The 54,185-nt window shown below is 44.4% G+C and overlaps 1 protein-coding gene and 3 long non-coding RNA genes across 6 annotated transcripts; 2 read left to right on the top strand and 2 right to left on the bottom strand.

The window, feature by feature from the left end:
* Nucleotides 1–846: 846 nt before the first annotated feature.
* LOC121571378 (protein argonaute-3-like) lies at nucleotides 847–30,210 on the bottom strand. Of its 2 annotated transcripts, none has more exons than XM_045221908.1 (19): nucleotides 29,391–30,210; nucleotides 11,840–12,011; nucleotides 11,515–11,635; nucleotides 11,173–11,381; nucleotides 10,695–10,831; nucleotides 8,551–8,685; nucleotides 8,087–8,174; nucleotides 7,642–7,789; nucleotides 7,285–7,404; nucleotides 6,876–7,019; nucleotides 6,153–6,319; nucleotides 5,646–5,830; nucleotides 3,671–3,830; nucleotides 2,752–2,842; nucleotides 2,347–2,541; nucleotides 1,982–2,116; nucleotides 1,782–1,883; nucleotides 1,303–1,502; nucleotides 847–1,077 (listed from the first exon to the last, which is right to left on the bottom strand). In XM_045221908.1, exons 1-19 carry the CDS (start codon nucleotides 29,407–29,409, stop codon nucleotides 969–971), a joined length of 2,637 nt encoding a protein of 878 aa, XP_045077843.1. In that variant the 5' UTR covers nucleotides 29,410–30,210; the 3' UTR covers nucleotides 847–968. The 2 variants fall into 2 exon arrangements, with proteins under 2 accessions (XP_045077843.1, XP_045077844.1); XM_045221909.1 differs by lacking the exon at nucleotides 29,391–30,210 and adding an exon at nucleotides 15,245–15,779.
* On the top strand, nucleotides 23,994–26,408 carry LOC121571379. 2 transcript variants are annotated; one of them, XR_006001710.2, is made up of 3 exons: nucleotides 24,011–24,544; nucleotides 24,624–24,998; nucleotides 26,001–26,408. It is a non-coding gene; the product is annotated as an uncharacterized LOC121571379 (long non-coding RNA). The 2 variants fall into 2 exon arrangements; XR_006001709.1 differs by having other exon boundaries at nucleotides 23,994–24,998.
* LOC121571380 lies at nucleotides 27,534–29,257 on the bottom strand. Its single transcript, XR_006001711.1, has 2 exons — nucleotides 28,630–29,257; nucleotides 27,534–28,126 (listed from the first exon to the last, which is right to left on the bottom strand). It is a non-coding gene; the product is annotated as an uncharacterized LOC121571380 (long non-coding RNA).
* Nucleotides 28,932–37,454, top strand: LOC121571381. The gene is made up of 5 exons (XR_006661304.1): nucleotides 28,932–29,016; nucleotides 36,385–36,859; nucleotides 36,936–36,972; nucleotides 37,092–37,164; nucleotides 37,414–37,454. It is a non-coding gene; the product is annotated as an uncharacterized LOC121571381 (long non-coding RNA).
* The last annotated feature ends 16,731 nt before the right edge of the window (nucleotides 37,455–54,185 follow it).

Below are 54,185 nucleotides of genomic sequence, written 5' to 3'. Positions count from 1 at the left end.
ATTGCATGACATCATCAGTTCCTTAGCTAAAAATTGGAAAAACCTCTACGGTCATTGACAGACAAAGAAACTAACAGTGTTCTATTGCTGAAAATGAATGTTAAATAAGACTAATCTCATAAATCTCATAAATAGCAGGAATAAAACAAAGGAAAAGTGAAATCTGTAGCTACCACAGTGAACTCTGTAAAGGTTCTGAGTAGGTCCATGATGTGGCCAGGGTTGATATTCTAACAGTACTTGACAGGTAATCCCTAAAACAATGACTGTGGCTGTATGTAAAAAAAACAATAACTCTGTTGATATTGATAGAGAATGCAGTGTTAAACTTTGACTGGCACAATGACTGCAAGTAAGTCACCATTGGCTTAAAGAGAGAGTAGAGTAAGTGGGCGAGCAGCTTGCCGTATGAAAAATGGCATAGCTGTGAATCACGAGCATTCTTGACTAACAGGCATCGTCATGGCAATCAGACTTCTACGACAAGCTGACAGAGACATGTAAAGAGGACAACATATGATTGAACCCCATGGATAGACAAGTCATCCTATCATTCATCACTGGGTTGAGGAACAAGACTGATCCTCACTGGACCTGCTATGCCCCCACGCACCCACCCACTGAAACCATCCTTATCAATTCCCCTGTCCTGTCTTCTAGACTCTGGCATTTTGAAAGTAACACAAAGCAAAAGTTGAGCTGCTGTCAAACCTGTAAGGCGAGGACATGACAATATCAGAGACCGTCCATAATGAATTAAAAACACAGCAGAGGAGAACGGGCCGGGAGAGGATTGGCTGGTTTCGTATTGCATAACGTTTCTGTACTCCCCTCTGGCTGTTGTTGTTATCCTTAGCAGCTTGGCATCCCCTTGTCAGGACCAGAGCTGCACCAGCCCAGGGTCCAATGTGAGACCGACAAGGCTGACTCCCACGAGGACACAGAGGCTGATAGGGGTATTCTAGCTCTCAGGCGAAGTACATGGTCCTCAGTGTGTCGTGATGAATCTGGACAGCCTTGGCGAGGGCCGTGGGGTCTCGGCCATTACTCTGCCCTGAGACATGGCTTCCCTCCGCACTGCGTGTGTTCCAAGAGAAGGAAGTGAGGAAACGAGAAAGGGAAAAGGACAGAAAGGGAGGGAGAGAACCTTTATCTTGAATGAACATGAACATTTTACAATCAATACATGACATCGGCCTCCAGTTTCTTTTTACCTGATAAACAGCAAGAGACATTGATTTTAGCCCTACAGAAAAGTATACTGATCACACTAAAATGAATCCCTTCCCCCCCCCCCCTCACCTGTCATGTTCTTTGTCCACCAGGTGGTAGCGGGCACGGAAGGCCACCAGGTGGGCGTAGTAGGCTGGGGCGGGGATGGAGACTGAGCGGGTGCAGCGCACGTAGGTGTGGCACAGCTGGTAGGTGAGCAGCTGGAACTCGTCAGCCGTGAAGCAGTTGTCGTCCCACAGGACGTGGTAGTGGGAAGGTCGGCTCGTACCCTGGAGGGAGAAGGCTAAGTCAGTAATACCACAGGGACAATGCAGGTTCTATGGAGAGAATACCAGCATTGATTCAACACTGACAATTAAAGTTTAGTGGAAAGTAATAGAAGCTGATGAAGCTCAGAAAATATCAATGACGGCAAGAGTCGACATTAGGGAGAAATAAGCAGGAGATACTACCTGAACTTGTCCAATAAGAATGCTGACTTTAGTTTTATAACATTTCCCCATCTTATGCCTATTGAACACAACCCTAGTATGAGTCTTGACACACACCTGTATTCCTGCATGGCTGCAGAGGTAAAAGTCAAACTCATAGGGGTGGGTGATGTCTGTGTCCACAGTGGTGCCTGCAGGAATGTTACCACTCCGTCCAACCTGCCAAATAAACAACACCCCAATTAAAAGCAGTTCAACAACCAAATCTATACCTAGCACAAAGTAAATCATTAATGTACAAGGATAGCACCACTTACCCGCTCGTTGCGGTCGGCACAGAAGAGGCGCGTGTGGTGGCGCTTCTGCACCACGATGTAGGTGATGCCCGGCTGGTACTCCTTCTCCAACATGATACAGGCCTCTCTAATGGCCAGCAGCTCATAGTACAGCACCTGCCACACAGAGAGAAGTCGACACATCAGCAAAGAGTGGCGAGCGGTGAAGAATTTAAGGTTGATGGCTAATAGCTCAAGATGAAGTTTAAGACTCAAGTTTAAGGTTAATAATCTATGAAGAACATTGCTATTTGTAATAAATGTATTTCTCAACATAGGGACATAATTTGACTTGGCTGTAAACTTGAAATGAGAGATTGAAGGGGGACGTAAGTATTTGAACTAACCTGTCTGAACTGTCCCTCTGACACTCCATCCCTGTAAAATATGATTCTGGTGGGTTTGTAGCGGGTGGACTTGTAGAACTGGATGAGGAGCTCCCGCACCATGGAGGCCAGGTCCTGGATCACCTCCTGTCTGGGTCTCTGGACCCTCACTGTGGCACAGTACCTGCTGGGGTGGGCATCCATACTGCCCACCACCTGGACAGGGCCAGAGAGAGGGAAATGGTCAGAAACATCACTTCTGACACCATGTTTCAGAATGCTATTGTAGGGGTCTGGGTAACAAAACAAACTAGTAGATTACCAATGTACTAGATACATCACACCCCATGACAACTAGATAGACAGACAAGGCAGTGTTTGTGAGGAAAGTGGCAATTGAAACTAGAATGACAGGAAGAAACTGACCGCTGCAATGGATGGCTTCTTTCCATCTCCGGCTGGAGGATGAGTGACGTCGGCCCCCAGGAAGATAACAGGCTGCTGGAACACTGAGGGACTGGGTGGCGAGACAGACAAACATAAGGCACATATATCCTACAGTCCAAATAGCTGTTTGCCATACACGACATAGGTGCTTTCCATCATAAAGTATATACACTGAGTGTACAAAACATTAAGGACACCTGCTCTTTCCATGATATAGACTGACCAGTGGCGCAGTGGTCTAAGGCACTGCATCACAGTGCTAGCTGTGCCACTAGAGATCCTGGTTCGAGTCCAGGCTCTGTCGCAGCCGGCCGCGACCGGGAGATCCATGGGCGGCGCACAATTGGTCCAGCGTTGTCCAAGGTAGGGGAGGGTTTGGCCGGCAGGAATGTGGGTTCGTTTCCCACGGGGGGCCAGTATAAAAAATAAAATAAAAATAAAAATGTATGCATTCACTAACTGTAAGTCGCTCTGGATAAGAGCGTCTGCTAAATGACTAAAATGTAAATGTAAAAGATTTAAGTGCCTTTGAACGGGGTATGGCTCAACAGTTTCCCATGTGTATCAAGAATGGTCCACCACCCAAAGGACATCCAGCCAATTTGACACAACTGTGGGAAGCTTTGGAGTCAACATGGGCCAGCATCCCTGTGGAATGCTTTTGACAATACACTTTTACATTTGACCTTGTAGAGTCCATGCCCAACAAATTGAGGCTGTTCTGAGGGCAAAAAGGGAGGGAGGGGGGTGAAACTCAATATTAGGAAGGTGTCCTTAATGTTTTGTACACTCAGAGTATGTGTTTCTGCTAAATAGTACATTAACACAAGTGTTTTCTATTACCCAAATAGGGGTTTTCTGCCTGTGGCCACACACACTCTTTCACTCTGTGCGTTACCGTTGGTGTGGCACCAGGATGTTGTTGATGCCCCCCAGTTTGACGTTGATCTTGAGGCAGAGGTTGGAGAGGGTCTGAGGGGATGTCTTCACCACGTTCTTCACCTGGACACACTGAGTGGCCATGCCGAGGAGGGTGTCTCCAACCCGCTTCACCTCAGCTGTGGGAGAGACAGAGGGCACCATTTTACACCTGCTGCCATATTGTAGGACACACGTAACTATGTACACTGCTCAAAAAAATAAAGGGAACATTAAAATAACACATCCTAGATCTGAATGAATTAAATAATCTTATTAAATACTTTTTTCTTTACATAGTTGAATGTGCTAACAACAAAATCACACAAAAATTATCAATGGAAATCACATTTATTAACCCATGGAGGTCTGGATTTGGAGTCACACTCAAAATTAAAAGTGGAAAACCACACTACAGGCTGATCCAACTTTGATGTAATGTCCTTAAAACAAGTCAAAATGAGGCTCAGTAGTGTGTGTGGCCTCCACGTGCCTGTATGACCTCCCTACAACGCCTGGGCATGCTCCTGATGAGGTGGTGGATGGTCTCCTGAGGGATCTCCTCCCAGACCTGGACTAAAGCATCCGCCAACTCCTGGACAGTCTGTGGTGCAACGTGGCGTTGGTGGATGGAGCGAGACATGATGTCCCAGATGTGCTCAATTGGATTCCGGTCTGGGGAACGGGCGGGCCAGTCCATAGCATCAATGCCTTCCTCTTGCAGGAACTGCTGACACACTCCAGCCACATGAGGTCTAGCATTGTCTTGCATTAGGAGGAACCCAGGGCCAACCGCACCAGCATATGGTCTCACAAGGGGTCTGAGGATCTCATCTCGGCACGTAATGGCAGTCAGGCTACCTCTGGCGAGCACATGGAGGGCTGTGCGGCCCCCAAAGAAATGCCACCCCACACCATGACTGACCCACCGCCATACCGGTCATGCTGGAGGATGTTGCAGGCAGCAGAACGTTCTCCACGGCGTCTCCAGACTCTGTCACGTCTGTCACATGTGCTCAGTGTGAACCTGCTTTCATCTGTGAAGAGCACAGGGCGCCAGTGGCGAATTTGCCAATCTTGGTGTTCTCTGGCAAATGCCAAACGTCCTGCACGGTGTTGGGCTGTAAGCACAACCCCCACCTCTGGACGTCGGGCCCTCATACCACCCTCATGGAGTCTGTTTCTGACCGTTTGAGCAGACACATGCACATTTGTGGCCTGCTGGAGGTCATTTTGCAGGGCTCTGGCAGTGCTCCTCCTGCTCCTCCTTGCACAAAGGTGGAGGTAGCAGTCCTGCTGCTGGGTTGTTTCCCTGCTACGGCCTCCTCCACGTCTCCTGATGTACTGGCCTGTGTCCTGGTAGCGCCTCCATGCTCTGGACACTACGCTGACAGACACAGCAAACCTTGCCAGAGCTCGCATTGATGTGCCATCCTGGATGAGCTGCACTACCTGAGCCACTTGTGTGGGTTGTAGACTCCGTCTCATGATACCACTAGAGTGAAAGCACCGCCAGCATTCAAAAGTGACCAAAACATCAGCCAGGAAGCATAGGAACTGAAGTGGTCTGTGGTCACCATCTGCAGAACCACTCCTTTATTGGGGGTGTCTTGCTAATTGCCTATAATTTCCACCTGTTGTCTATTCCATTTGCACAACAGCATGTGAAATGTATTGTCAATCAGTGTTGCTTCCTAAGTGGACAGTTTGATTTCACAGAAGTGTGATTGACTTGGAGTTACATTGTGTTGTTGTTTTTGAGCAGTGTATTTACACCCATTGCAATATTGTAGGACACAGGTAACCATTTTACACCTGATACTATCTTGTACATGGTATATATACACTCAGGCTATGGAAATAACATACAAATAAATATATAAATAGTATATGAACAGAGTTTTAAAAAATATCAAATGTGAAAGAAAATGAAAGTGTCTAGTCTGTGACCGTACCATAGACTGGGGTCTTCCCAGGCAGGATGACGATGATGAGCTGCAGGCCAGCATAGGTGTTCTTCAGGTGCCTGAACATGGGCTCCACGCTGTCTGATCCCTGAGCGTACTTACAGAAACATGGCTGGCCCTGGATTGGCATCCCAGCATCCTTAGAGATCTTACGCAGCTGGTCAGTAAAACCCCTGTAGAGATGGAGGGAAGGAGAGAGAGAGGATGGGAAGGAGAGAGAGAGGATGGGAAGGAGAGAGAGAGGATGAGAAAGAGAATGAGAAGGGGGGGGGGATGAGGAGACCCAAAGAGATGTTATGGACAGACACAGAGAGACGTAAGTGTTGCAGAAACCAACCAAAAGAAACGAACAAATTTGATATAACATAATAGATATGCTAATAATGCTAATTTTATGTTGATTATAATGTTATTGCATTGGGCTGAGTATTTACCTGTTGAAACAGAGACCTGTGTGTGTGTTTCTGATGTATGTATAAGACAGACAGCACTCACTTGAGGATCTCCTCGCGACACTGCCTCTGCGTGGCGAAGCAGGCGATGGCCCACATCTTGATCTCCACCCCGGTGTGGAACTGTTTGCCCCTCATGTCCCACACACCGTGGCTGGGCGTGGCCACCGTGCGGTTCTGCAACGACACCGCAGGGTTCATCTGCTGGGGCTGCCACCCACACACACACACACACACACACACACACACACACACACACACACACATACATAAATACAGACAGTACGGACATGGACAGAAAGGTGGAAAGACCAATTGGTTCGAAAAGATTGAGGAACTTTTGTTTGTATTTTCTTCGAAATTGTCATTTAATGCATCTAAAAACATTGTCATGCCATTCGTCATAGCCTTCACACAAGCAAAGTAGTAATCATTATTTTCAGAGATAGAAAAATAGAGGTGGGTGAAAGAGAGGTTGACAGGTAGAGGTTGACAGTTGGCGGCAGGTAGCCTAGCGGTTAAGAGCGTTGGACCAGTAACCAAAAAGTTGCTGGTTCGAATCCCCGAGCTGACTAGGTGAAAAATCTGAGCAAGGCACTTAACCTTAATTGCTCCTGTTAGTCGCTCTGGATAAGAGCGTCTGCTAAATTACGTAAATGTCAAGTGACAAAATGAAAGAGCCAGGGGCAAGAAAGAGAGAGAGAGAGAGATGGGGAAGCTAAATCACAGAGACATGCGGATGAAGGATGATTTAAAGGGTATGTACCATGAAGTGTTCCAAGCTTGCCCTGCCACCGTACTGCAGCCCGGGGGCCGGCAGCACACGACCAGTCACCTGAGCCATCTCGTCACGCACGCGGAACTGAAACTCCTGGACGAACGGGTCCGCCTCATAGTTCGCACTCCGCACCTGGACACAGGGAGGGAGTGAATGAGAGAAGAGGAGGATAGAGGTGTAGGACGGAGGGAGGGGTAGTAGCAAAACAGGAAATCATTAGTTTGGAGGAGATAATAACTTAAGCAGGTGGATGAGACAAGTTTCCCCCTTACTACAGTATGTAAGCGCTTTGAGCATCTGGAAAAGTGCTATATCAATTACTATGATTAATTATAAAAAGACACTCAGTAGTCGTAATACCTCCCAGTCATTGGAGGGCGCTATAGACAGTACTCACCAGCCTGCTGATCTCCTCCTGTCTGTCTGGGGCAGAGCGGGCCGTGGCTTTGATCATGGTGGACGTCTGGTTATCAGTGAGTTTTTTTATACAGCGCTGGCCAGCTACTATGTTGCACACCTGCACGGAGACACACATAGGAATATGAGTTAAAAGTAATTTAATACAGTAGAGAGAGCAGTATTGGTACAGTTTTATGCTGAGGGCCCTGAGTTCATCCTGACCACATGAAATACAATAACTCAGGGCTCTACTTATGCTGACTAAGATCACTGCTGCTGAGAGCAAACTCCCATCGCACATAATTAAAGAGAGGTTGAGAATTGGTCAAAAGTACAAAGAGCCAGTGGTACTCACCTCCAGTGGCAGGTAGGTGTGTTTCTGCTCCTGGCCCACCTGTAGGCAGGGGAGGTGGGGGTACTTCAGCTGCAGGCTGTACTTCTCTCTGAAGTACTGGGCCACCGTGCGCTCCACTGTCTGACCATTCTCCAGCTGCAGGGGGAACCTGGGGGTTCGGGGAGGAGAAACATGGAGTTGATATGTTTTTGTGACTTTGTACTCATCTAGTTTTCATGTTTAACTCTTAGGGGCGGTTTCTGGGACACAGATTAAGCCTAGTCCTGGACCAAAAAGCATTTTCAATGGAGATTCTCCATTGAGATTGCTTTTTATTCCAGGACTAGACTTAATCTGTGTCCAGGAAGCTGCCCCTTAGTCCAATATAGAGCCAATTCAAGGCATCGTTCCAGGCTGTTTCAGAGTTCAACTACACATATCCCTGTCTCTCTGAGTAGGTACTCACGTCTGGTGGCTGGCAGGGCGGCGGGTCACGTTACACACTCTGTACTTCCTCCGCATCGTCCCACAGTGGGTCACTTCCACCTTCAGACCTGGACACAGCAAAGGAAGGAGAGGAATATGTCTGAGAAGAACTATCCAACAATTTAATTATATCGTTTTAAGGGGCTTCTAATGCCCAATGCAAACACATTTTCATGTGGTATGTTCAATTGAAAGTCATCATGGATGACAGAAATCATAGAATACAGACAGTCATCTATGTACAATTTGGCAGGTAGCAAAACGATTCAGCAATACAGAAATAGCAGTGAGTCACAATACCAATATCCCTACAACCAAAACAAAGTTAGAATGACAAAAACATTAGCCCTGGAGGTCAACAGTGATGCAAGGAGTCCAGCAGCATGTTCCACTGCAGTGTTAGCATTCCTGTGCCTGGGGTGGTGGTGACGGCACTCTGCATACCTTTGATCTCTTTGGTGAACTTGACCCTGTGGGAGTCAGTGAGGGGCCGGGGCTGCTCGTCTATGTTGTGGATGTCCAGGACCTCACACATGAACTGGATCACCGGCTGGGCCTTGTAGAACGCCGTAGCCGATACTATAGATGAGAAGTGGTCAAATTCAAATAAGTTACTTCAATGCAGAAGGATCCAAGTTATGATAGTCTACAACCAAATTCAAATAGTAAGAGTTAGAATAGGTCAATTCGAAATCAGGGACTTTAATGTAGCTAAGGAACCCAATTCTGATAGCTTACAACCAAATTCTGAGTAAAAATGTTAGGTATAGGCTGAATTCTATACCATTTGGACTAATCAAAGACAGGACTGACTAAACACGATGCAACGCAACATACACTTCCGCGTTGTCTCCATGCTGCTGTGCTGTTTGTTGCTACTTGGCAGGTGCCAAACTTTTAAATCAAACTCTGTATTTAACAAATTTACCAACGTCTTAGTTTTGTCCTCACTCAACTTCTTTCATCCAATTTTTCCACCCCGGACACTTTATCTGCACGACCTCCACCAGCCGAAAAAGCTAAGTAAAATGATGCCTTCTAATTGCAGTCGCTGTAGGCCTACTCATAATATGCAGGAGAACTATCACCTTATGGTGAGGATAGCCGAGTTGCAAGCCCAGCTTCAGACGCAATCGTTAGGCAAGGGCAATTCTGTGCCACCAGTAAGTACAGGTAGTAGTGTTGAATCCCCCCACACAGTTCCCGCAGCCGGACAATTTTCTCACGGCTTCTGGAAAGAAATGCTGTCGGCATGCTTAACCGGTGTCGCTCATTCAGCCGACAGCAACTTTCAACCTGTTTTCCCCACTAAGCAACGAGTCAGAGTCAGAGCCCGAGCATTCTCAGGTCTGTCCTCCACCCGTTACGGGGTCTGAGCCGCCGAAGCCTCCCATCATTAGCTCGGACAAATTTAAAACGCTAGTCATTGGCGACTCCATTACCTGCAATATTAGACTTAAAAAGAATCATCCAGCGATCATACATAGTTTACCAGGGCGCAGGGCTACCGACGTAAAGGCTCATCTGAAGATGGTTCTGGCTGAGGCTAAAATTGGCGAGTGTAGAAGGTATAGGGATATTGTTATCCATGTCGGCACCAACAACGTTAGGATGAAACAGTCAGAGGTCACCTAGTGCAACATAGCTTCAGCGTGTAACTTAGCCCGAAAGATATGTCGGCATCGAGTAATTGTCTCTGGCCCCCTCCCAGTTAGGGGGAGTGATGAGCTCTACAGCAGATTCGCACAACTCAATCGCTGGTTGAAAACTGTTTATTGCCCCTCCCAAAAGATTGAATTTGTAGATAATTGTCCCTCTTTCTGGGACTCACCCACAAACAGGACCAAGGCTGGCCTGCTGAAGAGTGACAGACTCCATCCTAGCTGGAGGGGTGCTCTCATCTTATCTATCAACATAGACAGGGCTCTACCTCCACAATGAGATACGGTGCAGGCAGCAGGCTGTTAGCCAGCCTGCCAACTTAGTGGAGTCTGCCCCTAGCACAGTCAGTGTAGTCAGCTCAGTTTTCCCCATCGTGTCCGTGTCTCTCCCCTCCCAGAGGATCTGAGCCCTAGGACCATGCCTCAGGACTACCTGGCCTGATGACTCCTGGCTGTTCCCGTCTCCAGTCCACCTGGTCGTGCTGTTGATAGTTTATGCTGTTCTGCCTGCGGCTATGGAACCCTGACATGTTGTCCTGCTGTCTCAACCTCTGAATGCTCAGCTATGAAAAGCCAAGAGACATGGCCATGTACTCCTATAATCTCCACCCCTCACAGCCTGCTTCCTCTCTAGGTTTCTTCCTAGGTTCCTGCCTTTCTAGGGAGTTTTTCCTAACCGCGCTTCTACATCTGCATTGCTTGCTCTCTGGGGTTTTAGGCTCGGTTTCTGTATAAGCACTTTGTGACAGCTGCTGATGTAAAAATGGCTTTATAAATACATTTCATTGATTGAGAAATCACAGACTGACTGAGATGCTACATCATCATCCAGACAACATGGAAGGAAACAAGTCCCTGCCACCAGTGAAGAATATATTTTTTAAATCATTATCCATGTTCCTTACAGTCAAGAGAAAAGGCCCTCACCGTCAATGTTGAGCATCATCTTCCACATGGCGGGCCGCACCGACTGGTGGAAGCCGAACCACACCTCCCTGCCCCCGCCCAGGGGGTGGTCGTAACCCTCTGGGGAGGAGAAGAAGGAGCGCCCCACTGGGGTGTACCTGGGGGAGAAGAAAGAGGGTCACCTTTCACAGCCAGAAAATTAATTGAATTACTCTACTCATCATGTTTCATTCAAGACATAGCTTCATTAGGTTATATATCTTCTTCGAAATAATCTATACTATAGGATACTATATACTACTAGTATATTCAGGACTATAAGGGTAGATAAATACATATATACTCTTAAACTGCGCACCGAACAGAATAGCTTGTTCCACATCTAAAAAAATACAGCATAGAGCTTTTGATAGCAGTTCTACAGTACATGGACACTCCTAGGCCCTCAGACCATAGATACATATGCAATACCAGTGCTGTCCACACAGAAGTGACTCACTTCATGGAAGGCAGGTGTCGCAGCACCACGTCCACAGCGTGTACAGGGTTGGTGCTGATGGGCTTGTCCAGCTCCAAGGGCTCAGGCATGGTGCGCCCCATCAGGACCTCGTGCAGCATGTGCCAGCTGACTAGCGACACAAACTTGATAGACACTTTGAAGGGGCGATCCTTACCCCCCTCCCCTGGCAGGGTGACGTCCAGATCCACCTGAGGAGAAAATAGACGGGAGCTCAAGCTATGGCAACTCAATGTATCACCAGCACACCCATCTGACATTCAACATTGTAAATTACACTAGAAATGTTATCATGTGTATCTTGTGTGTGTGCGCACAAGTCACCCCCGCTGTGGCGACTGGTAGGGGGTTGGCTGTGTAGAGGCTCCTCTTCCCATCGTAGACTGGCCTTCGGTCCCCAAAGATGGTCACCTTGAAGTGCTTCACCATGGAGTCCACCACCTCTCTATTAGGGGCACAAGAGAGACAAATATATCAACACTCCAACATTGCTCCATAACCCTGGTCTTTTAAGTGGGTAAAGAGATGCAGAGTACAGTTCGTGTGATCACATGAAAGATCTGCAGCCAGTTTGTGTTGGTTTGAGAATGTTGATGCTGACACATGATAGGTTTGTGGGTTTGATCCAGCACGTCGGGCAGCTGTATACCTATTGACGCGACGCGGGCACTTCTCAGGCTTGATGTCTACTTCATAGAGGTAGACGTCCATCTTGGGGATATCCACCTGGAAGCAGTTGGCCAGTAGCTTGATAGGCTTCCCCATGGTGCCAAAGCCAGGCCGCCGAGGCACTGAGAATAGGGCCTGGGCCCCAACATCTCCTAGAGGGAGAGAGAGAGGGCGCCAGTACTCAATATAAAACACTTCTGAAATAGAGGTTGTGGGGGAGGAGAGGAAAAGAAAGGGATCAAGAGAAAGAGTAAGAGAGAGAGAGAGACAGGGGAGTGAGAGGAAGAGCAACATCAAACTGTAGATAGGAAGTGGTAGATATTGTGGCGAAAGGCAGGGGGCTCAAGGGGGATATAAAAATCCTGTGAGGGTATTGTCCCACATAAGGAGGAGATCAAATAGGAGAGTCATGAGTCGCCTAGTTTTTCTTCCTCCCCAGAGCTATTGACACTAAAGGCTGCAGCGTTTTGTGGTGACATTTACCATGTTAAGGCACTGAATTCTCCTAACTGACAAACACAAGCTTTGGATGACAGTAGAGTAGGGCTGTGCCAGCCACACTATGCCAATACTCTACCAAAGCGCTTTCATGACAGCCTCGTCGGAAACTACTCCGGTAATCATGACGTCACAAAACCACACAAACACTACCCCACTTATGACTCAGATGAGCTGTAAACTACCTACTCTGACACCCACACAAAATACATGACACCCACTCATACAGTGACATGAGTCATCACTCAGAAAACTTCAAATCAAAATCATGTGTAAAGAAGAATATAAGAAAGAGTATTATAGGCATACGAGTTAAATAGGATGTGTTCTTCACATATTGTAGACCTCAAAACATAGAATGACATCTAGAACATTTATTATAGGATCTCTATGACCTCAAATTGAAAAAATATTACTAGGTCTAAAGGGGAAGCTAAAGGTGAGGCTGTCCTGGTTCATAGCACTGTGTCAGGGTCAGGGAATGACCCTGCAGTAAAGTGTTCGGGGATAAAGTTTCCCCTAGGTACAGATCTAGGATCAGCTTTCCTCCCCCCAATCCTAAACTTAACCATTAGGCCTCATGGGGGAAATGACCCGAGATCAGCATTTATGGGCAACTTCACCCTACTCCCAGAAACGTGGTGTAGTAAAGTGAGAGCGTCTGTGATGGCGCGTCCCCCAGTGTCTATCACTCGAACCCATGTGTCGTAGCCATGCCAACATCACCCATGTTGTTGCCACTTCTCCATGGTAACGCAGACCATGCTGACAAGAGGAGGAAAAACAGACACAAACAAGCACTGATCTCATCAAGGGTCCAGCTTAGCTTACCTGTGGAAAGATCAAAGGAAGATGGTCTAATAGTGAGTTGGACAATTAATATTGTCAGCCAGGAACAGAAATAGCCTATATGCTCAAACCTTAACTTATACACTGACTGCACTACTGAACAACTACTGAACCTAAACCTACCAAGAAACAACCAAGTGTGCAAGAGTAGGCAGCAATGGAGGTGTAGATGGCTAACTAACTGCCTCTTCTTCTTTCTCCTCCCCTTCCATGTATAGTTAGGCCACAAGTCTACCCACACAGAGCTCTGGATCCTGGGCTCTCTTGGCTTACACATACAGAACGCACACAATAAATATCATGTGAAAGTTGTAGGCTTTTATCATAGTGACTCTGACAGTTGTGTTCAGCCAGGTACAGGCACTCGGCAGCTTTGCCCAAGATGTTCTCCGAAGGAGCCTACCGTTAATCCTTTAGGTCCAAGGACCTTACAGTGCCTTCAGAAAGTATTCATACCCCTTGGCTTATTCCACATTTGGTGTCACCCATCTACACACAATACCCCATAATGACAAGTGAAAACATGTTTTTAGAAATTTGTTAAAATTTATTGAAAATGAAATACAGAAATCTCTCATTTACATAAGTATTCACACCCCTGAGCCAATACATGTTAGAATCACGATTACAGCTGTGAGTCTTTCTGGGTAAGTCTAAAGAGCTTTGCACACCTGGATTGTACAATATTTGCACATTATTCTTTAAAGATTCTTCAAGCTCTGCCAAGTTGGTTGTTGATCATTGCTAGACAGCCATTTTCAAGTCTTACCATAGATTTTGAAGCCGATTTAAGTCAAAACTAACTAGGCCACTCAGGAACATTTAATGTCGTCTTGGTAAGCAACTCCAGTGTATATTTGGCTTTGTGTTTTAGGTTATTGTCCTGCTGAAAGGTGAATTTGTCTCCCAGTGTCTGTTGGAAAGCAGACAACCAGGTTTTCCTCAAGGATTTTGCCTGTGCTTAGCTCTATTCCGTTTTTCTTTTATCCTAAAAAACTCTAGTCCTTGCCGATGACAAGCATACCCATAACATGATGCAGCCACCACCATGCTTGAAAATATGAACAGTGGTACTCAGTGATGTGTTGGATTTGCAGTTTATTGCATATTTTGGAATTAAATTTTTCTGTACAGGCTTCCTTCTTTTCACTGACATTTAGGTTAGTATTGTGGAATAACTACATTTTAGTCATTTAGCAGACGCTCTTATCCAGAGCGACTTACGGTTAGTGACAATGCTGTTGATTCATCCTCAGTTCTCCTATCACAGCCATTAAACTCGGTAACTGTTTTAAAGTCACCATTTGGCCTCATGTTGAAATCCCTGAGCGGTTTACGTCCTCTCCGGCAACTGTGTTAGGAAGGACACCTGTATCTTTGTAGTGATTGGGTGCATTGATACACCATCCAAAAGTTTAATTAATAACTTTACCATGCTCAAAGGAATAGTCAATGTCTGCAAAAAATTTTACCCATCTACCAAGGTGCCCTTCTTTGCGTGGCATTGGAAAACCTCCCTGGTCTTTGTGTTTGAAATTCACTGCTCGGCTGAGGGACCTTACAGATAATTGTATGTGTGGGGTACGAAAATCATGTTAAACACTATTATTGCACACGGAGTGAGTCCATGCAACTTATTATGTGACTCGTTAAGCAAATGTTTACTCCTAAACTTATTTAGGCTTTCCATAACAAAGGGGTTGAATATTTATTGACTGAAGACATTTTAGCTTTTCATTTTTTATTAAAATGTCTACAAACATAATTCAACTTTGACATTATGGAGTATTGTGTGTAGGCCAGTGACACAAAATCTTAATTTAATCCATTTTAAATTCAGACTGTAACACAACAAAATGTGGGGGGGAAATAAAGGGGTGTGAATACTTTGGTAGACTGGCTCTGGCAGGCAAAACAGCCAAATACTACATCTAAATGTGAATCGATTCTCAATTGCAATATGGTTCTAGAAACATAAAGCCCTTTACTTTCATATCACATCAAAAAAGAATTTCACAAATGCAAAATATTCACTTACTGTACACTGTTTTAACCAGCTTGATCACAGTTGCAGCTGACAGTATTTTTCAGTGACACCATTCTGGCAGCCTTCATCCATTACACACAGGTGTTCGGAGCATGCTAGATAGCTAATTAGCACAGGTGGTCCCTCTGTCTTCCATAAACACACGCTGTAACATGGAGATATGGCCCTGTGGGAACACTAACCCTATAAAAAGGTGTGTATCAAGTTAAGCTTTTTATGTTATTTTATTATTGCTGATATAAAAGATAAAAAAGGTCCTTATGCATCCAAAACCGTACCGCAAACAATGCGTGTTAATGTTTAGACCGAGCGTCGGGGCTCTTAACAAAACTCCCCTGTACAGGAGATGCCTTCGTCCAATGGCTCGTGTGTTAAATAATGGAACTGAGTCATGATCAAGGGCTATCGGCAGCTGTATCCTACCTCTGGCTCCGCCACATTAACACACGGGTCATTCTGTGCATGTAAAATTGATATATACAGTTGAAGTCAGAAGTTTACATACACTTAGGTTGGAGTCATTAAAACTCGTTTTTCAACCACTCCACACATTTCTTGTTAACAAACTAGAGTTTTAGCAAATCGGTTAGGATATCTACTTTGTGCATGACACAAGTAATTTTTTCCAACAATTGTTTACAGACAGATTATTTAACTTATAATTCACTGTATCACAATTCCAGTGGGTCAGAAGTTTACATACACTAAGTTGACTGTGCCTTTAAACAGCTTGGAAAATTCCAGAAAATGTCATGGCTTTAGAAACTTCTGTTAGGCTAATTGACATCATTTAAGTCAATTGGAGGTGTACCCGTGGATGTATTTCAAGGCCTACCTTAAAACTCAGTGCCTCTTTGCTTGACATCATGGGGAAATCAAAAGAAATCAGCCAAGACCTCAGAAAAAAATATTGTAGACCTCCACAAGTCTGGTTCATCCTTGGGAGCAATTTCCAAATGCCTGAAGGTACCACGTTCATCTGTACAAACAATAGTATGCAAGTATAAACACCATGGGACCACGCAGCCGTCATACCACTCAGGAAGGAGACGCGTTCTGTCTCCTAGAGATGAACGTAATTTGGTGCGAAAAGTGCAAATCAATCCCAGAACAACAGCAAAGGACCTTGTGAAGATGCTGGAGGAAACAGGTACAAAAGTATCTATATCCACTGTAAAACGAGTCCTATATCGACATAACCTGAAAGGCCGCTCAGCAAGGAAGAAGCCACTGCTCCAAAACCACCATAAAAATGCCAGACTACAGTTTGCAACTGCACATGGGGACAAAGATCGTACTTTTAGGAGAAATGTCCTCTGGTCTGATGAAACAAAAATAGAACTGTTTGGCCATAACGACCATCGTTATGTTTGGAGGAAAAAGGGTGTTGCTTGCAAGCCGAAGAACACCATCCCAACCGTGAAGCACGGGGTAGCAGCATTATGCTGTGGGGGTGATTTGCTGCTGGAGGGACTGGTGCACTTCACAAAATAGATGGCATCATGAGGAAGGAAAATGATGTGGATATATTGAAGCAACATCTCAAGACATCAGTCAGGAAGTTAAAGCTTGGTCGCAAATTGGTCTTCCAAATGGACAATGACCCCAAGCATACTTCCAAAGTTGTGGCAAAATGGCTTAAGGACAATAAAGTCAAGGTATTGGAGTGGCCATCACAAAGCCCTGACCTCAATCCTATAGAAAATGTGTGGGCAGAACTGAAAAAGCGTGTGCGAGGCCTACAAATCTGACTCAGTTACACCAGCTCTGTCAGAAGGAATGGGCCAAAATTCACCCAACTTATTGTGGGAAGCTTGTGGAAGGCTACCTGAAACGTTTGACCCAAGTTAAACAATTTAAAGGCAATGCTACCAAATACTAATTGAGTGTATGTAAACTTCTGACCCACTTGGAATGTGATTTAAGAAATAAAAGCTGAAATAAATCACTCTGCTATTATTCTGACATTTCACATTCTTAAAATAAAGTGGTGATCCTAACTGACCTAAGACAGGGAATTTTTACTAGGATTAAATGTCAGGAATTGTGAAGTTTCCTGTTTAAATATATTTGGATAAGGTGTATGTAAACTTCTGACTTCAACTGTATATACAGTGGGGAGAACAAGTATTTGATACACTGCCGATTTTGCAGGTTTTCCTACTTACAAAGCATGTAGAGGTCTGTAATTTTTATCATAGGTACACTTCAACTGTGAGAGATGGAATCTAAAACAAAAGTCCAGAAAATCACATTGTATGATTAAGTAATTAATTTGCATTTTATTGCATGACATAAGTATTTGATACATCAGAAAAGCAGAACTTAATATTTGGTACAGAAACCTTTGTTTGCAATTACAGAGATCATATGTTTCCTGTAGGTCTTGACCAGGTTTGCACACACTGCAGCAGGGATTTTGGCCCACTCCTCCATACAGACCTTCTCCAGATCCTTCAGGTTTCGGGGCTGTCAAAGGGCAATACGGACTTTCAGCTCCCTCCAAAGTTTTTCTATTGGGTTCAGGTCTGGAGACTGGCTAGGCCACTCCAGGACCTTGAGATGCTTCTTACGGAGCCACTCCTTAGTTGCCCTGGTTGTGTGTTTCGGGTCGTTGTCATGCTGGAAGACCCAGCCACGACCCATCTTCAATGCTCTTATTGAGGGAAGGAGGTTGTTGGCCAAGATCTCGCGATACATGGCCCCATCCATCCTCCCCTCAATACGGTGCAGTCGTCCTGTCCCCTTTGCAGAAAAGCATCCCCAAAGAATGTTTCCACCTCCACGCTTCACGGTTGGGATGGTGTTCTTGGGGTTGTACTCATCCTTCTTCTTCCTCCAAACACGGCGAGTGGAGTTTAGACCAAAAAGCTCTATTTTTGTCTCATCAGACCACATGACCTTCTCCCATTCCTCCTCTGGATCATCCAGATGGTCATTGGCAAACTTCAGACGGGCCTGGACATGCGCTGGCTTGAGCAGGGGGACCTTGCGTGCGCTGCAGGATTTTAATCCATGACGGCGTAGTGTGTTACTAATGGTTTTCTTTGAGACTGTGGTCCCAGCTCTCTTCAGGTCATTGACCAGGTCCTGCCGTGTAGTTCTGGGCTGATCCCTCACCTTCCTCATGATCATTGATGCCCCACAAGGTGAGATCTTGCATGGAGCCCCCAGACCGAGGGTGATTGACCGTCATCTTGAACTTCTTCCATTTTCTAATAATTGCACCAACAGTTGTTGCCTTCTCACCAAGCTGCTTGCCTATTGTCCTGTAGCCCATCCCAGCCTTGTGCAGGTCTACAATTGTATCCCTGATGTCCTTACACAGCTCTCTGGTCTTGGCCATTGTGGAGAGGTTGGAGTCTGTTTGATTGAGTGTGTGGACAGGTGTCTTTTATACAGGTAATGAGTTCAAACTGGTGCAGTTAATACAGGTAATGAGTGGAGAACAGGAGGGCTTCTTAAAGAAAAACGAACAGGTCTGTGAGAGCCGGAATTCTTACTGGTTGGTAGGTGATCAAATATTTATGTCATGCAGTAAAATGCAAATTAATTACTTAAAAATCATTCAATGTGATTTTCTGGATTTTTGTTTTAGATTCCGTCTCTCACAGTTGAAGTGTACCTATGATAAAAATGACAGACCTCTACATGCTTTGTAAGTAGGAAAACCTGCAAATACTTGTTCTCCCTACTGTATGTATGTATGTATGTATATATATTTCCCTAAAATACAGCACAGAGTGTCCTTTGGAGGAAGTAGGCAACTTTATTTATCTATTCATCATTTATCTACCAGGCCTAATTTAAGACACCACATATAGATTAAAGCTGAACTAAGCAGAAATCGCTCCGCCATTTCCTGGTTGCTAAAATTGTAATAGTTCGCCTAATTTCAGTTTATGTTACAAGACAAGCAATTATAGTGTAGAGAAATACAGTGGGGAAAAAAAGTATTTAGTCAGCCACCAATTGTGCAAGTTCTCCCACTTAAAAAGATGAGAGGCCTGTAATTTTCATCATAGGTACACGTCAACTATGACAGACAAATTGAGATTTTTTTTCTCCAGAAAATCACATTGTAGGAATTTTAATTAATTTATTTGCAAATTATGGTGGAGAATAAGTATTTGGTCAATATCAAAAGTTTCTCAATACTTTGTTATATACCCTTTGTTGGCAATGACACAGGTCAAACGTTTTCTGTAAGTCTTCACAAGGTTTTCATACACTGTTGCTGGTATTTTGGCCCATTCCTCCATGCAGATCTCCTCTAGAGCAGTGATGTTTTGGGGCTGTCGCTGGGCAACACAGACTTTCAACTCCCTCCAAAGATTTTCTATGGGGTTGAGATCTGGAGACTGGCTAGGCCACTCCAGGACCTTGAAATGCTTCTTACGAAGCCACTCCTTCGTTGTGTGTTTGGGATCATTGTCATGCTGAAAGACCCAGCTACATTTCATCTTCAATGCCCTTGCTGATGGAAGGAGGTTTTCACTCAAAATCTCACGATACATGGCCCCATTCATTCTTTCCTTTACACGGATCAGTCGTCCTGGTCCCTTTGCAGAAAAACAGCCCCAAAGCATGATGTTTCCACCCCCATGCTTCACAGTAGGTATGGTGTTCTTTGGATGCAACTCAGCATTCTTTGTCCTCCAAACACGACAAGTTGAGTTTACCAAAAAGTTATATTTTGGTTTCATCTGACCATATGACATTCTCCCAATCCTCTTCTGGATCATCCAAATGCACTCTAGCAAACTTCAGATGGGCCTGGACATGTACTGGCTTAAGCAGGGGGACACGTCTTGCACTGCAGGATTTGAGTCCCTGGCGGCGTAGTGTGTTACTGATGGTAGGCTTTGTTACTTTGGTCCCAGCTCTCTGCAGGTCATTCACTAGGTCCCCCCGTGTGGTTCTGGGATTTTTGCTCACCGTTCTTGTGATCATTTTGACCCCACGGGGTGAGATCTTGCGTGGAGCCCCAGATCGAGGGAGATTATCAGTGGTCTTGTATGTCTTCCATTTCCTAATAATTGCTCCCACAGTTGATTTCTTCAAACCAAGCTGCTTACCTATTGCAGATTCAGTCTTCCCAGCCTGGTGCAGGTCTACAATTTTGTTTCTGGTGTCCTTTGACAGCTCTTTGGTCTTGGCCATAGTGGAGTTTGGAGTGTGACTGTTTGAGGTTGTGGACAGGTGTCTTTTATACTGATAACAATTTCAAACAGGTGCCATTAATACAGGTAACGAGTGGAGGACAGAGGAGCCTCTTAAAGAAGAAGTTACAGGTCTGTGAGAGCCAGAAATCTTGCTTGTTTGTAGGTGACCAAATAATTATTTTCCACCATAATTTGCAAATAAATTCATTAAAAATCCTACAATGTGATTTTCTGGATATTTTTTTCTCATTTTGTCTGTCATAGTTGACGTGTACCTATGATGAAAATTACAGGCCTCTCATCTTTTTAAGTGGGAGAACTTGCACAATTGGTGGCTGACTAAATACTTTTTTCCCCCACTGTATATTTGTGAAATACACTACCATTCAAAAGTTTGGGGTCACTTAGAAATGTTCTTGTTTTCCATGAAAACATACATGAAATGAGTTTGAATAGGAAATATAGCAAAATGCATAGGAAATGTAGTCATTGACAAGGTTACAAATAATGATTTTTAATATAAATAATAATTGTGGCCTTTACAGCCTTGCAGACCTTTGGCATTCTAGTTGTCATTTTGTTGAGGTAATCTGAAGAGATTTCACCCCATGCTTCCAGAAGCAACTCCCACAAGTTGGATACGGTCAAGCTGCTCCCACAACAGCTCAATAGGGTTGAGATCCGGTGACTGTGCTGGCCACTCCATTATAGACAGAATACCAGCTGACTGCTTCTTCCCTAAATAGTTATTGCATAGTTTGGAGCTGTGATTTGGGTCATTGTCCTTTTGTAGGAGGAAATTAGCTCCAATCAAGCGCCGTCCACAGGGTATGGCATGGCGTTGCAAAAATGGCGTGATAGCCTTCCTTCTTCAAGATCCCTTTTACCCTGTACAAATCTCCCACTTTACCACCACCAAAGCACCCCCAGACCATCACATTGCCTCCACCATGCTTGACAGATGGCATCAAGCACTCCTCCAGCATCTTGTCATTTGGTCTGCGTCTCACAAATGTTCTTCTTTGTGATCCGAACACCTCAAACTTCGATTCGTCTGTCCATAACACTTTTTTCCAATCTTCCTCTGTCCAGTGTCTGTGTTCTTTTGCCCATCTTAATCTTTTCTATTTATTAGCCAGTCTGAGATATGGCTTTTTCTTTGCAACTCTGCCTAGAAGGTCAGCATCCCATAGTCGCCTCTTCACTGTTGACGTTGAGACTGGTGTTTTGTGGGTACTATTTAATGAAGCTGCCAGTTGAGGACCTGTGAGGCATCGGTTTCTCAAACTAGACACTAATATATTTGTCCTCTTGCTCAGTTGTGCACCGGGGCCTCCCACTCCTCTTTCTATTCTGGTTAGAGCCAGTTTGCCCTGTTCTGTGAAGGGAGTAATACACAGCGTTGTACGAGATCTTCAGTTTCTTGGCAATTTCTCGCATGGAATAGCCTTCATTTCTCAGAACAAGAATAGACTGACGAGTTTCAGAAGAAAGTTCTTTGTTTCTGGCCATTTTGATCCTGTAATCGAAACCACAATTGCTGATTTACTTTATTTTACCTTTATTTAACTAGGCAAGTCAGTTAAGAACAAATTCTTATTTACAATGACGGCCTACACCGGCCAAACACGGACGACGCTGGACCAATTGTGCGCCGCCCTATGGGACTCCCAATCACGGCCGGTTGTGATACAACCTGGAATCGAACCAGGGGGTCTGTAGTGACGCCTCAAGCACTGAGATGCAGTGCTCCAGATACTCAACTAGTCTCAAGAACTAGTCCGTTTTCAGCTGTGCTAACATAATTGGAAAAGGGTTTTCTAATGATCAATTAGCCTTTTAAAATGATAAACTTGGATTAGCAAACACAACGTGCCATTGGAACACTGGACTGATGGTTGCTGATAATGGGCCTCTGTACGCCCATGTAGATATTCCATTAAAAAATCAGCCGTTTCCAGCTACAATAGCCATTTACAACATTAACAATGTCTACACTGTATTTCTGATCAATTTGATGTTATTTTAAAATGGACAATTTTTTTTGCTTTTCTTTCAAAAACAAGGACATTTCGAAGTGACCCCAAACTTTTGAACGGTAGTGTATATTTTCCATAACCAAAAATAGTTTTTCAGCTGTTTGAAGCTGTAAGTGAAAGACGTAAAAACTAAACTTAACGGGAAGTATAGAAATAGCGCACATAGAACAGATCTACCGCTTCTTAGACTTGCTTTCGATGAGAATGACAGAGCTATAACTCATATTTCTATGTGAATTTGGTCAGGTCGCCCAAAACGTTGCAGCTTTAAGATTTGATGTTAAACTGATAGAATAAGGTGGACCCTATTAACCTCATGACATGGCCTCCTGATTCCCATAGTCTTGTAAGCCGTCATCCTGTTCTTCGGAAAACATGCCGATCCACCAGACTGTGTCGAATGAGTGTTAAGAAAGCAGACAGCACAAATCACATCCATCTCCAATCATGGTTGGTTTCAATGTTGACAGCTCAAAAGTATGCCAACAACCATTTCTCGCAAAGCAGCTGCCCCTAGGTGATAGTTAGACTTTGTGGCTGAACTGATTGTTAATTAAGTGAGGCTACAGTGAGCACCATTCAATAACTTCTGACACCAGATGGTGTGGAAGGCAGGCAGGCAACCTCCAAAACAGCCAACTATACACACACAACCAGCCAGTCTCTCACAGGCTCCAGATGATGAGGCACACCTGACGGGCTTCCACCTGCCTATGACAGCCGTCTGCAAAACGAGTGAGACTGGTTTGCACATGGCGTTTACCAACCGGCTACCCTAACATAGCAGGCGTAAAAGAAACGCCTGAAACTATACTTAAAAATATAAAACGCAACATGCAACAATTCCAAATAATTTACTGAGTTAAGGAAATCAGTCAATTGAAATAAATGAATTAGGCCCTAATCTATGGATTTTACATGACTGGGCAGGGGTGCAGCCATGTGGTGGTCCTTGGAGGGCAAAAGCCCACCCACTTGGCAGCCAGGCCCACCCACTAGGGAGCCAGGCCCACAAAATAGTTTTTCCACACAAAAGGGCTTTATTACAGACAGAAATACTCCTCAGACGATCCTGCAGGTGAAGAAGACGGATGTGGAGGTCCTGGGCTAGCGTGGTTACACGTGGTCTAGGGTTGTAAGGCCGGTTGGACGTACTGCCAAATTCTCTAAAACAACGTTGGAGGCAGCTTATGGTAGAGAAATGAACATTAAATTATCTGGTAACAGCTCTGGTGGACATTCCTGCAGTCAGCATGCCAATTGCATGCTCCCTCAAAACTTAAGACATCTGTGTCATTGTGTTGTGTGACACAACTGCACATTTTAGAGTGGCCTTTTATTGTCCCCAGACAAGGTGCACCTGTGTAATGATCATGCGGTTTAAATCAGATTATTGATATGCCACACCTGTCAGGTGGATGGATTATCTTGGCAAAGGAGAAATGCTCACTAACAGGGATGGAACATTTCTGGGATTTTTCTTTCAGCTCATGAAACATGGGATCAACACTACATGTTGCGTTTATATTTTTGTTCAGTGTACATCCCCTACATACTGGTCTTGACGAGAAGAGAAAAATTAAAAAAGCTGACTGAGGAGGTTCTCTTCTGCCCTGTTCAACCAATCGAGTAAATGTGGAGGAGTTAAGATGGGAGTGTTGCCTTGTTAACGTCCAAAAGCGGAAGTCACGTCACGGGCTCTTTTTGGATTTCCCCTGAAAACCCGAACATCCGGTTGATGCAATAGGGTCCAGCTGCATTTTCATCTCTCAGAGCAGTCATCCCTCAGGTCTCTATGCTGCCACCTACTGATATGTAATCTCTCAGTGCATTGATCTCTCAGGAAAAGTGGGGTTGTCGAAAGGAACCATATAAGGAGAAGTGGGGTTTTTCAAGGAGTCTTTTAACACTAGAAGCGCTGGAATTCCATAACTACTAGAACCGCCATGACTTGACATTTCAGTTATTATTATTATTATTTCAAATATTGAATAATACATTGTAAAATGCATGAATTTTTTATAAGTTAAGGTAGCTAACGTTAGCTAGCATTGACGAAAAACGTAATGTTACATACATGGCTACCGGTAGGTAATTTTCAAAGACAGCTCACAGTGAATATTTATTTTTATGAATAACTGAAATTCCTTACTGTCATTTCTGCAGACTATGACTTACGTCCGATAACCCAAACGACGTCGAGTGGCAACTTTTGAGACCCCCACTTCTCCTTATATAGAGGGCTTGCAGTTGACAGCCATGTAGGAAGAGCAGCACATTAATTAACAGCCGAGTAACAGTACCTAAAACTAGTTGTTTCATTACCACGGTCATTTTCTGTAGAGTATTTGGCTGCTCTAACAAGGCAGGAAAGACAACGAAACAAAAAGATGTTTACAGATTCCCCGCAATCATGAAAAACCATTGGTGACACCAAGATATGACTCAAGAACTGACAAAAGCGAAGAAACCTTTTTGCCCGTAAAGACCTGAACCCAGACAGCTGTCAGTAACGGGTCTGCTACGATAATTTCATCACTGGTAAGTAAAGTCTGATCGATTTCGAGTTTGGCTGTTATGCTAAGCAGGTGTTAACAACAACACTAAGTAAGTCAAAATTAGCTAGCTACTGTAGATCGCTTGTAGTCAAGCAATTAGAACGTGTCGCGTGAGCTAAGTTTTGGGGAAGCTATTTTTCACCACAAATTTACCTTTATAACAAAGCATTGCATGCCTCCATCATCGCATTTGCAGACAAATATAAGCCTACTATTCCAAATGTTATGAGTAGATTTGATAGTGATAATTTAGGCTATTAATAAGCGCGTAGCAGCATAGGTTTATATGCTATATCAGAGACGTTTCCTTTGCGCAGGAAAAACGTGGCCTTTGATAAACATTTCATGCAATTCTACTACACTTTTTAATATGACGGTGGCCTACTCTACTCTACTGACAACAGATCAATAAAAATGACCGTCTTGAATGCAACCATGTAGTCTAGGCCTATGAAAAAGGGGGTTCTGGCTAGAAGGGATCCAGCTTTTGTCAAAATTGTCTAAAGTAATTTTTGGGCATTGTAGCTAAACCTAACCCTTTTCCTAACCTGCTGCCTAAATTCTCCTAATCTGCTACGAAGTGTCAAATATGACGTTAATTTGACAAAAGCTGGATCCCTTCTAGCCACTACCATGAAAAGGGGAGACACAAATTGTACAATATGACATCCATATAGCCTGGAGGACATTATTGTCCCAAAAAAACATATGGTTATCTTATAGTCATATGATAATTTGTTGAGAACCTTATTCATAAGAGGGAAAATGTATGGTCATTATAGCATAGGACAAAGGCCTCAATGGGATAGGACAACCTGCTGTGTTGACTATTGGTTGTTCAAGCCCAACAATAGATGTAATATTTATATGACACTACACCTGAATGAATTAAAACAACCAAACAATTAAGCGCCCTGACGGTATAGTTGACCTGAAGAAGTGATATTCTAACATCAGGTGTACTTTCATTTATGTACGACTCTAGGTTCACCAGCTGACCTCTATCAAGACACCCATGTCGACTGGATTCCCACTGTGAAGATGAGCAATGGTACAGCAGCATCAGTTTCTACTTCTACTACTTTGTCCTTTTCCAGATATGAAAGGAGACATCCCTCAATTACACGAGATGGTTGTTATATGCTGTGCTTTGGTCAATCTGAACAAGTCGGTTGTGCCATTTGAGTAGAGGATCTTCACCTTGTCGTCATGACAAAAGTGCCCCCTTAAACCATATGAATATCTTTAAATGTAATTTGGAACGTGTAAAAGACTATAGTTTATGATATTGTAAACATACTGTACTTAGCCTATATTGTTGGTTGGGTGAAATGAAAAGCATTTTGTCATCTCTGCTTTGCCTAGCCCCATTGAATAAAACGTATTTCTTATAGCCCAACTATTTTCTTTCTTTACCATTTAAAAACACATTTAGCATAGACAATGTAATTGTTGTAGTTATCACAATGGCACCTCCAAGTACCACTCAGACCTTCTTGGAGAAAAGTATCTGGCATTGAACTTGGTGTATGTTTTAAGCTAAGGATCTTATCTCCTGCTTTCAGACATTTCACCACCTAGATTAAAAGGGTTGGATTATTTTAACCAAAAAATGTCACGTCAGCACACGACATGTACAGAATCTAGTATAATGATTAGCCTCATATACATTGTCTACTGGTATAGTTTTTAATTGAGAACGTATAGCTGAACAATATGTAAACAGTGTGTGAGTTAAGCTATTCTCTGCTTCAGATGCACAATGTCAAGGGGTGGATTGAAAACCCCATAAGGCTTAAAGGCGCTGCATGATCAATCCGAAGTCTGCATTGGCCGTGCAGCATTTACGGTGACACAGCCTCTGCAGAAGTCATGGCATTCATACTTCTTGTGCTTCGCGGAGCAGCGCAGAGCTGTTGTGAAGGAAGTTGTCAAGGAAGTGAGTTTGTTTATACAGGACTTCGCACCCCCACCTACCGTCAACCAATCATGTCATTGCGGAGATATACGGAGCCCTCCTCATTATTAAAAAATTTGAGAGGCGCACGGCGATGCGGTACAGAGCTCAAGTTGGCCTCTGTGTGCCTCCAGAGGCTACGCAATTGCATCACACCATCAATAAGGCGCCTCAGACCACATTTCGGATCAAGCTGAAATTGGCTTTAATGCCATCATACTGTAGGACAGTGGTTCCCAACTCCGGTCCTCAAGTACCCCCCAACAGTACAGTTTTATTGTGGCAGCAGACAAACACACCTGATTCAACTTGTCAACTAATCATCAGGTCCTCAATGAGTTGGATCAAGTATATTGTCAGGGGCTACAACAAAAGTGTGTGCTATTGGGACCACTGCTGTAGGCCTATGGCTGCATTGGCATTGCATGCCATTATCAGCTGCAAAATGGGTTCACATGGCTGATATCCTGAATACATTGTGACAATCAAATAAAACAAATTGGAGAGCTTATGACTGAACAAAAAGGTGATGTTCATTTGAGAATACAACACAGAAACAGATTAAATTAGAGACAGATTCCCTTCCCCTGTTTATTGCAGGATTGTGATCTGTGATTACTCAACATTGACACTAGTTAATCCTGAATAATAGTTAAGTTAACAATTAAAACAAGTTTAAACACTTCACTTCAAAGAATCAACACTTTCATATCATTTCAAAGTGTATAAGTAAGCTAACTCATATGTAAAAGGTTAGACATTTTAGTAACAAGTAGGCTATTATTACTAAAACAATTTCAGGTTCAAAATAAAAAAATACCAGAGGTGACCAACCTCGCTCCACTGATCGCTGATCTACTGGGTGTGCAGACTTCTGCTCCAGCCCAGCAATAGCACACTTGATTATTAACTAATTAGGTTTAATGCATTGAATCAGGTGCGTTCGTGCTGGGCTGGAACAGAAGCCTGCACACCCAGCAGGGTTGGCCTGCTCCAGTTATAATAGGTTTATACATTGTGTGACTTTTAAACTGTTTTTGTTCACAAAATGTGCTAACATATAATCTATGGTATACAAGCATGTACCCTTATCCTCTTGGGACATTCATTGGGTCCACTTCATCTGCAGACAAGGGTTTGACGGCTCTCTGTATCTGAAGACAGAAAACACAAAGAAACAGGCTGCATTATACTAAAGTTAGACATCCCTGAATATTATGTTGCTATATCTCTCTGTTTCTCGCTAGGGACTGGAACTGGAGAATAGTTTCATAATGTCCTCCCACAAAGTTACCTGCCCTATCCAGTGTAGCCTACTCTCCCTTGCTTCTCTGACAGCTGGAAGTGGTAGCTAATCCATTCACCCTCTTCCATGGCTGTTAGTTAGCCATCTACAGTACCTAGCTACAAATGCATTTGGAGTTACAACGAAAAATACATCAAGATAGTTAACATGAAGTTAGTACGCTGGTGATATTTACTTCACGTAGCTAGTTACCTATACAGTACGTACAGTTAGCTAGCTAACGAACTAGAGAACATACGTTAGCAGCTCATTTGAGTTAGCCTGCACTGCACACTAACTAAGTTTCTGTAGCAAGTTAGCTAGCTAGCTAGCTAATAATACATTGATCATTTTCAAAACATATTTACTTACTTGAATAGGTTCTACCACTGCATCCGTTTTCTGGGTCCTTAGTAAAACGAAATAATGGGCAATCTTCCCGAAGTTTATGGTGGTAGCAAAACGCAGCCAGTCATGTGGACGATTGGAGGGCCTTCAACAGACTGAGTTTGGTCTTCCAACATTACGCTTGGTGTGGTTGCAAGGTGATTTGTGACGCAACTGCAAGCCCTCTATGGTTCCTTTCAAAACGTCCACTCCTTTCGAAACCCCACTTTTCCTGAGAGATTACATATCAATAGGTGGCAGCATAGAGACCCTGAGGGATAACTGCTCTGAGAGATAATGTCGCAGCTGGACCCCTCGGTTGAAGGGGACTCGGCAGAGGCTACCAACCAGCAAACAATCTTACCAAAGACGGTATGTCTGGTCACCCAAATGAGTTTTCTAACCCAGACAGTACAGTGAAAGGACTGAATTAGTTTATATTTAAATTAATCTGATTGGTACAGTAGGCCTGATTGTACGCTATCCTTTAAGGAATTAAACTGGTAGTCAGCCTACAAAACTTCAACACCAAATTTAAAGAGATCCTTAAAGTGGTCCTCTGTAGATCAGCTGGTAGAGCACGGCGTTTGTAACGCCAAGGTAGTGGGTTCGATCCCCGGGACCACCCATACACAAAAATGTATGCACGCATGACTAAGTCGCTTTCGATAAAAGCGTCTGCTAAATGGCATATTATTATTATAACAATTTAATAAGGGGGTTGACAGACGGGTGTAAGAATATACCTGAAGTTCCGATTTCCATTCATGAGGTCTCTGTCCGGATACTCCCCGGCTCCCAATGGTCAAATCTCGGCGCAGCTCCTGTTCATACGACGCTATTTATTCAGCGCTGACGCTCCGGTGTTGGAGATTTTCCACCCGACGACTCTCAAGCCGACACCCTGGCTTTTGTCGCTGATGTGGACACGGGCCGCTTGCGGTATCCACTTAACCAGAGGTCCTCCCAAATTGCCCCCGTTGTTGTCAACCCGCACAAGTTAAACAACGTATCTCTTTATGTTCGTCGGAGCACTAAATATTCCCAGCAGACAAAAATATTTATTTAAAAAAACTGAAGTCTCTGAAAATATTTCTCGGAGACTCGACAGACGGCTCCTATTCCTGAACGGTTTTAATGCTACCTCAGTCGTTCCGAGTTTCTCGTCGTCATCAGATGCCACGCAAATAACAATTACTTGACGTTTGTTCTTCGAACCATAAACGTGAACCGTTTGCCGCTCTTTCGGTGTTGTTCTGCCGGCAAATGTGTGTTTCACTCCCCGGTATATTCTCAGTACTACCGTTGTGAAGCAGACAAGAATAACTAAGTACTTTCCGGGTCACGGATTTTTGGAATCCTTCAGAATAAGAGTCTTATCTATACTTTTGACCAATGGGTAAAATAATATGTTAACTGTAATCCGAGTGAAGGACTCCTCTCTCATGTAGGCTCACTTTTTGTGAATGTCACTTCACAAATCAGACTGTTGAATAAACTTCCTTTGAACGTACATTACCTGTTGTCTGCGGATTTTGTCTTTATGTAGGAGGTCTGAGACCAACTATCCACGGGGAAGTGTTATTAGCCCGATTTTCAGTAAACTGGGGCCTGTTGCACAAAAGTAGAATTAAGACATCCGGGATAAATGACTCAGCTGAGCTCAATGAAGCCAAAACATGTGCGTCCAGGCTTAATTGGTTGCACAAAGACCAAGCCAGGATGAGCAGACACGGATTCATTAAGCCAGGTGAAACCAATCCTGGATAGGTGCGCGCTCACGGCTCACTCAAATAGACCCCACCACAGATCACAGATTAACTGATTTACCATGGCAACTAGAGCCGCGTACTTTTCCCCGTCGGAAGCACAAATCCTCATGGAGGCATACGAGGAGGTAAAAGATATAATTAAGAAGAAAGGCAACACCGCCACAGTGATAAAGCAAAGAGAAAAAGCGTGGCAAAGTATTGCAGACCGCCTGAATGCGTAAGTAGTGCACAATTACACACTCACCGCTCCGCTGAAACATCACAATTACAATTCAAATATTTAATTCACATCTCCAAAAATGCGAGTTGTACTGTAATTATGAAACGGTTAAATTTTTTAATTGAAATGCACTGCAGATATGAGTGAAATTGTGTAAAGTAACTCCATCACACTGTATAAAGCTATGATAAATTTTTTGATATTTTTACTGAAAACAAGACAAAAATACCAAGTAATTTTTTGCAGTGTGACTCCATTAAATTGTGTGTGTGTGTGTGTGTAGATTAAACATGAACGGGCCAAAACGGACATGGCAGCAGGTCAAAATCAAATACAAGAACATTCTGCAGAATGGTATGGTCCCTGACTAATATTTAACAAAGCACAAGCATATATTGTACCCAGAAGGTGCCTGCTCCACATTGTCTGTACTGTTTTAGCAGTGAAAAAGAATACCCACAGACAAGGCACGGGTGGTGGGTCACCAAAGGCTGACCTTACCCCAGCAGAGGACATGGCCTTGGAGCTAAATAAAGGCAGGCCCGTCTTAGAGGGGATCCCTGGGGGGAAAGAGACGAGCATAGGTTCCTCCCAAGATGCCACCCGCTTCATTCAAGGTATGTCCTTCCATCTCTACATGGGATACAACCACATTCATATTGAATCAATTTGGACTGTCTGACTTTGGTTTACCTATTGCCTTGCAGTGTCTGGCAGCACTGTGTTCCTGTTAGAGCCACCAGCACAAGCACCAGACGATGCTGATCCAGTGAGTACTCCATCAAAGGCATACTGTAGGCCTGGCATGTCTTGTCTACTAGCTTCAATATGAATCCGATTAAATGTGATAGGGTGAAGGCCCCAGTGCAGCAGCAACAGCACATGATGGAGACGATGATGAGGAGGAGACCATCTCTCTGGATTCCAGAAGGCATGAGGTATCATGTTAAGACTGTGAAAGTACTATTTACTCTACAATGGTGAGGAGTCCTCATCAAAATCAAAAATCTAATTTCTTTTACAGGACCCAGATGCTATACAGTGGGAAAACCAGCCTGGCAACATAGTGCGATTAATAAAAGGACACCACATCCTGCCAAATTCCAGCTGCGCTAATTGTATTGTGTTCACAGAGCTCACAAGCTATCAGAAAGTTGTATGGCAACCACCTCCGGCGCCAAATAGAACTGGCAGACATAGACATTCAGTACAAGAAGAAAAAGATGGAAAATCTTGCACTGGAGTCCGAAATAAAAGAGGACAATTAGGAAACTGGACCTTGAAATAAAAAAACTTGAGAGGGAGGTGAGATATGCCTTCAATGTACACTGTATGCTAACTGTAACACAAATGTATTAATCATTATTTTTCTTTCCTCCCCAGCTCCAAGAAGATGACACAGCTCAAAATAAAAATTAGGTATATTCTCGTAAAGTCAAGTGAGCCATGACATATGAGCTCTTTTTGTGAGCACACAGGACGGTGGCATCTTTCTAAGGTTTTTTTTATTTTCCCAGCAATCAGTACAACCAAGTCATCGTTATAAGGCATCGCCCTCTTTTGCCCACCCCCCCAGCACCAGGTGTGGCCACTAGCCTATATGAAGGCCCAAAATTGTGTGTTCCTTTCTGCTCTGACAATGGCATGCCCATTCGTGCGAGATGTGGTGGATGAAGAAGCACTTGTGCTGAGGAGAGCCTTCAGGCGAGAAAGGGTCTTCAGGGACCGGTTGGACCCACTGGCCTTCCCTGATGACCATCTATATGAAAGATACAGGTTTTCTGCAGATGGCATCAGGTATCTATGCAGACTACTGGGTCCCAGGATTAAGCACCGCACTGCACGGAGCCATGCACTGAGTGTGGAGCAAATGGTTTGTGTGGCCTTGCGCTTTTTTGCTAGTGGAGCCTTCCTGTACTCAGTGGGGGATGCAGAACAGCTGAACAAGGCCACAATTTGCCGCACAATAAGGAGTGTGTGTCTGGCTATCAAAGCATTAGCAGATGTCTTCATCTCCTTCCCTGGCCACAGAAGACTCTGTGACATCAAAGAGGAGTTCTATAGGATTGCAGGTAAGAGGATCTACAAATTACAGGACAACTGTTAACACATAGTAGGATACTCATTACTTTGTGTGACAGGTTTCCCAATGTCATTGGTGCAGTGGACTGCACACACATAAGGATAAAAGCCCCCTCAGGTGCCCATGAGGCCGATTTTGTGAATAGGAAATCCTTTCACAGCATTAATGTTCAGGTGAACATAACTTTTTGATATTGTCCATTGACGAACACTCTGCATTGCCAGTGATGTGCATTGATTGGTGTAATATTCCTCATCTTATGATTTCAGATGGTCTGCAATGCTGACTGTGTGATCAGCAATGTTGTGGCAAAATGGCCTGGCTCAGTCCATGACTCCAGAATCTTTCGGGCCTCTGAAATCTATCAGTGCCTATCACAAGGTAAGCCACACAACCCCCTATTTATAACCATCATGGCTGTGTCAAGAATATCACTGTGTTTATGAGGTAGTAATGATGAGATTTTGTGTTGACAGGTGAATTCTCTGGTGTGTTGCTGGGAGACAGGGGGTATGGCTGCCAGCCTTTTCTCCTGACACCTTTCACAGACCCCCAGGAAGCACAGCAGGCCTACAACCATGCCCATGCCAGGACCAGGGCCAGAGTTGAAATGACCTTTGGCCTCCTGAAGGCACGCTTTCACTGCCTTCACAAATTAAGGGTCAGCCGTGTTAGGGCATGTGATATTACTGTGGCTTGTGCTGTCCTCCACAATGTGGCCTGCCTGAGGAAGGAGAGGGCCCCCAGAGTGCCACCAGCCATGGACTGGGACAATCCGGCAATCTTCCCTGATGACGACAGTGGTCGGCTGCTGAGGGACCAATATGTGTTGAATTATTTTAGTTAGTATGTGTGCTTTCAATTTTGGTTAAATATGTCCTCGTGTGGCAGAGGAATTTGGGTTTTTTTGGGTTCGTTTTTTTACGAATTTGGCCTCTTATGATGTTTGTGCGGTATACTGTGTGTAATACAAGGCTGCAGGGAGGCTACTGCATCCATTCATTTGTCTGTTCAGTTGATGTGTATGGATTTGTCCTGCATTTATTTTAGTGTGCAGACATGCAGGGTGTGTTATATACAGACCTTTGAATGTGTATGTATCATTTTGTATAATATGCTTGGATTCTGTGCTTTCCATCTTGTAGAGTCACTGTGACTTCAGTTTCGAAAGGAGCTGATGGTTTACCTGCTTTGTTTTGTCCTTATTCAATAAAGGAACATAATGTTACACATTGTGTTTTTATATTCATATGGAATGTGTATTTGTTTATATGACAGAGTACTAGGGCCACACTGAAGAAAAAGGATAAAGTCATAAATTTATGAGGCTGGTTCTTTCTGCAGAAAAGCTACATATTGTTTTTACAGTTTTGATACTTATGACAATGTGATACTTAATATTCTGGCACATCAGCATGTCTTTGTTTATGAAACCATACTGAAGTACAATTTCACGAAATGCCCCACATCTGTCATTTTAACAACTGTCCTCCTTTAAAACAACTGGTTACAATATTATGACTTGTGTTTTTTTTCCCCTCTGTGGCCCTAATATTCTATCATTTTATATATAGCCTTATAGTCTATGGGAAACTGTAAATTATCTAATGATAGCAACATCATCTAAAAATAATTTTTTTATCCAAAATCATTGAAATTAATGATCACAAACGTTTAAATAATGACAGTGGGTCTAGTTATATGTGATAACAATGTATAGTGAGCAGTGAAATAACTATTGGTTTCCATTTGTGGTGACTGCTGACTGACATTAGGGATGAGATTAAATAGATCCTGGAATTTAGCCTGGTCTGGAGCAGGCTAGCTCCACAGAATAAATCTCCATGGTAATTTATACCATAACATATCCTCATGCCCCCTATCCATCTTTAGTGCAACCGGATTACGGATCAATTGAGCCAGGATCACCAAGATATCCTGGCTTAATCCCTTATCCTAGTTTTGTGCAACAGGCCCCTGGTCTGTACATTATTGGTATTTCCTTTTTATTTATTTGTTTTGATACTGATGCCATTGGCACGTGACATAATACACTAGCACAATATCGCCGAGCCTAACCGAACCACAGCTGATTGCGAGGAGACAGATATTTCCCCGGATGTATAAATAGGAAGCATCTGCCTAGCGTTTCCGCTCACTACTAAATATGGTAGTGAGAGGAAGCACACTGGCCAGCAGTGGGAGAAGATGGAACGAGATGGATTTTGGCCGACATTCTGCAGATTTGAAACATTTGATCTCAATACAGTTTTCTGTTCCCAAAACTATAATCTGTTATGAACAGAGTGGACTAAGTTTTGTAGACTTTTCCCTTTGCAAAAGTTTTTAAAAATCGCGTTGTTTAGAAGGAGTGCAAAGGCGAATTGAGTTATGGCATACGCGCACTTCAGAGGAGGCGTTCCCTAACGGAAATATGCAGATGATGCTACAACGCGCCAATAGGATCTCGCTAGCTCGTGCTTGGCTATGCCCATCTCATTGCTTGTTCTGCCCACTATGACTAATTTGTTCCATTGGAAACGATGGGCTGTGGTCTATCTCTTGGTTTAGATATAAAACATATTTGGAAACGTGCTTCGGTCGACTACCTTCGTTCGGCTATTGTTGACATATTGTGCAATATTGTGCAATGCGTGAAGAGATTGAAAAAGTGTAAATATAATTTTATTCAACGGTCTGGCTTCTTCTTCTTTAAGGTTTTATTGGTGGACTACATCCAAAAATGTGTATTGCCGCCATCTACTGGGTGGGGTAAAAACGGAGATACTTTAACCAAAAAATAAGATAAAAATTAAACACTCATATTATTCTCAAAAAACAAAACAAAAGTCAATGTACTCCTTCACAGTCAAATGTAGCTTACTCTGATCCCTACACAGGCGCTGGGGCCTGAGAGGGGGAAGCATCTTCAGACAGTATTCCCTGCAATGTTTCAGCCGTGAAATCCTGGAGATCCAAGAACCTTTTAGCCGCTTTAACAATGATTTCCAGTTTCTTCGATTGTTTTGTTAGTTTGACCTGCACAATTAATCACCTTCGCAAAAAAACGCAACAAAATCAACCTTTTTCACAATTAGTGTTTCAGGATCTCTCAGCTGACTGACATCCACAGCAGTGGCGATCCGTCATTCAGGTCAAGTGGGGCAGAGCCCCTGTTTTGAGCCCCACATTTTAGCCTGTTTTGCATGTTATTTTGGCATTAATACGTATCACATACCAGTTTGCAAACAATGTAAAAAATTAAATAATAATTAAGTTAATAAAGCCGCATACAAACATGGTCTGTTAAGGCAGCTCCAAAATGCAGGTGTGTGATAACATTGGATAGATATGTGCATGTGTAGCATGTGACAATAGCAGGATCATATCTCAGTCGTGGTCCTGGGGACTCAAAGGGGTGCACATTTTTGTTTTTGCCTTACCACTACACAGCTGATTCAAATGATCAAGTCATCATCAAGCTTTAAGTCATATTTATGTATTCATTTGTGACGCTATCCTTTATATGATCCTGCTATTGTCACATGCTACACATCTATCCAATGTTTTCATGATTTGTTATAAGGGATATTATACTTTAGTAATCCACAATGACCTGGTGATGGAAAAGTCTAATAATGACATTATCTTCCATATTCCTACAGATACCTTGTAACTGGAGATTCCTTCAAAACGATTGCCTACAGTTACCATGTAGGACACTGCAAGGTTGGGTGACCAGGGCCATCTGGGACTGCCCCTGGAGGAATTCAGGCATGTGAAGGCATATGCACAACCAAATGCTCTTTTAAGAGCCATCCACATGGCAATACGAGTATTCTTCTATTTACTTAGCTACGTCAACTGCAGTTATTCAATTCCCAGTTTCTCTCCTTTTGATTTCTACTTCTCAGGTGAGGGTGCTGTTCAGGTAAGGGTGATGTCTGTACAAAAACAAAACAGGCTCTTTTAAGAGTCACCCATATTGAAAACAAATAGGACAATTAGACACCCTATAACCCACACACTCGTGTATCAATCTGATTGATGGATTGTGTTGTGCAGTAAGCAGGCTCAGGTGTATAACTGTGGCTCCTTCCACCTTCAAAGAATAGGCAAGAGGACCAACCATGGAGAATAGTAAGACACTTCATTATTTATATTTCTATAACTACGCTATATTGTTTGTCCTCATGTGTCTGTGCATGTTTTTCAGTATAAAGTACTCTGCAGCCACTTGGTGTGGACACCAGGTGAGACCACACACACACAGATTCCTGTTGAACATTGTTATTGAGAAAATAAGGTAGTTAAAGAGACAGTCTCTCTCCTTCACTTCATCCCTCTCCCCCCTTCTCCTTAAATCCCCTAGGTTATATCAGCTGTGTCGGTGAACCCCTCGCGCATCTGAGCTGGCTGACACAGAGGGCACAGCATGATCAGAGGTGAGAGGTCACTTGGTCGGGTATACAGGAAGTATTATTAAAGAGATGCTTTACATTGAAATACAGGAAGTATTATTAAAGAGATGCTTTACATTGAAATACAGAGAGATGTAGTAGTCCCAGAGTTAGTGATACAAGGTCAGTTTTGCATTTTACCTCCTGATGATTATGATGACTGACAGTGTTAGCATGATTAAGCCTTGTGTTTTTTTTATTCTATCTCTCTCTCCATCTGTCCCTCGTCTGCAGGTATGTTTTGATGTGAGAGAGAGTGCCAACCCCTGTCACGGTTTCTGCCGAGGCTGCTCCTTCTCCTTGTTCGGGCAGGCTTCGGCGGTCGTCGTCCCCGGAGTACTAGCTGCCACCGTTCGTTGTTTCTGTGTTTGTTTGGTTTGGTCTGTTTTGGTACACCTGTTTCTCATTTTGTCTTGATTATGTGTCCTTTAAGTTCTCGTTGTTTCTGTCTTGTGGTTGTGTGTAGTTGTTCCTTGTCAGCAGGTGTTTCCAGTCCGTTTGTGCTCTATTTCTGTTTTAGATAGAGAGTCTGCACTTGTTGTGCGTGTTTTGCATTTATACGCTGAGTGCGTTATTTTTCTCGTGCCTCCGGCTCTGTTTGTAGCCGTTCATTCTGTGGACTTTACTAAAGTATTTTTGGACTAGCATCTGTGTCCTGAATCTGATTCCTACACCACACCTACGCCCGCTCTGACAGAACTACACACCACTCATGGAATCAGCAGGAGCAGCAGCAGCGACCGAGTCTTGGGAGGAGCGCGTCCATGGACAGGACGAGCGGATAGCCCAAATCACCAACGCTCTGCAGGGAGTAATGAATACCCTGCATCGCCTGGAGACCAGTTGGGCACCTACGCCTCCTCCCACATTACCACCAGCACCGGTCAGTCCCTTTGTCCACGCTCCGGAACCCAGTGGGATTAGGCTCTCGCTCCCGAGGGCGTATGATGGTACCGCTGCCGGGTGTCAAGGTTTCCTCCTACAAGTTGAACTCTACCTCGCCACCGTACACCCGGTGCCCTCAGGACACGAGAGCGTTTCCGCCCTCATCTCCTGTCTCACCGGCAAGGCGTTGGAGTGGGCCAACGCCGAATGGAGGAGAATAGACCCCGCGACGATCACCTATGCGGAGTTCTCCCGTCGCTTCAGGGCTGTATTCGACCATCCACCTGAGGGGAAGGCGGCGGGAGAACATCTATTCTACCTCCGACAGGGGAAGAGGAGCGCCCAGGAGTTTGCACTGGAGTTCCGGACTCTAGCGGCAGACGCAGGGTGGAATTGAGCGGGCCCTCATAGACCACTTCCGCTGCAGCCTACGGGAGGACGTCCGTCGTGAGTTGGCCTGCAGGGACACCACCCTTACGTTTGACCAGTTGGTGGACATGGCCATTCGCCTAGACACCCTGCTGGCTACCCGCGGACGTCCTGAGTGGGGGTCGTCCATTCCACCCTCCAGCACCTCCGAGCCTAGTCCTATGGAGCTCGGGGGTGCTGGCGCTAGAGAGGAGAGGAGAAGGAGCCCCAAGGGGACCACCCCCTGTACCAACTGTGGCTGTGGAGGACACACTGCGGCTAGGTGCTGGGGGCGGTCTCCTAGGGGACGAGACGGCAGGCCACGCACTGGGGAGTCCTTCCAGGTGAGTAGGCGCCCCACTTACCCAGAGCTCTCTGTTGTGCACCTAACCATACCTGTTTGTTTCCCACAGGTTGCACCTCGTTCCCAGCATAAGGCGCTAGTAGATTCAGGCGCAGCCGGGAATTTTATAGATCGGAGATTTTGTGTAGAGTTAGGGATTCCCCTCCTTCCTGTCAACAATCCTTTCCCTGTACATGCTCTAGATAGCCGTCCGTTGGGATCGGGGTTGATTAGGGAGGTCACAGCTCCACTTAGGATGGGGACGCAGGGAGGGTCATGAGGAGACTATTCAGCTATATCTTATTGACTCTCCTGCGTTTCCGGTGGTGCTGGGGCTTCCCTGGTTGATTACCCATAATCCCTCTATTTCGTGGCAACAGAGGGCTCTTAAGGAGTGGTCTGCCCAGTGTGTAGGGCGATGTCTGGGCGTTTCCGTGAGGGGCGACCTCGGTGGAGAGTCCAAACCAAGTGCCCGCATTGCACATTCCCCCCGAGTATGAGGATTTAGCACTTGTGTTTAGTAAGGCGAAGGCGACGCAATTGCCACCACATAGACGGGGGGATTGTGCGATAGACCTCCAGGTAGGAGCTGCGCTTCCGCGGAGCCGTGTGTATCCTTTGTCTCAAGAGGAGAAGAGAGCTATGGAGACTTACATAGCCGAGTCTCTGAGACAGGGATACATACGGCCCTCCACTTCCCCTGCGTCCTCTAGTTTCTTTTTTGTGAAGAAAAGGTGGTTTGCGCCCGTGTATTGATTATCGCGGTCTCAATCAGATTACTGTGAAATACAGTTATCCACTCCCTCTGATTGCGACTATGACGGAGTCTTTACACTGGGCGCGGTTCTTCACAAAATTGGACCTCAGGAGCGCATACAACTTGGTGCGTATTAGGGAGGGAGACGAATGGAAGACAGCATTTAGTACCACCTCGGGTCATTACGAGTATCTCGTCATGCCATACGGGTTAATGAATGCTCCTTCAGTCTTCCAATCCTTCGTAGATGAGATCTTCCGGGATATGCAGGGGCAAGGAGTGGTCGTGTACATTGATGACATTCTGGTGTATTCTTCTAGCCGAGCATGTAGCCCTGGTGCGCCGAGTGTTGAGGAGATTGTTGGAGCATGACCTATATGTCAAGGCAGAGAAATGTCTGTTTTTCCAGGAGTCTGTCTCCTTTTTGGGTTATCAGTTGTCTGCGTCAGGGGTGAAGATGGAGGTTGACCGTGTGTCGGCCGTGCGTAATTGGCAAACTCCAACCACTGTTAAAGAGGTGCAGCGGTTCTTGGGCTTTGCGAATTACTACAGGAGGTTTATCCGGGGTTTTGGACAGGTGGCAGCTCCCATAACGTCTCTTCTAAAGGGAGGTCCGGTGCGCTTGCAGTGGTCTGCTGAGGCTGATAGGGCTTTTGGGAGACTGAAGGACCTGTTTACCTCGGCGCCGGTGCTGGCGCATCCGGATCCCGCGCTACCATTCCAGGTCGAGGTAGACGCGTCTGAAGCCGGTATAGGGGCCGTGCTCTCGCAACGGTCTGGCACGCCACCGAAACTCCGCCCCTGTGCTTTTTACTCTAAAAAGCTCAGTCCGGTGGAGCGAAATTATGACGTGGGGGACAGGGAGCTGCTAGCCGTGGTCCAGGCCCTAAAGGTGTGGAGGCATTGGCTTGAGGGGGCTCAACACCCTTTCCTCATTTTGACTGACCACCGAAACCTGGAGTACATCCGGGCAGCTAGGAGACTGAACCCTCGCCAGGCTAGGTGGAACATGTTTCTGGCCCGGTTCGTTTTTAAGATCACGTACATCCCTGGGTCCCAGAACGGTAAGGCAGATGCCCTGTCCCGGCGGTATGACACGGAGGAGAGGTCCGTTGAGCCCAAGCCCATACTACCGCCGTCTTGCCTGGTGGCACCGGTGGTGTGGGAGGTCGACTCCGAAATCGAGCGGGCGTTGCGTACCGATCCTAGCCCTCCACAGTGTCCTGTGGGTCGGACGTACGTTCCGCTCGAGGTTCGGGATCGACTTATATATTGGGCTCACACGTCACCCTCCTCTGGACATCCAGGGATTGGCCTGACGGTGCACTGCCTTAGCACTAAATACTGGTGGCCAACGTTAGCCAGGGATGTGAGGGTTTATGTTTCCTCCTGCTCGGTGTGTGCCCAGTGTAAGGCACCCAGACACCTGCCCCGGGGTAAGCTACAACCCCTGCCCGTTCCACAACGACCCTGGTCTCACCTCTCGGTGGATTTTGTTACTGACCTTCCCCCCTCCCAGGGAAATACCACCATCCTGGTCGTTGTGGATCGGTTCTCGAAGGCCTGCTCGTCTCCTTCCCCATGCCGGGTCTCCCCACTGCCCTACAGACCGCTGAGGCACTATTCACTCACGTCTTCCGGCATTACGGGGTACCCGAGGATATAGTGTCTGATCGAGGCCCTCAGTTTACCTCTCGAGTCTGGAGAGCATTCATGGAGCGCTTGGGGGTCTCGGTGAGCCTTACCTCGGGGTACCACCCGGAGAGCAATGGGCAGGTTGAACGGGTAAACCAGGATGTGGGTAGGTTTCTGAGGTCGTATTGCCAGGGCCGGCCGGAGGAGTGGGCGAGGTATGTTCCCTGGGCCGAGATGGCCCAGAACTCCCTTCGCCACTCCTCCACCAGACTAACTCCTTTCCAATGTGTATTAGGGTACCAGCTGGCTCTGGCACCTTGGCATCAGAGCCAGATTGAGGCCCCTGCGGTGGATGAGTGGGTGCGGCGCTCGGAGGAGACGTGGAACGCTGCTCACGTACATCTGCAGCGGGCCATCCGTCGACACAAGGCGAGCGCCGATCTCCACCGCAGTGAGGGACCGGTGTACGCACCGGGAGATCGAGTCTGGCTCTCGACCAGAAACCTGCCCCTCCGCCTGCCCTGCAGGAAGCTGGGTCGGCGGTTTGTGGGGCCTTTTAAAGTCCTGATGAGGTTGAACGAGGTGTGTTACAGATTACAACTACCTATTGATTATAAGAATATTAACCCCTCGTTCCATGTGTCTCTCCTCAGGCCGGTGGTAGCTGGTCCACTCCAGGACTGTGAGATAGCAGAGACTCCTCCGCCCCCGCTGGACATCGAGGGGGCTCCGGCGTACACAGTTCGGTCCATCCTGGATTCGAGACGCCGGATGGGGGGTCTCCAATATCTCGTGGAGTGGGAGGGGTACGGTCCGGAGGAGCGGTGCTGGGTGCCGAGGAGAGATATCTTAGACCCGTCCCTTCTGACTGAGTTAACATCGTGGTCATCCCACGCGCCCCGCTCCGCGTCCTCCTGGTCGTCCCCGAAGCCGGGGGTACTGTCACGGTTTCTGCTGAGGCTGCTCCTTCTCCTTGTTCGGGCAGGCTTCGGCGGTCGTCGTCCCCGGAGTACTAGCTGCCACCGTTCGTTGTTTCTGTGTTTGTTTGGTTTGGTCTGTTTTGGTACACCTGTTTCTCATTTTGTCTTGATTATGTGTCCTTTAAGTTCTCGTTGTTTCTGTCTTGTGGTTGTCTGTAGTTGTTCCTTGTCAGCAGGTGTTTCCAGTCAGTTTGTGCTCTATTTCTGTATTGGATAGAGAGTCTGCACTTGTTGTGCGTGTTTTGCATTTATACGCTGAGTGCGTTATTTTTCTCGTGCCTCCGGCTCTGTTTGTAGCCGTTCATTCTGTGGACTTTACTAAAGTATTTTTGGACTAGCATCTGTGTCCTGCATCTGATTCCTACACCACACCTACGCCCGCTCTGACAACCCCCAGTCCCGTCATCACCATCTCACCCGCTCTTAAGATAACCTTCGGACCAACTGGGGGCCCAAGGCTGTTACGAGAGACCGCTAAAGACACTTATGTAATTTTGATGAACTGAGAGAATATTAGGGTAGCACTGTAATTCATTAATCATATGCTGTCTTCCCTGCTCCTCTGTTCTTACCGCTTTCCCTTTCTGTCTTTTACACTCTTTCTTACACCTCTCTACACACCACCTCTTTCTTCCTCTGTTTTGATAATTTACACCAGATGTTAATTGAAGTACAGATTTAACTTGTATTTATAATATAATATTACAATTATAATATTTATAATGCATGTATTGATAACACTTGGATAAATAACTTATTTCAATAAAGCGTTTCACATTCTGTACTGGTTGAAATTAAGTCTCTAATTTGATGAAATACACTACACCTATCCTGTGTCTTCAGATTAATGCAGATTAAGGAAATTAGGTAGTGAGATGAACCGGCTTTAGAGTATTTACATGATGCAAAGGAAGTGTAGTGTACTGTTTTTTAAATTCTGTTTCTGTATATATGAATTACAAATCAGCCTTTAACTAGTTAAATCATGTTTGTAGTCGATTGCATAGTTACAATGTGTAACCATTGATGTCCCAGGACCAGGATTGGTAAACACTGTTGAAGTGTATAATTGTAATACAGTTGAAGTCGGAAGTTTACATACACCATAGCCAAATATATTTAAAGTCAGTTTTTCACAATTCCTGACATTTAATCCTAGTAAAAATTCCCTGTCTTAGGTCAGTTAGGTTCACCACTTTATTTTAAGAATGTGAAATGTCAGAATAATAGTAGAGAGAATGATTTATTCCAGCTTTTATTTCTTTCATCACATTCCCAGTGGGTCAGAAGTTTACATACACTCAATTAGTATTTGGTAGCATTGCCTTTAAATTCTTTAACTTGGGTCAAACGTTTTGGGTAACCTTCCACAAGCTTCCCACAATAAGCTGGGTGAATTTTGGCCCATTCCTCCTGACAAAGCTGGTGTAACTGAGTCAGGTTTGTAGGCCTCCTTGCTCACACACACTTTTCAGTTCTGCCCACACATTTTCTACAGGAGTGAGGTCACAGCTTTGTGATGGCCACTCCAATACCTTGACTTTGTTGTCCTTAAGCCATTTTGCCACAACTTTGGAAGTATGCTTGGGGTCATTGTCCATTTGGAAGACCTATTTGCGACCGAGCTTTAACTTCCTTACTGATGTCTTGAGATGTTGCTTCAATATATCCACATAATTTTCCTTCCTCATTATGCCATCTATTTTGTGAAGTGAACCAGTTCCTCCTGCAGCAAAGCACCCACACAGCATGAAGCTGCCACCCCCGTTTTTCACGGTTGGGATGGTGTTCTTCGGCTTGCAACCCCCCCTTTTTCCTCCAAACATAACGATGGTCATTATGGCCAAAAAGTTATATTTTTGTTTCATCAGACCAGAGGACATTTCTCCAAAAAGTACAATCTTTGTCCCCATGTGCAGTTGCAAACCGTAGTCTGGCTTTTTTATGGCGGTTTTGGAGCAGTGGCTTCTTCCTTGCTGAGCGGCTTTTCAGGTTATGTCGATATAGGACTCGTATTACTGTGGATATAGATACTTTTGTACCTGTTTCCTCCAGCATCTTCACAAGGTCCTTTGCTGTTGTTCTGGGATTGATTTGCACTTTTCGCACCAATGTACGTTCATCTCTAGGAGACAGAACGCGTCTCCTTCCTGAGCGGTATGACGGCTGCGTGGTCCCATGGTGTTTATACTTGCGTACTATTGTTTGTACAGATGAACGTGGTACCTTCAGGCATTTGGAAATTGCTCCCAAGGATGAACCAGACTTGTGGAGGTCTACAATGTTTTTCTGAGGTCTTGGCTGATTTCTTTTGATTTTCCCATGATGTCAAGCAAGGAGGAACTGAGTTTGAAGGTAGGCCTTGAAATACATCCACAGGTACACCTCCAATGAACTCCAATTATGTCAATTAGCCTATCAGAAGCTTCTAAAGCCATGACATCATTTCCTGGAATTTTCCAAGCTGTTTAAAGGCACAGTCAACTTAGTGTATGTAAACTTCTGAACCACTGGAATTGTGATACAATGAATTATAAGTGAAATAATCTGTCTGTAAACAATTGTTGGAAAAATTACTTGTGTCATGCACATAGTAGATGCCTTAACCGACTTAACCAAAACTATAGTTTGTTAACAAGACATTTGTGGAGTGGTTGAAAAACGAGTTTTAATGACTCCAACCTAAGTGTATATAAACTTCCGACTTCAACTGTATATACCTGCAGACAACTGTATATACCTGTTATTTAAAAGACGAGTTTGATACTCCTGGTATTGGATATGACTGAAAAAGAATGTCTCACAGACATTCATACCTGAACTGCATCTTAACTTGCCAAGGTAGAGTACATAATCAGTTAATATATTCAATGTACAGGCTACTATGTGGGGATCTCATGCATGGTAATAACTATATACGACTTGCATCATTGGCACAAAGTTATATTATATTCTACTCAATCCATAGCTTCATTAATATAATTCAGACATTTTTGAAATTGATACAACCAGCTATGATAGCTGAGGTTCATAGCTAGGTTCTGAACTAATCGGCTACATAGCTAGCTACACATCCATAGGCATACAGGTATTTTTATCCTCCACTGCACAATAAGCAAGAAAATAGTTAGCTAGCTATGTTACTTCAGCTGCATTGCATAGCAAATATTAGCAAGACAAGCTTACAAAATTGTACATTCAATTTGTAGTAAATGCTTTAGCTAGCTACATTCTTTACATCCACTGTTTCACAAGATGACAGCCTGGGTTGCTGCTTGTTTCAGGAGTCCCTAAAACATTAAACAACCAGAATTACAATTTCATACTCATGTCACAACGCCAATAAAGCTAGCCAGCTAGCTGGCTAATGTTAGCTGGTCAGCTAGCTTGCTAAATAGCGATTTCCATAAATTAACTTTATGACAAAATAATATGCATAATCGTTTGTCTCTACATTAACTAACATGCATGATTCGTTATGACATTATAATTACTTACCTTTACTGAAGAAAGTCTCCAGCCTTGGATCGCATAGCATCAAATTTGTCATGGGAACCACTCGATATGATTGGTCATCGCCCAGCGGTCGCCGCTGGTGATTTGCATAAAGTTGGGTAAAGCCATGCCACCTTGGCGGAAGCGGAGGTCAAATTTGAGTTTGATTGCGCTAGCAAAGATGAGAGTGAAGAAATTGATAAGAATACTGGATAGAGTACTGTCGCTAAAGGTCAGATAAAAAGAGCTAAAATTACAGTGGAAAACTAGTCGATTAGTAAGCCTACTACTTCTCAGTTTGTAGTGGGAGCATGGGCGGCTTGTTCAATAGGGCGATATGGGCGACGCACTGCCAAACGGGAAAAGGAAGGGATTTTTTTTCTAATCAATTATATCACGGCAACAGCAGTTATCAGTGTTCACGTCTGATCTGCCAGCCACTAAATGTCAAATCAGGCTAAAGTCGTGCTTCAAATGGCCCCGCCCGTTTTTTGGGCGATTTCAGTCAGGTTGAAAATCGCCCAGAAGTCTCTCATAGCCTGTCATGTAAAATCTATTTTTTCACATTTCAAAGCTTTCAATACATTCTCTATGGGTGTCTGTGGGCATGCACTTACGCGCTTTCGTCATACGTGACGTAACGTTGAACGTAACTAAGACAATGGCGGCTAGCAGCGTCTATGTTGCGACCTGCAGTGTGGCGTTATTTTATGTTTTTAATTTGTAGACTTAGTTTACAAACATTCTGCAAACATTCTGCTTTGGACTGATCTTCGGTTTTGGACTGATCTTGTTGATCGTGTACATACCCGCTACGAACGGACTAAATAATGAAAACGCTGCAGGCAGCTGTAATCCCAATACAGCTGGGAGACTTGGCTGGATGACAGAGTCCCCGGACAGAGAAGTGGAGCCGGCCGGCTTCACCCTGGTCAGAGCGGACCGCGATCCTGGTAAGAGAGCGACTCTGTACCCCGACATTGAACTGCTTTTGTTGATAAAACAAGTTTACTGGAGAACTGAGACCAAGTAGAGACTTTGGACAGGGTGGATAATGGTATAATATAGGCAGTTTATTCAGAGGTAAAGATATCTGGAATAGCGTGCACGGACCCGTTCGTCAAACTCGTAGGGAGTTTATCAGAAGAGCCCCTAAACATTGTGTGCTGACATTTTATACAATAAAATGAAGTAGGTTGAATCTAGTAGTTCTGATCTTCTGATTGGTCCTGATGAGTTGGGCGAGGTCACCTCCAGGCTAGTGTCACTGTTGCATTGGCTCTGAGTCGGGTTCTCTGTCTTCAGATGTTCAGCCTAAGAGAAGAGGATTTGTGTGTGTGTGTGTGTGTTTGTTATCAGTGTGTGTGTGTGTGTGTGTGTGTGTGTGTTTGTTATCAGTGATGATGTGTGTGTGTGTGTGTGTGTTAATCAGTGATGATGTGTGTGTGTGTGTGTGTGTGTGTGTGTGTGGGTGTGTGTGTGTGTGTCCTCAGGGCAAGAACTCGTGAGTTGGAAGAACTGAGAGACCTATGGCGTGGGTGTTATCCTTAGCCACCTGCTGACAAGGCTGACAAGATAGGACTCTTGTTCATTGTATTGAATACAAAGGCCCAACACAAAATGGGTCATGCACAAGATTTTAGTCAGACCAAGCTATAACATTATATATTTACTACGACAGTACATTCAACCAAAAGCTAATATAACAAAGGCATCAGAGATTATTTATAATCTGTCACAGAAACTGGAATCCATCTCCCCAGATCAGTCAATAAATGCTTCTGGTATTGACTTATATGCTGCCCCTGTCTTCATGTTGTTGCTGGACATATCTTTTTTAAAATGTGTGTAGGTCACCTAAATCATCAGAAAAATTGCCCCTCCTGAGAATTTTTTCAGGAGCCGCCACTGAGTGGGAGTGTGGTTAATTGATAATAAGATGTACCTGGGGGATCCGTTTGATGTTTCAAAGATGGTAAAGAAAGCATTGGGTACTGTGGAGTCCGTGAGGGTGACCAGAAGTGGAATTGTTTTCATTTTCTGTGTGTTTTCTTAATTGGAAGAGAAATAGAGCACGCGTTGGGCATCACCGGAATGAAGGAGAAAGTCTCCCTACACACGCCAAAATGGGTTATGTGAATTATCTTGTGAGAGCATTTGTTCCCAGGGTATTGCAATGTACAAACTGCAAAACTGTCAGCGGGTGCTGTAGGTGGGTGTGGTGCAGGAATCAGGCGCAGGACGCAGAAACTTAGTCCAAAAGACTTTAGTGAACACTCACTCATAACACGAGCCAAAAAGCCCGGAGGCGAGAAAATACGCACACAGGCGTAAAACTAAATGCGCACTAACATGTGCGAGAACCCTCCCTAACAGAGGAGGAAAACAACGAAGCACAGACAACCAACAGTAGCGCACAAACACGACAGCAAGTACAATCACACACAACACCTGACAAACACAACGAGAACTTATAGGACACTAATGAGCGCTAAACGAAAACAGGTGTACAACATCAAGACAAAACCAAACGAACATCGAAACATACAACGGTGGCAGCTAGTACTCCGGAGACGACGACTGCCGAAGCCTGCCCGAGCAAGGAAGAGAGGCAGCCTCGGCCGAAACCGTGACAAAAACATTTGGTCATGTGTCGAGTGTTTGTAGGAAACTGGATATGAGTGATCATTTTGCTAAGATAGAAGAGGACAACGAATATTGGAATTGTGGTGGGGAACATGCACGAGTCCCCTGAGTGCCCTCTTATACCCAGTGTACACTAGAAGCTCCTGCGGTGGACGACTGGTTTCGGCGCGCGGAGGAGACGTGGAACGCTGCCCACGTCCACCTCCAGCGTGCCATGCGTCGCCAGAAAGACAATGCTGACTGCCACCGCAGTGAGGCCCCGGTCTTTGTACCGGGTGATCTGGTCTGGCTCTCGACCCGGAACCTGCCCCTCTGCCTGCCCTGCTGGAAGCTGAGCCTGCGGTTTGTGGGGCCGTTCAAAGTCCTGAGGAGAGTTAACGAGGTTACGTATAGGTTGCTGCTCCCTCCTTATTACCGTATTAACCCCTCGTTTCACATATCTCTCCTCAGGCCGGTGGTGGCTGGTCCGCTCCAGGAGTCTGAGGTGCGGGAGGTCCCGGCGTACTCCGTCCGTTCCATCCTGGATTCGAGGCGTCGGGTGGGGGGGCCTTCAGTACCTTGTGGAGTGGGAGGGGTACGGTCCGGAGGAGCGGTGCTGGGTCCCGGTGAAGGATGTCCTCGATCCCTCCCTGTTGTGGGTTTTCCACCGTCGCCATCCGTATCGCCCTGATCCGCATCCTCCTGGCCGTCCCCGAGGCCGGTGTCGGCGCGCTGCTGGAGCTGCACGTCAAGGGGGGGTGCTGTCACGACTTCCTCCGAAGCTGCCTCCTCTCCTTGTTCAGGCAGGCTTCGGCGTTCGTCGTCACCGGCCTTCTAGCCACTGCAGATCCTCTTCTCATCATTCCATTTGTTTTGTCTTGTTTTTACACACACCAGGTTCATATCCCCTCATCAGTCCCTGTATAAGTATTCCCTCTGTCCCCCATGTCTTTTTGTGTGATTGTTTCCATGTGGAGGTGTCGATAGCTCGGTGGAGCATTATGTAATTTATCGCCGGGATATTCACCTGTGTGTTTTGTTTTCCCCAGTGCGCCGTTAAGTCGCACTGTAGTTTTTTTACGCATTGCTGCGAACCGCTGTATTGGCCGAATAAACCATTATTCTGTGATTTACACCTCCTGCGCCTGACTCTGTCCAAATCACCCACTACACATGAACTTACTCTGTGTGCAATAATAGTGTTTTTTGAATGACTACCTCATCTCTGTACTCCACACATACTGTATGTGTGCATGCGCTTAATCATATATTTACATATAGAATCTCTATTAATTCATTTTTTATTTGATATATACATTTTTTTATAATATTTTTTTCTCTCACTCCAAATACAAACGTATACACACAAACAATTACTACATGTCACGACTTCCACCGAGGCTGCCACCCCTCCTTGTTCGGGCAGGTTTCGGCGTTTGTCGTCACCGGCTTACTAGCTGCTGCCGATCCATTTATCATCACTCCACTAGTCTTGTCTAATTAATCACACACACCTGGTCCTTATCCCCAATTAGTCATTGTATAAGTGTTCCCTCTGCTTCCTTGTCTGTGTGGGTGATTGTTTGTTGTGAACTGTGTGTAGCTCGGTTGAGCTACCCATAACTTGTTGCTGCCAGGGTAGATATTTCCCCTGTGCCTGAGTTTTGTTGTTGCATGCTTGCGCAACTGTTTATCGACGGAATAAACTTTTTGGATGCGTATTGCTCTCCTGCGCCTGACTCCTTCTATCACACTACATCTCATCTGCCCAGACCCAAATGCTCACACCCCCATCCCTAGTGCCTGCATTCTTGTTTGCCACTTGGCCTTACATTTTACCAATTCGTTTTTTTCGGTTGCCAATGCTATTTCAATATTTTCAATAATAAATTATTAGATTTTTCAATTGTGTTAATTAAATGGTGGATTCATTGATTTCCAAGTTTTTAGTACAAATTCTTTCAAGAGGAGTGAGAAGAGAATCATCCATCCCATTTGGTATCTCACTACACCCCCATATGCCATGTCTTGAATAAGCAGACAGACGGATTGAAAGTAAGTTTTCATGCGGCTATCCCGTAATACATCTGACAGCCAACTTTCTTGCTCTGTCCGTAACTTTTGGACTTTACAGCATTCCCAGAAAGCATGGATTATTGAGTCATTATTAGTTTTACACTTAAGACATGACTCTGCCATTGTGCTGTAGAATTTGTGAATTTTGTCTCTTGGATAATACATTCTATGCATTAGTTTATACTGGATTAAACAGACATTTTCGTAAACTGTAATTTCGTTAGTTATGATCCAACTTTCCCTACATCTTGTGCCAACATCAGTTATTTTTAAGTCTTGGTTCCAATAGTTTATATGTATATTTTTTTATAAGAGATTGTCAGTTGGATATGCTCTCTGCAAGGTTTTGTATATCTTAGCTATCATATGAACATCTTTTTCTGACTCAAATAAGATTCCCTCAAGGTTGCTTTGATGTCCAAAAGAGTTAAAATAGAAATTACTTTTTAATTCTGTCATGGAAATACATGTATTTCCTTTTACCAAGTCCTTTACAGTTTCTATGCCTTTTTTAGGGATTGGTTTTTGTAGAATACATTTATGTTGTTATAGTGTTCTTAATTATGAAGTTGTTAATGTTCTTAGCTTTATCCTTTGAAAAAGATTTTGGGGATGATGATGCGCATCTTCGATATGTACCCATTGTTCCTCTTTAGTAAATGCCTTGGGTAGCGAGTTGATACAATTCCAAGTCTGGAAGGTTAAAACCACCCTCAGACTTAGGAAGATGTAAAACATAGCTTTTTATTCTGTGAATTTTATTTGCCCATGTTATGTTATGACCGAGTATACTTTTTTAAAGAATGTGTTCGGTGGAGTAATTGGTATTACCGAAAATAAATACCAAAACGTTGGAATTCAATAGGATCTCTGTGGGCCTAGTCGTATTTAACTTTTAAAATATATTACCTTATATTGTGGCACAAACACAACCAGTCATGATGTTTTCGTCTGATTGTCAAACGATCACTTCAAAGGGCTCCTTTACTAGGCTACCCACGCACTTTCATCCTCTCACAAAAAATATCCAGCCTCCAAACAGTGGTGAATGGAAAGAGACATCTGTTACACGAAACACCACAAAGTGTAATGACATTTTGGTGATTGTCATTTGGCCAGAATTTATGCATCCACTGCTGTCCGCCCGTGTCTGTCATGTCTCCTCCCGTTACTCCCCTCGGGCGCTCTGATTCGCCGGTCTACTGAGTCACCGGTCTGAGCGCACCACCTCGGCAACACCGGAATGGAAACCCAACGCACCCTAATCACCTCCAGGGAGTGCGCACATGCGGCTATTCTGTGTTCAGCGTTTGACAAAGAAACAGTTCCTGCTATGCTTAATTTAGAGTTATTTATGCAACTTTAGTTGTGATACAAACCTTGGGCTATATGTTTTGATTTTTAATACATTCTAAGGCTGCATGATGCGACTAATGATGATTTGAAAAAAGTCGCATGAATGGCATGAGCTCTACTTTGTAATTTGCATAGGCTGCACACACTTCAAATAGCACCTGCTATTTCAACCTCTAAATGCCCGGCTATGAAAAGCGAAGTGACATTTACTCCTGATGTTCTGACCTGTTGCAACCTCTACAACCACTGTGATTATTATTTGACCCTGCTGGTCATCTATGAACGTTTGAACATCTTGGAGAAAAATCTGGCCTTAATGGCCATGTACTGTTATAATCTCCACCCGGTACAGCCAGTTCTCTAGTTCTTCCTAGGTGTCTGCCTTTCTAGGGAGTTTTTCCTAGCCACTGTGCTTCTACATCTGCATTGCTTTCTGTTTGGGGTTTTAGGCTGGGTTTCTGTATAGCACTTTGTGATATCTGCTGATGTAAAAAGGGCTTTATAATTTTTTTTTGATTTGATTGATTGATTGATCAGTCTCTCATTCACAATTTGACAAGCACTTGATAAAGCCTCGAATTTCCCGGCGGCATCCCCTTTGTGTGGCCATAATGCCCCCTAAAAAAAGCCATACCTTTTGCGGCCAAAGTGGATGTTGTGCCCTTGAGCTGAATATAAAAATTATAATTCCCTTTTCCCGGTTGTGGGCGCTGAAGCACCTCTCACTCACATGCCTCTCTCAGATAGCTCAATTCGTATTAGCCAATGCCCGTCACATGATCTTTCTCAAAGGCTACAAGTGAAGACACAACAAGATGAGAAGGCCTAACTAACAGCAACAGCACTAGCCTATCAACTTTTATACTATGGGGGATAGTAGATTGACATAGGCTGCCTATGTCAATCTACTATCCCCCATAGTACAAACGTTTAACTATTCTATTCTGTGCTAGAAATAAATATTCCAAACATAGTCTGGGACAGTTGTGGGATGCAATAGATCCCAAATTAATGCAACCACTGTCATCAAACACATTTTTTTAAGCAATGAGGTTGACGCAAAAGATCAGAACATGTAGCTTAAAATGTTGATAAACTACTAGGCTATTTCTTCACATTATAAGCGCACCAATGTGCACACAGCATTTCCATCTATGAACTGTAACTCAGTCAAATCTTTGAAATTGTTGCATGTTGCGTTTATATTTTTGTTCAGTATAAATAGCGAACGGAGGACTCTTTTCCCGTGGTTCATTTTCATGCCAGCCAGGTAGGCTATACTCCTGTTGTAAAGAGAAGCAATATGCTTCATATAAGGAAAGTTGAGAAATAAATATAGTAGGCCTAGCCTATAGAAAACTGATGGGATCCTCCTCTTTTTAATAGAGGCCATCACTCTGTTTTCTCACGCAGTTGCATAGCCTATAGAAATGTTGTGCAACATGAGCTCCTGGGCTCTCATGAAGTGTTTGATTTAGATTTTTGATGACATTTGCATTGATGTCAGAGTGATTAGAGGGACAATAGAGAGCTAAGGACCAGGCAGTTAGCAAGTTTGGTAAGCTACTAATAACCATCAGCAGCATCAGAGTTTGGAGAAGCCTAATTACTGTGACTAAACGGTCACAAGGAATTTGACTGCCGTCATGACTCGTGACTGCCGGTGTGGCGGTAATACGGTCACCGTAACAGCCTTAGTATTTGTATTTTGTATTTATTAGGGATCCCAATTAGCTGCTGCCATTTCATTTAAGGTGCTCCAAAGCTTTTTACTATCATTCTTTATTTCATTTATTTTTGTTTCATAGTATAGTTTATTTGTATTCAGTGTAGTCACATGATTTCTTAATTTGCAGTACATTTGCCAATCAATTGGGCTGCCAGACTTATTTGCCATACCTTTTGCCTCATCCCTCTCAACCATACCATTTTTCAATTCCTCATCAATCCAATGGGATTTAACAGTTTCTACAGTCATTTTCTTATTGGGTGTATGCTTTGTAGTAACTGGAATTCTGCAATTTCATAAATGTGTCAAGTGCAGCGTGTGGTTGTCCTCATTACACACCATAGACCAGCAAATATTCTTTACATCATCAACATAAGAATCACTACAAAACGTATTGTATGACCTCTTATACACTATATTAGGCCCAGCCTTTGGAACTTTGTTTTCCTAGATATGGCTACTATAATGTGATCACTACATCCTTTGGATTTGGATGCTGCTTTAAAGCAAATTTCGGCAGCATTAGTAAAGATGTGATCAATACATGTTGATGATTTCATTCCTGTGCTATTTGTAACTACCCTGGTAGGTTGACTGACAACCTGAACCAGGTTGGAGGCACTGGTTACAGTTTGAAGTTTTTTCTTCAGTGGGCAGCTTGATGAAAGCCAGTCAATATTTAAATCACCCAGAAATTATACTTCTCTGTTGAAAAAT

The sequence above is a fragment of the Coregonus clupeaformis genome, chromosome 8 (genome assembly GCF_020615455.1).
Source record: "Coregonus clupeaformis isolate EN_2021a chromosome 8, ASM2061545v1, whole genome shotgun sequence".
Taxonomy (NCBI): Eukaryota; Metazoa; Chordata; class Actinopteri; order Salmoniformes; family Salmonidae; genus Coregonus; species Coregonus clupeaformis.
This window is presented reverse-complemented; position numbering and strand designations above follow the sequence as displayed.

Excerpts from the sequence above, each read along its gene's own strand:
- LOC121571378 (XM_045221908.1), bottom strand. Across the intron at positions 8,175-8,550 it reads GTTCACCAAAGAGATCAAAG|GTCTGAAGGTGGAAGTGACC; the intron begins GTATGCAGAGTG and ends TGCTGTGTCCAG. Across the intron at positions 7,405-7,641 it reads ACACCTACCTGCCACTGGAG|GTGTGCAACATAGTAGCTGG; the intron begins GTGAGTACCACT and ends GTCTCCGTGCAG.